Below are 65,443 nucleotides of genomic sequence, written 5' to 3'. Positions count from 1 at the left end.
AGTATTTATTTATTTATTTATTTGGGAGGGAGAGCAAATAGTTTTTAAACAGGCTACACAAAACGTGAACTGTAAGAGGAAAAAAGGTAACTAATTTCCATTAAGTTAAAAATCTTTGCACTTTGAAAGTCACAGTGAAGAGAATATGGAGGCAGGTCACAAAACAGGAGGGAATATTTGCTAAGCATGTGCCTGATACAGGGATGTGTATCCCAAATACATAAGTAACTCCAGGAACTGGAGAAGAAGAAGAAGAAACTCAATTAAAAAGAGGCAAAAGAAGGGCGCCTGGGTGGCTCAGTCAGTTAAGCGTACGGCTTCAGCTCAGGTCATGATCTCGCGGTTTGTGAGATTGAGTCCCACGTCAGGCTCTGTACTGACAGTGCAGAACTGCTTCAGATTCTCTGTCTCTCTTTCTCTCTCTGCCCCTTTTCCTCTCTCTCTCTCTGTCTCTCTTTTACTTTCTCAAAAATAAATGAAACAAAACGTTAAAGAGAGAGGGAGGGAGGGAGGGAGGGAGAGAGAGAAGAATGCTTACTCAGCAAACAGGACTGGAACAAGTGCATTCTGCAGGAAAGAAACTGAACATTTCCCCCACGCTCTACGCACACGAAAAATGAACTTTAAATAGTGCATAGGCCTGAATGTAGATGCGAAAACTATAAAATTTCTAGGAAAAAAGTAGAAGAGAATCTTTTGACCTCGGGGGTATACCTTCTCAGATAGGAAACACAAAGTAGACTCCTGACATTAAAAAGTTGATAAATGGGACTTTATCAAAACTACAAACTTTGGCTCTTCAAAAACTACTGTTAAGAAAATGAGGGGCGCCTGGGTGGCTCAGTCGGTTAAGCGTCCGACTTCAGCTCAGGTCATGATCTCGCGGTCCGTGAATTCGAGCCCTGCATCGGGCTCTGTGCTGACAGCTCAGAGCCTGGAGCCTGTTTCGGATTCTGTGTCTCCCTCTCTCTCTGACCCTCCCCCGTTCATGCTCTGTCTCTCTCTGTCTCAAAAATAAATAAACGTTAAAAAAAAAAAAAGAAAATGAATAGCAAGCTACAGACATAGAGAAGAAATTTGCAACATGCAAATCAGACCAGACTTGGAAAAACAACTCTTGCAATTCAATCATAAAAGGACAAGGAACCCAACAAAAAAGGGGTAGATGTGGACAGACCCTTCTCCGGAGAAGATGTGCAGAGGGCCAGTAAGGACTTGGGAAGACAACGGAACCACGGATCGCCAGGGAAACGGAAGCCACAAGGACATCACACCACACTACCGCACACCCTCCTTGCGATGGCTCAAGCGAGAGACTGCAAACGCCAAGAGTTGTCAAGGGAGCAGAACACCTACAACTATCAGCTCTCGCGGGGGCATGAAATGGCGTAGCTGTTTGGAAAAGAGTATTCAAACGTTAAACACGAATCTACCTACCATGTGACTCAGCAATTAGACTCCCAGGTGTATACAAACGAGCCACGGAAACACGTCCACACAAACACTCGTTCGTGAATTTTCATGGCAGGTTTATTTTTCATCATGAAGAACAAAACAGTCCAAGTGTCCATTTACAGACATGAATGGACAATGAATGAACAGACAATGAATGGAATATTCCACACAGTGGAATATTATTCAGCAGCAAAAAGGAATGTGTTGTGGCGATTTGAAACAATATGAATGAATCTCAGAATTCTTTTGCTTGGGGAATGAAGCCAGGCGCAAAAGAGTATATACTATACGATCCTATTTATGTAAAACTTTAGAAAAATACGCTCTAATCTACGGTGCTAGGAAGCATCTCGTGATGCCCTGGGTAGTGAGGGAGATGTTTGGGATCTTGATTGTGGTGGTGGTTTTGTGGATGTATACAACTGTCAAAACATCGAACTTTAGGTATGTGTGATTTATTGTGTATAAATTACTCTTCAAGACATTTGTAAATAAATAAAATCAATATAATGCAAAGAACGAAAATAATGTCTTAAATCTTGATGTCTCCCATGTTACCTTCTTGACTGCTTGGACGCATGATTTCCTCTTGGATGTTCTCCTAAACATTCCTCAGAGTCTCCCTGACTGCTCACAGGTACTGTTGGTCCTCAGTTTGAGGACCTGGACAAGGGGTTCTGCAAGGAAGGTCCGCATCCCCTCAGAACTGTTCTGTCCCCCTGTCGTCCTCGTGTCTCGCTGGCATCGCTGATCCTGTCTGCTCGAGTGGCTGTCATCATGGTGGGTACTCACACTGTGGACATGCCCTCCTGCAGAGCGACTCTTACTGGGCCCGGGATGCTGCCTTGATGCTCCCTTTTGTCACCACTCTTTTAGATGGGATTCCCACAGCTGGCACCTCATGGCATGTCCTGCCTTCCTTATATGGCTTTATTCTTCCCCTTCCTTATATGGCTTTATTCTTCCCGCAGCCCCAAGTTGGGGGGCATTCAGAGCAAGATCGAAGCGTAGACACAGATTTCACCTGGGTTTCTTGCTCTCTTTAAAGGCCAGGCATACGTTCTAGATAGCATTTTGTATCTGATGATATGGAAATAAGACATCAAGTTCCCCTTTCATAATAAAAATATGTATTTCCTAGCACCTGGGTGGCTCACTCGGTGGAGCCATGTGACTCGATCTCAGGGTCATGAGTTCAAGCCCCAGGTTGGGTGTAGAGCTTACTTAAGAAAAAACTTAAAAAAGAAAATTAAAAAAAAAAAGAGGGGCGTCTGGGTGGCTCAGTCGGTTAAGCGTCTGATTTTGGCTCAGGTCATGATCTCGCGGTTCATGAGTTCAAGCCCACGTCGGGCTCTGTGCTGACAGCTTGGAGCCTGGAGCCTGCTTTGTATTCTGTGACTCCCTCTCTCTCTGCCCCTCCCCTGCTTGCACGCTGTGTCTTTTTCTCAAAAATAAACATTAAAATTTTTTTTTTAATATGTATTTCCTCTTTACGAAGGACATCACTTTTGCCCCTCAGCAAATTAGCTCGCCAGCTGATTTCTTAAGGCTAAGATTGAAACCTCAGACTGGACTGCATTTTGCTGTCTGTTACACTTCCTGTTGTCCAAGCTTCTGACGCCCGCGGGGAAAAGAATAACATCTGAAATACACTTATTACTTTTTATTCTTGAGTTATTTCAAAGGTTTGCAAAACGTCACTGTGCTGTTTACTTAACGTCATAAACAAGGGAGGGGGGTGTAAAATCCACGCTGCCCATAAGTTGTATCAGTTCATACATATCCGTCGTCAGTGAGTGCGCTAGCTTGCTAAGGCCTCTTGTTTTCGTGGCTGCGAACAGTTCAGCGTCACCCCAGGTGATACAGGCTAACAACTCCAGCTATCCCTTACGAACACAAGTGACTCCAAGTGACTCTGCCCCTTCTCCAGAGACTTAAGCACCCATGGCATGCTTTCTTTGTTGCAGACTTTGAGTCTGGAGTTCTCTCTCGTCCAGCAAGAGAGCGGACGCAGAAATGATAACGAGAGAGGCTGATGTCCGGGCGGAGACAAGAACCCCGAGTAAGGGTCCTCGCTCCGTATTTATTAGGGTCAGAAGGCTTACATACGTGACGGATGTGCAGAAAGAAACGATAAAACAGTAATTGTTAATTCACGTGTGTGAGAGAGAAGGGGTTTCGAAGGTATGCGGTGTTAGGGCTTAGGGTCAAGACAGATGGACATCTGGGCGCCCAGCAGGCGGCCCTTTACTGCAGGCACCGTTTCTATTTATCTTAACTTTTCTAGGGACTAAGATAAGTGAGGCATGCCGCCTCAGGCTTAACGAGCCATCTTTCTTGCTGGCTAACGTGGGGCACTTCCGCCCTGCGCTGGCGGCCCTCCGCCTCTACCTGTTCGCGGACGCTTTCGTCCCGTGGAAGCGGCTTTCCGCCCCAAGCCTTGTTAACCCATTGGTGCAAGCTCAGAGAATTCTCCAACTTATCCCCCACACGTGTCCAATGTTTCTTCAGTGGTAGACACTCAGTGCTTGCTAGGCCCTGGAGGAATTGAGTGGGAGCCGGTGGGCAGACGGAGGGTGTCTCCCGTGGGCCCAGGACTGCCGTGCCCCCTCCCTCCTCTGCCGGCTCAGGCCATGCGGGCTCCGGGGCGGCACTAGGCTTCGCCTGCTGAGTCGTGAGAGTCGCCAGCTCCACTGGGCTTCCGGGGTTGGTGGTCAGGCCTCCGGAGCCTCCAAGTAGTGGATGTTGAACAATTAGACGGTGGAATTCAGCTGCTATGGGTACGGGGGAAGTTTGATGTTGTGAGAGAGGAAGGGTCTTAAAGACCACAGACTCTGTGTGGGTTGCGGTGTGTGTCCCATACCTGCATCTATCTTTTTTTTTTATTTTTTTAATGTTTATTTATTCTTGAGACAGAGACAGAGCGTGCACAGGGGAGGGGCAGGGAGAGAGAGGGAGACACAGAAGCCGAAGCAGGCTCCAGGGTCTGAGCTGTCAGCACAAAGCCCGACGTGGGGCTTGAACTTATGGACTGTGAGATCATGACCTGAGCTGAAGTCGGACGCTCAACCGACTGAGCCACCCAGGCGTCCCCGAATCTTATTCATTAAAAAAAATTTTTTTTAACATTTATTTTCAAGACAGAGAGAGACAGAGCATGAGCAGGGGAGGGGCAGAGAGAGAGGGAGACACAGAATCCGAAGTAGGCTCCAGGCTCTGAGCCGCCAGCACAGAGCCCGACGCGGGGCTCGAACTCACGGACTGCAAGATCATGACCTGAGCCGAAAGCGGACCCTCAACCGACTCAGTCACCCAGGTGCCCCCGAATCTTATTCATTAATATCAGCATCAGCATCATCACTTACCATCTGTCTACCTAAAAAAGGAAGCAAGGTGTTTGGAGCAAACTGTTTATTCAGAGATGGTGCACTGAAGGCTTTTGATCATGCTTGGAACACGTGGCCATTGATTGTGCCCTCGTGATCCCGGCTAGACGATCCCTCCTTCCTCCTCTGCTCCTCGGGCCCAGGAGGTGAAGGCCCAACTGCCCTGCCTTCACACGTGTCTCTACTGTGAAAACGTGCAGCATTTACTGAAATGCTGCCCCTTCTGTTCCCACAGAACACCCAGACTCAGGCACGGAGGAGTGGGACGGATCTTTCACCCAGCCTCCCAGACGGAAGGTGAGTGGTTGCAGAGAATGGGGAGAAGGCATCTGGGGGCCTCCCTGGGTATGGGGCTAGTGGTCCAAGGCCAGCGACGTGCACGGGTTGTTCTCATAGCCTTCTGCGGCCTCCTCACGGTCCTGCCGTGCAGGGTCGTAGGGGTCTGCCCTCTTCAACTCTGAATAGATGATTGCAGGTTCCTGGTGGAAAACCTACAAACAGTAAGTACCCAAGGACGGGTGAGGAAGAGCAGAAGGGAGAGAGAGCCAGAAAAGGGGACCTACCTCACCCTTCTGATGCGTCCTTGGTGAATGTGCTGTTGGGTGGGAAGAGGAAAGAAAAGTATTAGACTGCGGGTGACAACTTAAAAACCCCCTCATGATGCACTTAAGTCTTTCCTCTGCTGCCTGAGCTGTTGACTGTTGGCTCTGCTGGATTCCTCCCAGCCTCAGACAGAGCATCCCTTCCCCACACACTGATAAAGCCTTTCCCCTGCCCACCAAATGCCCAGAGTGGCTTCCCGGCGTTTCTCTCTTTCTCCACTGCTCATCGCTCCGGCAAAGTGGGTCCCTGCCCCCGTCCCACCCCCACTCAGGGCCTCTATGGCCACGCTGATTAGGGGAAGGTGGCACGTGTGGTTTAGTCTGTACGGGGAAAGTGGAGGAGGCTGGAGAGGGGGTTGGCATCCTAAGGCCACACGGCAAATTCCCAGTGGAGATTCGCGGTGAAGCCTTAAGAAAACTCAGTGTGTGCGTCTCTTCTATCCTTCCAAGGGGTCCTCAGGATCTCTTTCTTGTATTTATTCAGCCAATATGCTCAGTGGGCAAGGACCTTTTTAAAAAAAAATTCTTTTTAATGTTTATTTATTTTTGAGAAAGAGAGAGAGGCACAGAATTGGAAGCAGGCTCCAGACTCTGAGCCGTCAGCACGGAGCCCAATGTGGGGCTTGAACTCACGAGCTGTGAGATCATGGCCTGAGCTGAAGTCGGACGCTCAACCCACTGAGCCACCCGGGCGCCCCCACAATGACCTTCTATTAAGCACTGGTGAGCCACAAGGGCAGAGAAATGAACCCATATGCTCAAAGAGCCTATAATTTTTAGGGGGGAAAAACGGGCGTGGAAGAAACGCATCAAGTATTATGCACACCAAGACCGAAGTACAGACTCAACTCTGTTGCTGTTGCAGAGGCTGGACACAGGGAGGGCTGACAGAGGCACCATGAGTTTCTCAGTCAAACCTGAACTATGTCTTGACGTGGGAGCAGGGCTCACCGGGTGCACTAGGTGGGGGTAGGGACATTCCAGGACAAATAAGACACGTAAGCACTGAAGCATGTGACAGCCCAGTTTGATAAGGAAAACAGCAAGGGTCTGCGAGGCGAGAGTAAGAACAGAGCTTCGAGGAGGCAGGAGGCAAGGGTCTGGTTTTGGAACGAAAAGCCTCTGAGGCAGTTACTCTAGGAAGGGTGTGATCGGCTGTGGGATCTCAGAGGGATCGTGCTGGAAACAGAGTGCTGGGGGCCTGGGGAGGAGATCAGGAATAAAGAGACCAGTTAGGAGAATGATGATCGTCTACTAAGGTTATGAGCGGCTTATGCCAGCAATTGCTGGCCATGCGTCCTTTCAAAAAATATTTGAAGAGGCCCACACTTTTCTAAGCATTGAACTAGATGCTACTGATACATTAGTAAAAAATGACAGCGTCTGTCCTCAGAGACTTTATTGGGTTCTGGTGGTAGTGCACACAGGTAAGCAGGAAGGGACGCAGTCCTATAACAGCAGCACGAGAGGAACAGATGATGCCTGCCTTCCGAGTCACACTACTCGGGTGGCCTGACCAGAGGCCCCTTGCGGATCCGCTTGCTCGCTGCCGCCTCCCCTCTGCATGTCGCGAAGAGGTCTCACCTGGACTTCCTTCTCTGTGCTGTCTGATCCAGATCTGGGAATAAACCAGGTCATCATCGCCAGGACTGACTGTGAGAGAGGAGACCATAGCTAGTTGTAGTCAAGAGCCCACGTTCTAGATTCTTCCCAGCCACCAAGTTCATAACTGTCTACTGTCTCGGACACAGTGCCAGGAATGTCATTTTAAAACTGAATGTGACTCTGCGGTGTCTGTGTGACTCAGTCGGGTAAGTGCCCGACTCTTGATTTCAACTCAGGTCATGATCTCACGGTCCATGAGATTGAGTCCCCATGTAGGGCTCTGGGCTGACGGTGTGGAGCCTGCTTGTGATTCTCTCTCTCCCTCTCTCTCTCTCTCTCTCTCTCTGTGTCTCCCCTACTCGTGTGCTCTTTCTCTCCCAAAACAAACAAATAAACTTTAAAACTAAATGGCGTGTGGCTCGGCCACGGGCTGTCGCTCAGTCTGTCCTCCCAGCCTGGCTCGTCCCTGGAGCCCTGAGCTCCTTGGGGAACCCTCACCGTTGCTGTACAAGGGCTGTAGCTCCATTAGGGCTGGCCGGCTCAGACTGGGTGGGCTGTGGAGGGCCTGTGCTGGAGGGTCTGGGCCAGGAACGCTCCCGATGTTCCTTGGGATTGCCCCTGTGACAGACGGGGAGAGGCACAAGGGACAGAAGCATTGGCGGATCATATCGAGTCTCAGGGAAGCCAGCGTCCGGGAGGAGCCCAGCGCGGTTCACGTAATAAAATCACGGCTGCTTGCCAGAGTCTGCGTGGCTCCCTCAAGAAAACCCAGAAGGCACGTGATGCCAGATGCAACCCAAGGCAGCATTGCAGAAAAGGTGGACGGAGGCAAGGTCAGAGGGCAAAAGTGCACCGTCTCAACGCCTTTCCGACACACGAAACACTAGTATTTGCCTAACTTTCTATTGTTCTCAAATTTTAAATGCTTAGACGTTGACACACAAAGACTTTTGCGTTCCCATAGAACCTGACCTTGGTTTTTTGTAAAAGGTCCCTTTCAATGTTCCAGCTTGTGTTACAATAATCTCCCTTTCCTATAAGGTAGCCCGAAGGCTCTACGGGATAAAGGTTGTTTTTTTCCCCCCAATTTGATTTCCTTCCGTGATTAATATTTTGAATTTAACACTGATAGCACTCAAAAATGATGTGCTGAGTGCGTACTGGAGCAATGAGCCGGGGAAAGAGTGAGGCGCAGCCGAAAGAGGATGCCATTACGGTGCCAATGGTCAGCTCTCTGCCAGAACACATTTAAGGAAATAGATTAACATGGATAAGCAAATGACTCGTAGGTCTAAGTGAGTAGCATCCACAAATATGACTGAAAGCGGCTTTCGCGAATCCCATTTATGGATTTCATGAGAATTTGAAAAGGTTAATGAGAAGTCCAGTCAACTATCTTTGAATGCACATGATTCTGTGCCCCTATCTTGTGGGCGTAAATAAATCATGCAGATGTTGTCAACACAAGAAGCAGAGACCTCCCCTGGGTGCTTCAGTGGCCGAAACTCCTCCAGAGAAACAAAGGATCGCTGATGGCGGGTGAGCTGTGTCGGTAATGTGCCCTACTTTAGAGTGTCCTTTCCTGGGAATCAGATTCATTCTAGATCTCAGCTACAGTAGATCTTAAGGAATATCCGGCCCCACCCTCCACGTCATATTACAGGTGAGGAAGGCGGGATCTTGAAAGATAGTTGTCCAGAATCATACCGAGTAACAACAGCGTGCACTCTCAGGAGGTATGGCCAAGCAGCACAAGAGAGACAACTTAGTATTTAACTCTGGGCCTGGTGCTTCCTCACTTCCTCTTTTCTGTCCTGTCTGTGGCCCTGGGGGACAGAGACCGGGAGACAGAGTGCCCCACGGCGTGAATCAGGAGGGCCCCCATAACAAGCTCAGAAGTCTGTGTCCCTGGGGCCCTGGCAGACCCAACCCACTGTGGGTACATACTGTTTTCTCCACGCCCCTTTTTCTCTTTCACTTGGCTGATTCCAACTTATCTTTCTTCCTCCAGGACTTTGCCTGGTCCCAGCAAGCTGTATGAAATGACCTCTCTCTCCACACATGGAGAGCCCTGCCATATTAGAATGGCTGTATTGGATGGTAATTACCCATTTGTATGTTTCCCTCGATCTTTCCACCATGAAAGAGTGTGTTACTTGAGGCTGCAAGCTGTCTTAACTACTTTGGTATTCTCAGTGGCTAGAATGTGGAAGATATTCAGTAAAGATTTGTGAAACAACTGAACAAGTTGAAGTATGCACTTTGAGGACTAAAAAAAAAAAAAAGACAAGTTGACAATTTTGTAATAGGTGATTCCATGTAAACGTAATCTGGAAGGCTACTCCATTGGCTTTGAAAATACGGCAGTTTTCCATCATCACTGAAATACTGAAATCTGTTTGGCCTGCCCCCATGCCAGACTCCTCCCAATTTCCCATCTCTGACCTTTGCCTATTTATCTGTGGCTCTCTATCTGTCTCACCGGGCTTACAGACCACGAGTTATTGCCCCAAGTAAACACACTCATGAAGAATAACTGACTGATGTCTGCAAACCCTGAGTTGAACTGGAGGTTCATGATCCCGGCTCAAGTCTCCCTCCTTAGAGCAATTGCAGTTCACATCAGTCAACAGCCCACGTCCTCCCTTGCGGGTAGGTTAGCTAAGTCCCACGATGCATCTGTAAGTCAGTTTATCTCTTCATTTTTAAAACAGAAAACAGACCCAGAAGGTGGCTATTTACATAACACAAGCTAATAGCACTGAAGATTTAGGGGCCGGGCACAGTACTAAGCAGCACCACAATGGTAGATACTATTATATTGACCACAAAGAAAGGGTTTGGAGAGGTTAATTTACTTGCCATATAGCAAGTATTTGGCAAGTAACATTACTGGAATTTTCATCCAGGCAGCTCAATCGTAGAGTCATTACATTTGTCGTCGCCTTTGGTAAAGGGTTGGGTACACCCAGGCTTAAGGAGCAGAGCTCTTCTCTTTTAGAAAAGTTTGCAAGGGCTGAGCTCCTCCCTGAGAAGACTGATGGATAATGAGAAGGAAGACTTTGCTGTGAGGGAAACACAGCCAGTCAGCCAGATTTTGCAATGAGAAAGGCAGATACCCCCGATTGGTGGACTGTCAGAATGTCTCACTGAGCTCGCTATGTAAAACAACACCTCCTCTAGATCTGGAGGTCAGAAACTCTCGGGCTCCTGTCCCCATGGAGCACGTGAAGCGATGAGTGCTAATCTTGCCTCCCGTGTGTTGTTTGCTGTTGCTTCGACTGAACCAGCTGGTGTTTTGAACACTATCAACTTCGGCAGTAAGGTTTCAATGTCTGCACTTGTAGTATGTTACTAATTAATAAGTGCCACCCACATAGGTGATGAGATCGAACAAGTAGGGCAAGTAGAATGTGTAACCAGCCTTCCATAAGTCACCAGGGTGCAGTGGAGAGAACATGGAGTCAAGGGCTAGGGAGATCCCCAGGTGAACCCCAACTGATGCTTAATAGATACATGAACTTGGAAAGATGACTTCACTTATGAAGTAGCCTCATTTTTCATTCTAATATGGTGATAATAATATTGATTGGATTGAATGTAGTTATGGAACGATTGGGAGAAGTAGACAAGCTGTAAAGTTTCATTTAGTGGGCTCTAAATGAATGACACATTTTATGATGAGTACTGTTGGTGTCAGTGCTCTTATTCCCCTTATATATTAAGAAAAATGAGGGGCGCCTGGGGGGGGGGCTCGGTCGGTTGGGCGTCCGACTTCGGCTCAGGTCATGATCTCGCGGTTCGCGAGTTCGAGCCCCACGTCGGGCTCTGTGCTGACAGCTGGAGCCTGGAGCCTGCTTGGGATTCTGTGTCTCCCTCTCTCTCTGCCCCTCCCCTGCTCATGCTCTGTCTCTCAATAAATAAGCATTAAAAAAAATTAAAAAAATGATATACACGTGTAGTTTCATAGGTAATGTTACTTATGAAAATACTAGGTAGCTTTAAGATATCAGTCATAAGGGGCGCCTGGGTGGCTCAGTCGGTTAAGTGTCCGACTTTGGCTCAGGTCTTGGTCTCATGGGTTCGTGGGTTCGAGCCCCGTGTCGGGCTCTGTGCTGATAGCTCAGAGCCTGGAGCCTGCTTCAGATTCTGTGTCTCCCTCTCTCACACAGATTCTGTGTTTCCCTCTCCCTGCCCCTCTCCTGTTCGTGCTTTCTCTCTGTCTCTCAAAAGTAAATCAACGTTAAAAAAAATTTAAATATCAGTCATAAAGTGTTGGTGTTATTTTTCATACAAAGAACTGGACAGAGGCTCATTGATTGACATGAAAAGAAGGGTAAAAGGACAATGCTTGACCAGCATCATTAAGAAAAATATGTAAACGTTTTCATTAAAGTTAGATCCAGATATTTTATTTGTTTGTTTGCTTGATTTTCAGTTTGAGCCCTAAGAAAAGGAGAACAGAAACATTTGGCCTGATAGAAAAGGAAATGCCATTTTATGCCAAGCAGAGTGGCAGACAGAAAGTAAGGTTTTAGTAAATCCAAAGGACAAAGTATTGAAACTTTACAGGCACCCAAGGCATTGGATAAAAGAGTCCATTAATTCAAAAGTCCTTGATCCATGAAAAATCATGTAGAGAGGAAAAACGCAGTCACAGGAGAACAAAGAACAAAGGAGGATGGCAAATTTCTTGTAGAAACAAGAAGACAGGAGAGCAACATCGTCGAAATACGGAAAGAAGAAAAAAATCTCAACCTATAGTTCTGTGCCAGCAAAAATGTCTTTCACAAGGGATACAAAATAAAGGCTTTTACAGACATGTAAAAGCTGAAATAATTCATCACCAGCAGACCCATACTATTAGAAATGTCAAAAGAAGTCTCTTAGGCAGAAAGAAAATGATACCAGATGGAAATATGGAGATACAAAAAGGAATGAAGGACATTGGCAGTGGTAACTACTTGATTCAATATGTAGGATTCTTAAATTATACTGAAGTCTACTTAACAGGTAAGTGATTATTTACAAAAATAACGTTAATGTAGCTAGGAAGAAAGGAATGGAGGACACAATGGTAATATTCTTATACTATATGTGAAATGATCCCATGTCACTTGAAGATAGACTGTGGTAAGTTAAATATCTATACTATAAACCCAAAACAACCAATAAAGTAAACAAAACAAGGAATTATAAAGTTAATAAACCAATAAAGGAAGAAAATGGAATCATAAAAAATACTCAGTTGTTCGAAAAGAAGGTAGAAAAAAAGAGAAAAGAAAACAAAGAACAGATGGGACAAATGGAAAACAAATAGCAAAATAACAGACTTAGATCTAACCTTATCAACAATCACATTAATGTAAATGGTCTAAACACTTTAGTTAAAAGGTAGAGATTGACGTATTGGATTAGAAAGCAAGAACTAACTCTATGCTATCTATAAAAAAATGCTTTAAGTATAAGGGCACAAATAGATTAAAAGTAAAAAGATGGATAGAGAAATACCATGTTAATAGTACTTACCTTAATATCAAAGACTATTTCAGAGTAAATGATACTAACAGAGATAAAGTTATCATTTCACAAGGATAAGGTAGTCATTTCATCAAAAACACAAACAATATAAACACTTATGCACCTAATAAAAGACATTCCAAATACCTGAGGCAAAACCTAATAGAATGCAAGAAGAGGTGGCTAATCCACAATTATAGTTGGCGATTTCAATACCCCTCTTTTGGTAGTTGATAGATCAAGTAGAAAATCAGTAAGGATAGAGTAGACTTTAGCAACACTATCCGTCAGGTTCCCCAACAGACCCATACTGTAATAAATGTGAAAGAAAAGAAGTACTTCAGGCAGTGGGGCGCCTAGGTAGCTCAGTTGGTTGAGCGTCTGACTCTTGACCTTGGCTCAAATCATGATCTCATGGTTTGTGAGTTCTAGTCCTGCCTCAGGCTCTGTGCTGACAGCGCAGAACCTGCCTGGGATTCTGTCTGTCCTTCTATCAGTCTCTCTCTCTGTCTCAAAATAAATAAACAAGGAAAAAGAAAGAAGTACTTCAGGCAGGAAGAAAATGATACCATATGGAAATATGAAAAAGAATGAAAAACACTAGAAGTAGTAACTCAGTGGGCATTACCTTGACATCAACTCAGACAAAGGCATGACAAGAAAATAAAGCTATCAGGCAATATCTTTCATGACCATAGATGCACACATTCTTAACAAAATTTTACCAAATCAAATTCAACAATCATGACCAAGTGAAGCTGACTTGAGAAATGCAAGGCTGGTTTAACATTCAAAACTCAAAATCCATATCAATTGACTAGAAAAGAAAATCCTATGATCGTCTCAATCAATGTAGAAAAGTAGAATGTAGAAAATGTTTGACAAACATTTTTTCTATAAAAACTCTCAGCAAATTACAAATAGTGGGGATGTCCTTAGCCTAATGAAGAACATCTAGAAGGAATCCACAGCTAATATTATCATAACAATGAGACCAAATACTTTCCCCAAAGATCAGGGACAAGACAAGCATGTCTGCTCTCGTCCACCACTTCTATTCAACATTGTATGGGAGGTTGTAGCCAGTGCATTAAGGCAAAAAAAGAAATTAAAGGAACCTGGATTGGAAAGGAAGGAGGAGAACTATCTTTATTTGCAGATGACAGAATCACCTACGTAGAAAATCTGATGGAATCTACAAAACAGAGACTGGAACTAATAAATATGTATGTAGCAAGGTTGCAGGGTACAAGACCCATATACAAAAATTAGTTGTGTTTCTATACAAGTAGCAACAATAAGAAACTGAAATTTTAATTTCATTCTCAGCACCTGTATTAATTTTATCCGAATTTCACAATATGTGACTGGCATTCAGATATATCTCAGAGTTTATGGTTTGTGTCTATGGCTGTTGTCTATTTTTTGTTACAAATGAAGACTTTTTTCTTTTTTTATGCCTTTGGTTCTCAGTAAGCTTAGGACCAGGGGTGGAATGGTAAATACCGTTGTAATTTTTAATTGGAAGCAAACTCTGCTACCTGATTTAAATCTTAAATTAAACACATGGAGTAGCAACCTTATTGAGAAATTTATTTGTCACTTGCCTACAGAGTGCCAGTGAGTAGAACGGAGGGTCTAGTATTTGGAAGGGAATAATGACCTTAATGGGATGCATCGCATAAATCCAAATTATCATAGTGATGGCAAAAGTCACAATGCCAAAGGGCAAGACATAGACACCCACCTGACTTCCTTTGGGTTCTGAAGCGACCCACCAGAGCAGCCGTAGCAGCAAGACCAAGCATGCTTAGCAAGCACCCGATGACTCCCACAGTGATATGGGTTACTTTGTTCTTGCAAAGCCCTACACGGGAAGAGCTATATTTGAGTCCCAGTGGCAAATGTTTTTAATCTAGACAACATGTCGGTGGGGGCTAGAGATCTCTCAGGGAGGGTTTCTCCCGGATTCTGATTTCTCCATTTGGTTGATTATCTCCATGATAATTTGTAATTTTCAAAATAACAGCACATGAGGGTCAGCATCTAAGGTTGAATAGTTCCCTTATCCTTCCCCCATGAAATCAGCACCAATCTCTGGAAGTCCCAAGCCTTGTGTGCATGTTCAAAAACTCTTTGATGCTTATAGAATTTGTACAGTCTATAGGGAAAAATATTTTCTTGACCTTAACTGTAACCTGGAGGCCAGCTACCCCCAACCCACCTGTGATGTTAAGTGACACCGTCTCGCTGCTCTGAGCCCCCAGGCCATTGTCAGCCCCACAGGAGTAGTTTCCAGAATGTTCTGTGGTCAGAGAGAGGTTAAAAGATGCTCCCCCTCCAAAGGGGGCTGAGGTGTTCCCCAAGATGACATCCTCATGATAAAACCAGTATAAGATCGGGGGAGAACCCCTCTGGGCCTCACAGCGAAGTTCTAACACATCTCCCACCATAGCCTGGGCCACATCAGGGTTGAGGGTGAGGACAGGGTGAGACACTGGAACTGAAAGAGGAAACACAGTTCATTTGCAGTATTGAGTATGCATACTAGATAATAAAGGAAATATCCAGCCTGATTTAGTGGTAGGAACATGGACCTGGGATCAGGAGAACCCAACTAACTTTGAGTCCTGTCTCTGCCCTTTATCAGTTCTATGATCTCGATGTTTTGGAAGTTTTAATCTCTCTGAGTCTCATTTTTACAACATGCATTTAAAGTTAGTAAAGTTGTGCATGTATATAGTTAATAAACAAACATTTGGGGTGCATGTCCAACACTTTTGCCAGTGATGTGGAGTCATGGAAAAATCCAGAGAATGTAAGGGTTTGAGTCACTGGAAGTCATTGCCATATCTCTTTTATCCTGCCATTTTTCCTATGCCCCAGTGCTCCACTCCAGCCCCCAAATGCTGAGCACTTCAGAGTAATCCTGGCTTGGATGAGGGGTCTCCCCTAAGTGGACACGCACTTTGCTAACTGAAAATGGGAGATGTGAGATGCCTTGGATCCTCCGGCGAGGAAAAATTTTGTTTGGGGATACTGAGAACAAACAGATGAAATAGCCTGTCGTTCAAGGAGTCAGAAGGCCACAGAGGTTCTTAGAGTCTGGAAGCCATGAGGAAGCTCTGTAGGTCTGGTTCCTGTGAGTGTCTGTGAGGAGACACGCTGTCTCGTAATCCAGACAGACACGAAGTATTCGGGATGGGATGGGAGCAGTGGAGGAGCACGTGGGCAAGGACCAATCTCGTCATTCGTTCTTGGACAAAGGGATTTGGAGATAAAGCTTTCTATCTGCTGAGCCATCATACATTTGGTATTTTGGAGAGTCTGTGAGCCTCCAGTAGAAAGACTGAGTGGAATACATGGCTGTCAATGACAATGACAGAAGAAATGACTTTCAGAATGTGTGGTCACAAGGAAGAGTCCCAGGAGGTCTCAGGCAGAGGCAGAAGTGGGGAGTTTGCTGGGACGCCACCCCAGCCAAAAGCCTAGAGGGGCCTCTCTGTTTGTGAGAAGACATAATCTGTTCTTAGCTGTGACTGCTGAGAGCATATCCTGCTTACCTGTGATGCTGAGGGACACCATCTTACTGCGCTGAACTCTCAGGCTGTTGTTGGCCTCACAGGAGTAGTTTCCAGAATGTTCTGCAGTCAGAGAGAGGTTGAGGGATGCTTCTCCTCCAGAGGGGGCCGAGCTGCTCCCCAGGGGGACGTCCCCGTGATAAAACCGGTACAGGATGGGGGGAGAGCCCCTCTGGGCCTTGCAGTGAAGCTCCACCACGTCCCCCTCCACGGCCTGGGATCTGGGTCTCCTGATGGTGAGGACTGGAGGCGAGACTGGAACTGAGGGAGACAGGGGGCCGTCAGAGAAGGTCCCTGACACTGTGACACTGTGGTAGATTAATGGCTCCACTCAAGGCCCCTAAAAGTAGACGTACTCCTTGAACCACGGGGAGGAATCCTGGATAATTTTTATTTGTTTTCCTTGCTATTCAGTCTTCTCCACAAGAAGCAAGTTGTTTTGACTTTGCATCTTTGCTGTTCCTTGGTTGGCCATTAAATCTTCAAACCTCCATTCCTTGCTTCCGTCAGAAGATCCTCGTGGCTGACAGAGAGCCTAAACCCCAGTTTGGGAATGGGGCCAAGTGACAGGAATGAGGAACTTACCTCTTGGTGTGATTCTGATCCGTTTACTGAGGACAGGGCCATCCAGGTTGTCGGCCGCACAGTAGTACCTCCCGGCATCCTGCTCCCTCACGGAGGCTATCCGCAGCTCTGCAGACAGGGCGTTCTGGGTCTTCCTGCCCAAACTCCTCTCCGAGCCCTCCCGGTGCCAGGAGAACGTGACAGTCCCCGTGCCCGCAGCTACTGAGCAGATAAGGACGAGGTCTTCTCCTTCAATCAGCTGGCCCACAGGGGGCTGCGTCTCTAGATTCACATCAGACACAGGGACCCCTAGGAGGACAGAGGAGGACACGACAGGGTCTCCATGGCAGGTGCTGCAGGGCCAGGGAGAAGGCTGGTATTGCCGTTAATAAGCCAATAGCAGGAGGTGCAGTAGGCAGGGGTCTTTTATTTATTTGTTTTAATTAAAAACATTTATTTATCTTTGAGAGAGAGAGAAAGACAGAGTGAGAACAGGGCAGGGGCAGAGAGAGAGGGACACACAGAATCCGAAGCAGGCTCCAGGCTCTGAGCCGTCGGCACAGAGCCCGACATGGGGCTGGAACCCACGGACCGCGAGATCATGACCTGAGCCGAAATCGGACGCTCAACCGACTGAGCCCCCCCGGTGCCCGGCAGGGGTCTTTTAAAGGAGGAATTGAGGAATTGGTTGTGTACGTGATTATTAAAGGGAACAAAGCCTGTCCCCCGCACACCAATTCCCACCCTCGGGAACTGTGGGCACGTGCCTATGATCTTCTTTTAAACCTAATGTTGACCACAGTCAAGTTTTATGGACCTTTATGTCTAAGGCATCTCTGATGCATCACCGGACGGCAGAGCAAGTGAGAACACGGGAAGCTTGCGTGGGCCCTGACGTGACTTGATCAGAGCCCAAACCTGTCTCCACAGGTCCCTCCAGCCTCACCTCTCTCTCCCCACATCCTGCTCTGGCTATTCTGGTTTGTGTTTCTCTTCCCCTTTTCTTATTATTTTGGAATAATTTTCAACCAACACATGGACGCACCATAGGGGCTTCTATGGGCTGCGTGCGGTCATCAGAGCTTCTTGTTCTTGTTGACCCACAAGGAAACACATCCCGTATGTGTCTGTGGCCCCCACAGGGCTGGGCACCCCGCACACGATCAATAACTACTATCACCTAACTCAGAGGGAAGAGAATGCTGCGGGGAAGTTAGGCCAATGCCAAGCACAGGAGAAAAGGGTGGCAGGATGCCTGGCTGTTACTCTCAGGCACGTTCGTGATCCCAGGGGGCAAGACCGACCCCGCAGACACTCACTATGGACACGTATCTGGGATCGTGGGCTTGTTTTCAGGATCCTGGGAATCACCGTCCTCGCTTGGCACCAGTAGGAGGCGGCACCTTCACTCCACATGGTGGGGATCTGGAGCTCCGGGGAGTTGCTCCAGCCAGCCCCCAGAGCCCGGTGCTCTTTGAAGAAACAGAACTGAAGTCTAGTGTGCGATGTCAGTGGAGGGAGCCAGGTCTCACATGTCAGGGTCATGGGGCTCCCCTCGATGGGCCAGGAGGGGCTGGCTGTCAGCACAGGACTCGGAAACAGCTCTAGAGAGACGAACAAATGTAGTTCCTGGGGCAGTGAGGCTCCGAGCTCCTGGAGAGGTGGATCTGTGCCCTCAGGACCAGGGGTAGGGACCCACGCGGGTGGAGCCACCTCTTGTCTCCCTCCCACGGCTGCTTGGAAGAGGCCGCTCATGAAATCCCCACCGCTGAGCACCCTTCTTCCATCCCACACGCTGGTCCCTTGCCAAGCCCTATTACCCATGGGAGTGTAGCCATTACCTTGAACTTGGATCTTTAAAGGTCTTGAAGTTTCTGTCCATGACATCCCCAAAATATACATCCCAGAAGCAGTACAATGATATGTGCTATCATCGTTGAAGGCTGGATATACTGTGATGTTTGAGTTATAAGAACTTCCAATTTTTTCTTCATTTTTGTAGTAAGTCCTTTCCATAATATCTTCTTCTTCTTTCCCTCGGCATCTCAGAACTACTTTATCTCTTTCAAAGGCAGGGTGTGAGGCCTGGAGGACCAGCCAGTCTGCAAAGAGTGAACGAACATGACATATCCCATCTATTTCTTTCTGCAAAGCCTGCAAAGCTGCAAAGCTCCAGACGTGCCGCCCAGGGGCTTGATTTCAGAGACCCACCCCCTTCTTTCCTCACCAGATAAAAACTGCACATGCACGGGGTCACTGAGGGAAGATCTTTGGGTCTTGCATCTGTAATGTCCAGACTTGCTTATTTGGAGTTTTCCGGATTGTTTTCTCAAGGGAGTCTCATTGTGATACCAAGATACGTATTCCCAGGCTAGAGAATGGTGATCCTTACAGAAGAGAGTCACTGTCTCTCCTTCGAAGGCTGTGGACCATGGAGGTTTGAGGAGAAGTAAAGCTTTTGGAAGTGCTCCTGAACAGGAAAGAGAAAGGGTCAGGCAGGTGAAGGTGAATGGGACGTGGGTGGAGACCAGGGCTGGTTGCCAGTGGGAGGGGAGCCAACAGGACCCAGGGACCTGCTTGGGGCGGAGTCTGCTCTTCCTTACTCTTTGCCCAGCCTGGGGGTGGGCAGGGGGGTGTCACGGGGGAGAGGTCTCAGGTCCCTGGTGTGGGCTCAGAAAAGCTCAGGAGATGTGACGGGCAGCTGGGCAGACACCGTGCTGGCCTCTGGGGGCGGGCTGATTCTGAGATGCTCTTGTCCTCGACATTCCTGCCAAGGCACAGGTGGGCCTGGCTGAATGAGCCTCAGAAGCACTTTCTAGACTCTGACAAACCACTTCCTACTTGGTTGCTCATAATTAATACACATTTTTTCCACTTTCGTTACTTTTAAACCTTGCTTCCCTTGAGATTTCATGGGGAAGGCAACTTCTGTCCGCTCTCCAGCCAAGTCAGACACAATACAAAACGGAGGGATATAAAGAATTGGAATGGAGGGGCACAGGCTGCCTGCGCAATCATCTTTGTGGATAAAACTGTAGCTGACCAATGGGACCAGAAATTGAAGCGGGACAGCCACACAGGCTGCAGCACTTTATCTCTCTGTCCTTCGACGGTGGCTCTGGCTTGAACATACAGGGTGGGGGTAGGGGGTTCTTAGGGAAGAGAGGAGACACGTGGAAGGTTCTGGGCATTAGCCTCCTGCCTCTGCAAATGCTTCTTTCACTCACGCGAGCGGGGAGAGAACCGAAGGCTGAAGAGACCACAGGAGGCTCGGCGCGCCTGCCATGGTCACAGGTGTCACCGCTGACGTTGACCCACTCCCCGCAGCCCCCATGTACGGGGGAGGACCCGTGCCCTGAGAGCAGGGGGAAGAGAGAAGGGAAGACTGACCTGCCGGCTGTCGTCCGGGAGCTGTGTGAGAGCCAAGGTGAAAGGTTAGCACCGGGCGATGGGGCTCCTGCCTTTGCACGTAGACTCCGCCGTTCCCCGCAGCCCGGCCACGGCCACGGCTGCTTCTCTGACGCTTCCTCCCATTTCCTGGCCCGCATCCCACACCTCCCCAATGCCCCTCCCACCCCACCCCACCTCGCTGCTTGGGCCCCATCCCCCTACTTTCTTCAACCTCTGGTGAAACGTTGACTTAAATTCTCAGGAAGGGAGCTATGTTGCTCTGCAGACCTTCCCTCCCTCGCCCGCGTGGGCCCTAACTGTTTATCTGCGCGTTTCGAGGTGTGGTTTGGCAGGGAGAAAGCCCCAGCTTCCCGGGAGCTGGGAGAGGACACAAGGGGGAGGCCTGGGGTCCCACACTTGGCTTGCTCTGGGGGTCTCCGGACGCTGTGGGTCTTTCTGGGCACCAGCTCTACTCGTTTTGCACCTCTTGCTGTGCCTCTGAAGTCCGGTGAGAGCGGAGACAGAAGCCTCCCGGGGGTTTGGCCCCCCACCCCCCGGGGTTGTCCCGGCTGGCATTAGGAACGTCGGGCCCCCAGCCCAGTCTGGGCTCTACTCACCCAGGATCAGCAGCAGCCACAGAAGCATGGGGGCCGGGCCTGGCCGAGGGCAGGGGAAGACTGTCTCACCAAAAGCCAGGCTTCTGTCCCATCTGTGAAGGAAGTATGGGGAGCGGGACTCAGATAAGGTCTGCAAGAATTAAAGAAGAGGAAGCAAAGTGATCCTAGCTTGCCTGTGTTCGCAGAACATAAGTGTGGCCGCCTCCCTGTCTGTCGTTCGGGGCTGGCCGCTGTGAAGTTTTAGATGCTGGTGGCCTCCTTCCACCGGTTCACGTCTGCCAGGGAAACTGTCTGAGGCTGTGCCCGGCTTCTCTGAAAATGCCACGCTGTAGATTTCCTAGTATTTCAAACGACACTGTCCTCATTTTTCGGATGGAAACCCCCTACATTATCTTACGTTCACACAAACTTGAGTGTCACGTGAGGTACCGATATAGACACAGGTGGGGAGTGTGCTGTGTGTGTACGTTTCGGAGTGTGAGCCCCACAGAGTCAAGGCATCAAAGCAGATGTAAAACCCTTTTTGACCTTTGCATACACCGGGCTGAAGTTGCTGAAGAGGAAAATAATGGAAATTTGCGGGGGCACCTGGGCAGCTCGGTCGGTCAAATGTCCGACACTTGATTTCGGCTCAGGTCATGATCTCAAGGTCATGAGATCAAGCTCTGCATCCAGCTTGGTACCCACAGGGTGGAGCCTGCTTGGGATTCTCTCTGCCTCGACTCCACTCATGTATGTTCTCTCTCTCTCTCTCTCTCAAAATTAAAAAAAAAAAAACTTTAAAAAACCTAACGGAAATTTGCAGCTTAGCAGGGCGCCCTGCTGGCTCAGTCGGTAGAGTATGTGACTCTTGATCTCGGGGTTGTGAGTTCCAGCCCCACGTTGGGTGCAGAGATTACTCAAGAAACAAAAAACATAACCCTCTTCAGATGAGGAAAACGGGCTTCCCTAAGTCCCACCCAGACCTGCACGGCGAGGGGGTGAATGGACAAGCACACAAACAGGAAGCTGTTTCATGCAGGTGACAGTGGCTGGACCCCCTCCCCCGCCCCCATGATTCTTGCTGTGGCGAGATGCCTCCGGCAATAACCATCAGGAAACGTGGGGGAAAGAAAAGATTTGTTATTTACATGTCCTGGAAACTGTATGTGCCTGCAGCCACACAACGAGGTCACAGGCCTGGGGTTCCTCTGCTTTCACTGGGGTCCAGGGGGTGGGGAGAGCACTTAGGGTTTCATGGGCTTACTCTTTATCAGTGAATTTAAAATATAAGAGCAGGAGTGGAAATGCGTGAAGAACAAACACAAGTGGTCTAAATGGTCGGTTACCCAAATCCGCCAAGATCAACTGCAAGCTGCAGGCGGGACGCCCCCTGTGGGCTCACACGCAGGCCCTGTGTCTGGCCCGGACCCTCCTCCCCAACCTCAGGGTCCAAGGGTCCCTCCTGATTATTTCTTGTTTCAGCCCCACCTGCGTCTCTCTCTGTCCGTTTCCCTCCCCAGGCCCGCAGCATCTGCAGCCATTATTTGCTTATCTTTCTGGCCCTTTCTCCCTTCTGAAACTCTCATAGTGTATTGTTCAGCCTCTTGGGCCTCTCCCTTTCCTTTCTTCACTCTTTTTCACCTTTTTTCCTTTGCTCCCCTGACTGAAGTACTTCTGTCAACCTGTCTTCGGTTGTCTGGTCCTTTCTCTCACGGGGTCTCGTCTGCTGTCCAGTCGCTTCCCTGAATGTTTCAGGTCAGTTGTGTTCTTCTGTTCTGTGATTCCTGTGTGGTTCTTTTATATGGTTTCTATCTCTTTGTTGTAGCTCTAGCTTGTGCATGCATGGGTCTCTGGACCTCAGGGAGTGTCTTTCTGGGGTTATTTTTAATTCTCTGTCAGGTAAATCCTATAATTCTACTTTATTAGAATTTGTTTCTGGACATTAAAAAAAATTCTTTTAACGTTTATTTTTGAGAGACAGAGAGAGACAGAGCATGAGTGGGGGTGGGGCCGAGAGAGAGGGAGACACAGAATCCGAAGCAGGCGCCAGGCTCCGAGCCGTCAGCACAGAGCCCGACGCAGGGCTCGAACTTACAAGCCGCGAGATCATGCCCCGAGCCAAAGTCGGATGCCGAACCGACTGAGCCACCCAGGCGCCCCGTGGAAATTTACAGTGTTACTGTGTTTGTCATGTCTTTGGCTCTTCATTTTCCTTGACTCTCTGGGTAGGTGTCTGTTCATTAGACAAAGAAGACACCTTCCCAGGTCTTCGCAGACTGGCCCCATGCAGGAGGAAACCCCTACCAATCAGCCCATCAGTGATTCTGGGGGCACTCTATGACTCCCTGGGGGAAGCTGAAAACCGGGATTTTTGCCTCGTTCCTATGTGCTGAGCAGGGGGGAGGATCACTGACACCTTCCAGTGCTATCTGCAGACTCCCCACACTTCCCTGAGTGGCTGGACCCTTTGGTGCTCCAGACTGGCAAAAGGCAGGAAACAGCGGCTCCAACGCAGGAGCCAACCCCCACCTCCCCTGGGTGAAGCTGGGTTGTAGGGACTCTCTTCCTGCTCTCGTGCTGCTGTGTCAGAGGCAGAGTCCCTCTGGACTCAAATCTCCCTTCTGGCTCTGGTGGGTCTCAGTTCATGTTCTCATGGGACGTAGAAGCCTTTCGTTAGTCTCTGATTTCTCTCACAAAGGGAATTTGTCTGTGAGCCATTCCTGAGTTGGTGTGTTTGCGGGAAGAAGGAGCGTGCAGGGCTCCCCGCGCTACAGTCTTGCTCATATCCCAAATCCCACTGTGTTTTCAGTGCCCACGTCCAGAGCTCTGGCATATGGTGATTCGTCAACAAGTGGTTGCTGAATGAGTGGAAGACCAATGAACGGCAAAGCACAGGCTGACAATTGAAGGAGTTCAGACATGAAGATGTTTCCTGGGGTGCCTGGGGTGCCTGGGTGGCTCCGACTTCGTCTCAGGTCGTGATTTCGCGGTCCGTGAGTTCGAGCCCTGCGTCGGGCTCTGTGCTGACAGCTCGGAGCCTGGAGCCTCTTTCGGGTTCTGTGTCTCCCTCTCTCTCTGCCCCTCGCCGGCTCCTGTTCTGTCTCTGTCTGTCTCTCAAAAATGAAGAAACATTAAAAAAATTTTAAAGGATATTTCCTTAGTCACTCCCAGTTAAAGGTCCCTGCGATAGTCTGGAGATGAGGTATCAGTTACATCGCTCTAAACTACATTAAACTATTTATTAAACCTGCACTCCATTTGTCGTGTAGTGTGGGGTTATTGTAAACTATTGATCAGACAGAGTATGGATGCCACCTCTTCTGAGAGGTCTTCCCTACTGAATCTGAGCTGGGTGTTCACCGTGGGTGCTTCAATAACACCCCGATTTCCTCTGCAGAGCGTGCACTTGGACGGTGCAGCACAATGTCTTGTGTCTTTGACAATATCCCCGGTAGCGTGAGCACCTTTGGGGAGGGAAATGGCGCTGGCTCAGCTTTGAATTCTCTGTCCGGCACAACTGTCAACAGAAGAAAGAGTCGATTGAATGTAGCTCTGAGATGTAGTGTGTTCGAGTCAGACTTACTCTACACGTGACCGAATACAATTCATTCCACGGTCAGAGGCGGAGGTGATGCTGATTCTTGCCAACCATCGTTTCCTGTGCCTGGAAAGAGGTGCTCGGAAAGCAGCCTTTTGGATGCTGTTGCCACGTGGTGCCAAAAATATTGGATTTCCGATCTTCCCCTCCGTAAGGCGAGGACACATCGTGTGCATGTTATAGTCTCAGCTTCTAGCCCGACGCATGCCATTAAGTGTAGTGTTGCCAGATACAGGGTCCCCAGTAAATTTGAATTGCACACAAAAAACGCATGATTTTTATTGTCACTGTGTCCTATACAATATTTGGGATAAATTCACACCAAAAAAGCAGTCCTTGTGTGTCTGAAATTCAAATGTAACTAGAAGTTTTGTACTTTTAGTTGCTACCTATGGCAGACCTAACCGGACAGGATCACTTCCGACGTGCGTGAATAACTTCGTGAGCGTTGTGTCGGGGGCAGCCGTGTGTGTGCACGTGGCTGTCTCCTCGGCTCGCTCCATCCCGGGAGAAGTGAAATGATTCACCTGGTAAATTTGGGCGAGTAATAAATGAGGCATGCCAAGTCAGCTGCACACTTTCCGCCTTGGACGCAAGACTGGAGGTCTAGTCTCCGTGCAGGCACAGACTTTCCCCTGCCCTGGAGGGAATCTAAAATTTTGAGAGCAAATTCTCCGAGACACAAAATTTGGAGCATAGGCTTACATAGAACAGGAAGAAAAAGAAAAACAAAGGAGCGGCATAGTCACAAGGTGGGCTTTCAGCGTTGGGATTTAGTGAGAGCAGGGCATTTGCAGAAGAAAGAGGCTCCTACTGAACCTCCCTTCTAAGTTTACTGAGCCCACAGCCTTGAGGCATATGGCTTTGTGACCTTGCTACGTGACATCGGCTTGTGGTGCTTTTATGAAATAGACCAGTGGATGTTTCTACAGGGCAGGACTACCCCATGGACACCAGTAAGGAAAGGGTTCAATAGCCTCATCAGGGGCCTGAAGAGAGTTGGGGAAATCCCTTTGAGCAGGAGCGAATGAGGCAGGGCTTTACCTGTGGGCAGGAGGCACAGGGATGACCATGGGATCTGCCCGGCAGCGGAGCCTTGGGGGGCTCAGGGGTGACGACGCAGAGGCCAGGGTAGCCTGAATAACTTTCCAGGGCACTCACAGCTTCAGCGCTACGGCATGCTTCAGTCAAACTAGAAATCTGTGAAGCTTTTTAAGGCCCTGGTGACTGGAATATTTTTGAGCTGTAAGGTTCCTTGTGAGCTACAAAACACCAAGAACAATCTAGCTTCAAATTGCTCGTGTCAGGCCTAGCAAGTCTCCTGCATCAGTCTCCCCAAACTCCACCCTGCGTGAAGGCCCACGATGCAAATTGGAGGCTCACTCTTGAATTCTTGCGGTATTCCCTAGGCTCAGGGGTGAACGTATTTGAAGAACCAGTGGGTAAGGGTCAAGATCATATAGTTATTATAAATGGGCACGCAGGGCTTTGCCTGTGCCTCTGAGGACGTGACCAACAAATGTAGGAAGTTAAAAAAGGGGGAGGAAGTTCAGGTTCTTGGGGTGCACACGTAGGAAGGATCGAGTCTCACTGGACCGGTCGAGGCATGCGCTTCAGAAACACACGAGACAGTTTAGTTTCCAGAACCCGCTGAGACGCGTGTTCTGCCTGGACTGAGTGTGCGGCACAAGGCAAAAACCCCTCCCGGGCTCCTCAGGCTGGTGCAGACCCTCCCAGGCAGCAGCCCGTCTGCTTGGTGGAGGGTGTGGACGCTGTCACTCACACCTCCCCTCGGTCCACAACCACAGTGTCATATCTTACTCAGAGGGGAAGTGAAAGCCAGGGGGACGGCACAGAGTAAGTGGTTCCCACCAGCTCCCAAAATAGTAAGCGTTTGGTGTCCACATTAACCTTTTGGTGGAAGGTTTCTCGTCACTGAGTTTATGTCCAAAGATTCTGGGTTAACCGACTGGCATCCTACCGGTGCCAACGAGAATTTACCTGGCCTCCTTCCTCATATGTGAGTGGGTCTGCGTTAGGGGCTTTGGAGACATTAACCGTGGGTGCAGGGGCATAATGTGTTCTGGAAACATGCTTGTCATCCAAAGCACTTGTATATCAAAGCGAATTTCAAGGACCCATTGGCTCAGTTGGGATCGTGTGACCTTGGGTATCGTGTATAACTCGTATTGCAAGACGTCGCTCGTTTATCAAGTTAAAATGTATTCGAAACGCGTTACTCGCAATCCAAGGTTTTACTGTATTTCGATTTAATGTGTCTGGAATTTTTCTTACAGGGGGATCCGATCTTTGAACCTCACTTTCTTCCTAGGGATGCCGACAAGGGAAGGAGTGTACAGGAAAATCTGTGGCATCTCGATGTAATTATACTGTTGGAGGATCTTAGGTTACTGTTTAATCTCATTGCGGAAACCCTGAAACCCAGAACCCCCTCACTGCAGAAACCATTCAGTGTATTGGGCTGAATTGGGGGATGGAAAATAGAAGTAGAAGCGAATTTTCACCTGGGATGCCCAAATGACATTGGTATTACTGAATTAGTGGTTTTCTCCCTGAGTCTTTGGGAAAATTGCACAGCCTGCCCGGCGGTGTGGCCACGAGGATACCCACAGGAGCCGGGCTGGTCTTGGGGAAGCAGTCGTGAGTGCAGCTGGGAACTCCCAGAGCTCTGTCGGCCCCACAGGAGAAATGAGATCCCTAAAGACCTGCAAAAAAACTATACAAGCTCCTCTAGAAAAGGGCAACAGATGTGATAAAAACTACACCTGCTTCACACAGTCGCTCACGGAGCACATTCCCTGGTTCGAATATTGGCGGGGGTTTGTGTCAATTGCTATTATTTCTTTCAAAACACTTGGTAGGGTTGTCAGCAACACTACCTGGGCCTGGAGTTTTCTTTGTTGCGAGTTTTAAACCACTGGTTCAATTTCGTTCATAATTTACAGCAGTACTTAGGTGTTCTTTCTCAGATGGCGTCTTTTTCAGTTTTGTCTTCAATATTTCTTCCTGGAAAAAAAAATTTTCTGGGAACTGTCCATTTCATCTAAGTTTCATTTTTATTAAGATTGTGTATTATCTTCTCGTGTGAATTTTTTAAGTGTATTTATTTATTTTGAGAGAGAGAGAGAGAGTGAGTATGAGCAGGGGAGGGGCAGAGAGAGAATGGGGGAGAGAGAATCCCAAGCAGACTCCACATTGTCAGCACAGAACCCTACGTGGGGCTTGAACTCACAAACTGTGAGATCCTGACCTGAGCTGAAACCAAGAGTCAGATGCTTAACTGACTGAGCCACCCAGGTGGCCCTTGTTTCAATTTTTAATAACTCCAGAATATATAATCATGGCATGTTCTTCATTTCAAATATTGGCTATTGGGGCCCTCTGTCTACTTCGGTCCTGATCAGCCAACCACAGGCGTGACCTGTGTCTCCTTCCTTCTTCCAAGTGTGACTCATGGTGTCTTGTTTCCTTGTGGGCCTGTCTTTGTGTGCTTATTGCATTTGGAAAATAATTTCTAGAATTGATTTGAAGACTCAGTTGATTTTGTTTTTTCCCAAGCATATTTAGCTGCTAAAATCCATTTTGGGAAAAATCGGTCTTTTGGAGGCACTAGCAGTATGGGACCACCTTACTCCACGTCCAAGCGTGGATTTAACCAGATGACCTGAAACCAGGCACCCGTCGGTAGGAGGGCCCGCTTCCTTCTGATTCCCTCTTACTAAGACTGGCAGTCTTTGAGGTCCCCACTCAAAAGGGAGGGTGGTTTCCCAGGTTGCCGGAGCTTCACAGACCCTAGACTTTGGTTTTTGATGTCAGCCTTACAAGGCTACCTCGATCTCAGCTCAGTCCCTTAACATCATTCTCACATGGGCATCCCCCCCTCCCCATAATGCCACAGGGCATGACAGCCCCCCAAGTTTTTTGCGTCCTGATCTTTATAATTCTGATCTTTATCCCAGATCTCTAGAGCTAGCTGAAAGGACCTTTTTCTTCTTTGTGTGTGTGTGGGGGGGGGAGATTGGAATTTTCGGGAATCGTACCTCCGGAAAGGTAACACTGCTGAGATGAAGCATCTTTAACCTGGAGACCCAACGGCTTGTTCGGCTTCACCTTCTGGTAAATAGAGCCACCAAACTCCGCCTCGCTATTCACTTCTGTGTCTGGACTTCACGAGTCTTAAAGCCAAGCAAAGTTGCTCTGGGTCACTTGGGACTTTGCTGCTTCATGATTCGTTTGTTAGCCAGCCAACCAGCCCCCCGAACTCAGCACCGAGCACCCCGGAGCCCAGCGAGGTGAAGACTCTCATCGCAGCCCAGGCTCACATGCTCTGGCTGGTGTCCTGTCCTGTGTTCAGCTGTCCCCGCCGCCCCAGCGTGAGTGGAGAAGCATGAATCAGAAGCCACCTTCCCTGCACGTGTGAGCTCATCTTCCCCGATAGTCTTGGTGGGCAGTGTGTGGTTGTGTTCTGTTTGTTTGGTCCACCTGCACCTGCTACCACGCTGCCCTTGGCAGTGATGGTCTCACGGTCGGCTGAGCCTTGGCTGGTAAATTTCCGTCCTTTCTAAGACTTCATTTCCAAGTCAAATTGCATTAATAGCCTTTTTATTTATAGCCCTTGCTGAAGACAGCCTGGTGGATTTGCCAAGCCCAGCACACATGGGGGCACAGCCATCCTCTCCGTGGTGGCCGTGGCCTGGGGGGCAGGCTGTCCCGAAAGTCACATGCTCTCTTTCCGTTTTCTGCTGCCCGTTACTCACTTACAAGGATGACTGACAACACTCATTTCTATGTTTCGAAACAACTCCCTCCCACCCTTCAATCATGCTATCAGACTCTTGAGTTTACACAACAGAATTTTGAAAATTCTTTTTGGTTGTTTTCTTTCTATTATTCAGCAATTGTTTATTGGAGCAACCAAATTTCAGCAGAACTGCTGTCTTCCGGTAACTCGCCAAGGGAAAGAGGAGAGGGCGCCCCCGACATGTTCTCCAGGCCTTTTAGAAAACGTGGGGTGGTCCCTTCGGCCGCCCACGGGCGAGTCCATCAGGAAGGTGATACTGTGGCCATGACGGAAATGCCCCAACAGCAGCACCCCACAAAGGTTCCCATGGCCAATCTGGAAGAGTCTGCTGTGTCACCCAGCATGCTGTCCGAATGGTTGTAAACACACCAGTCAAGGGCAAGCTTCTCGCCGAGAGAATTAACGTGCGTATTGAGTGGATTAAGCCCTCAAAGAGCCGGGCCAGCTTCCTGAAGTGCATGAGGGAAAAAGGCCAGGGAGACCAGGAGGCCAAAGAGAAAGGTACTTGGGTTCCACGGAGCCGCCAGCCTGCTCTTTCCAGGGAAGCACGCTTCGTGAGAACCGGGGAAAGAAGCCTGAGCTGCGGGGAACCCGCTTCCTAGGAATCCAAGTGTAACATAAGTGTAAAAAAAAAAATGAAATAAAAAGAACATCTGAAGACTGTAAAACTGGTTCTCTTAATTGAACAGAAGGAGTGTGGTGTCCCCTCCCCCCAAGAAAAGATTTAAAGCAAACTTTAATTGTGTGCTGATTCACTGGGTGATGTCTTTATTCAAATTTGGTGGGTTTTTTTCCTTGCTGAAAGACGTGAGGGAGCTTATTATGTAACAGAACATACTCAATTGGTTAGGAAACTGCCAGATATTATTCATAAAGTATTTATAGTAGTTTGAAAATAGACCCTGTAAATCACTAAGAAAAAAGAATTTAAAAAATGCATGAAAGGCTACCCGTTGGGTATTAGAGTCAACGCTTCACCGCAGTGTTGGGGGGCAGAAGTCTCACCCAGAGAGCACTCCGCCCTCCAATCTGCCTCTTCCTGTCTCAGCAGCTCCGGGTTCCCCTCATTTCTGTCTCCCTGTGTATTTATGATCGTTACTGTAAGCTTTTGTTAGGTACCTACTTTCCGCCTGTTTATGTATTTCCAAGGTGCGGATTAGAGAGAAGAGCCTGAAGCCATCTTGTCCACAAATGGAAAGTTTTTAATGGAAAAGAAACAAAACCCAAACGCTAGTGAAACAGAAGAGGTCTGTGAGCCAGGGCCCTCTGGGTTTGATCCTGGCTTCCTCACCTAGAAGGCAAGGGCGACGAAGATTACTCTTTTCTGCGAGGTTGCTTCCCTTGTGCTCTGTGATGCAGTGCCCGGGACGCTGATGGGCCCTTTGCACGACCACTGGGATCTCTCAGGAAAAATTCTGCCAGGTTATGGTCTGACTCTGAATAGAGCCTTAGGTTTTGATCTCTCTCAACTGTAACACTATCCAAAGTGTTGACTTAGAAACAAGGATATTCACTGCAATAGTGTCTATCACAGTGAGTGACTGTCATTACCCCAAACGAGTAATTTACAGAACAAATTACCATGTATCCACACGTACAAAGCAATGCCACAAAGATCTTTGATCATTTATTAGTATGAAAACATCACAGAATTTTTTTGACTAAAAACCGATGACAGTAATGATTCCTTTAAAATCACATATTTATGGGGGCGTCTGGGCGGGTCAGTCAGTTAAGCATCTGGCTTTGGCTCAGGTCAAGATCTCACGGTTCAGGCTCTGTGCTAACAGTGCAAAGCCCGCTTAGGATCCTGTGTCTCCCCCCTCCCCATCTCTTCCCCCCCCCCCCCGCACTCACATGCTCTTACGTTCTCTCTCAAAAATAAATAAACATTTAAAACTAAATCAGTAAAATCACCTATTTAGGTATATGAGAGCACATCCATAGAAGACATTCTGGCTGATGGATCTTGAAACCCTAGTAAAATTGTCTGAGTGATGGAAGTAGGAGTGAGTTTAATGGTTATCTTTTTCATTGTCTGTATTCCCAGTTTTTCTACAATGAAGATCTATTACCTTATGTATTAAAATCCATAGGTTTTGGTGGCTCCCCTCAGCTCCAAGTGTCAGCCCCTCAGGTTGCAGAACAGGTCGTAGGCATGTGTGTGAAGTGTGTGGACCAGAGGAGCGTTAAGTGTCAGCTCTTACTCAGGCAGTCCCCGTCTATGGATCAGCATGGCCACTGGCTACTTAGCCATTGGAACAGACCCTGGTAACATGGAGGGATTCCTGACCTGACTGCCTAGAATTTCCCACTGGTTCTCGCAAGCCAGAAATAGCTAGATAAGTAACTTGTAATGAATAAATGTGACTTGGAGTGGCTTAGTGGGAGGCTGAGCAGAGATACATCAAATTACCTAGGTCCCTATATATAGTCTTGGTATGTTCCCTAGAAGTTTTCACACCAGAGTTACTATTAATCACGAGGCTGTGTATACCCTCCAGGGATAGTTGGGTGTAAAGAACAGCGAGGAGAGGTTCATCACTGCTAAAATGGTACCAGGGTTAACGGTCAGACTGAGATTACCCTCACCCTGTCACAATGAGATTGTTGGGATCATGCTAATTCTCAGTCCCTGATGCTCAGAGCTCAGTAGTTTGGTGGTCTTGCCAAGATTGCATCGTTGTCTCAGCATAAAATTGAAATAATCATTGTAACCATTCTTAGTTATTTATTTTTGTCTGATACGCTTCAAATTTGATGTGTGTGGCTTATGAAATATTCCAAATTATCTCTGTGTAGATTAATGATCAAACCCAAGCCTGCAGTCAATTATGTCCTTCCCGTTGGTGACCTACCTTTTGCAGGGAGTGGATTATAAGAGATGCTAACCGAGGAGGTATTTCAGTAAAGATTCTGACACTTGTATTTGATAGTTATTTTGTTAGAGATTCTCATCTCAACGTTTTGAACTTTCTTTGTACCGGGCTTGAGGCTAAGTGATCGTTATGCATATTTTATTTAAGGAATACTTCTTTAGTGCTAACAATGCCAGACACTGTTCCAGGTGATTTATGAACATTTAATCCTCATAATAACCTGTAGGTTTTGCCCATTTAAAGGTGAAGAAATGGAGGCACAGGGAGGTTAAGTGGTTGGTTCAAGACCATGTGATTAGTGGGGGATGGGGTTGGGACACTGCCCCAGGCAAAGGGTCCCAAGGGCTGTGGTCTTCTTACCCCTTATATGAGGGTGCCAATGAATGTAATGGCCATTGTCCATTTCAAACAGATGTAAATACCCTTGTTGTTTTTACATCAATGTGAATTGATTACGTTACAATGAATGTAATGGCCACTGACCATTTCAAACAGAGGTAAATACCCTTGTTGCTTCTACATCAATGTGAATCAGAGTACAAACCAAACATTCAAGAATGGACAAATAAAGCAAGCTCATTCAAGATGCTGTTCCCTCCCACAAACTCAACCCTACATTCTCACAAAAGCAAGAGAGGATTCATTTAAAACTTGAGAGGTCTGTGGAGACAAAGGACAATGAGGTCCCAGTTTGGAAGAGAAAGCAAAGCCCAGAAATGGATTCTGTTCACATCATCTCAGAGTAAGTGTAGGCAAAAGCTCGTCTCTCTTGTTCATTTCTCTTTCTCAACTCTTCGAACATTGAACCTTAAGAGCAGGTAACAGAGATAATCTCACTGCACGGTATCTGGGGTACAATAACACTTCAACCAATGTTGAATGAACAGAAGGAGACATTGGGAAAGAACATGATAACAAAAATGGCAGCCTGCTCATCCCCTGGAGCACATTCTGTCTGTGAGAGGTCATGAGGGTTGGGCGTCTTTATAAGGTTTTATGTAGCCTTTAGTGCTGTTCCATCTTTGTTGGTGATCTGCCCCGCATTCCTCCAAGTGTTACATCTCCTTCACGCCAGAGTAGATGACGTGGGGGTCCTAGGAGAGATGCACAGGTGAAGGAAGAGAAGGAACACATGTTTGAAGACTGCAGCTTCAAGGGCACTGTGGCTGCAGCCTGAAGGACATGGCTCTGAACAGCTAAAGAACCACTGTCTCGATCTTTGCAAGGCTGCCCGTGGCAACGCACATTCTCTAGATTAGGATGATTTGTTCAGTAACACCTTCCATGTCACCTCCACATGGCAGGTCCTTTAAAAGAGGCTCTTTAAAAGAGGCTCTGCAATGACCCTCTTCACCTGGGACAATTCCCCCTGGGCTTTAGCTACCATACTTCAGGGATCCTCACTCTTCAACCACGTGGATGGAGCTAGAGGGTATTATGCTAAGCGAAATTAGCAGTCAGAGAAAGACAACTATGTCCTTCCCGTTGGTGACCTACCTTTTGCAGGGAGTGGATTATAAGAGATGCTAACCGAGGAGGTATTTCAGTAAAGATTCTGACACTTGTATTTGATAGTTATTTTGTTAGAGATTCTCATCTCAACGTTTTGAACTTTCTTTGTACCGGGCTTGAGGCTAAGTGATCGTTATGCATATTTTATTTAAGGAATACTTCTTTAGTGCTAACAATGCCAGACACTGTTCCAGGTGATTTATGAACATTTAATCCTCATAATAACCTGTAGGTTTTGCCCATTTAAAGGTGAAGAAATGGAGGCACAGGGAGGTTAAGGGAGACAAGATGGGGAACCTTCCAGGAGTCGAGCTTACCTTGTTCTCCAAAATTGTCCTTCTGGTGTTTTCTGTGGAGGAAAAAATATTACTGAGCTCTTGGGTTTCCACTTAGACCTCATTCCCAGACTTGATGCACCAGAGCACAGGATGGCTGTTCTTAACGTGTAGGTTTCCAGCTTCTTCCGCTCTGATGTAAACTCCATGCCTTAATGTTGTCCCCTCTGAAGTCCTTCTAAGACCACCCATGCTCTAAGCCCTCCACCAACCCTTGCTGAACAAAATCCTTCTTCTCTTTGATGCAACTTCTGTGGATTATTGACAATATTCTGTGAGGGCTCACTTTCCCGTCATCTCTCTATGCTCTTCAGATAACAACCACAGTGGTTCACGCTCCATAGAGAAGGAACCAGAAGACCCAGATAAGGGGGGTGGGGAGATCCTGAGTCACACCAGCTTGAGGGCATGGTGGCTGCTTCTTTCTCCCTTCACTGCAGGTGGGCAGTGTGGGACTGGATCTCCTCCCTGCCCTTGGTCACCCACCAACACCTGCAGGGAAACCGGCTGTGCTGCTGGTGGCCACTGGCTCCTACAGAAGTAGCTGGGAGCACAAAGCCCATGTTTGAAGACTGCAGCTTCAAGGGCACTGTGGCTGCAGCCTGAAGGACATGGCTCTGAACAGCTAAAGAACCACTGTCTCGATCTTTGCAAGGCTGCCCGTGGCAACGCACATTCTCTAGATTAGGATGATTTGTTCAGTAACACCTTCCATGTCACCTCCACATGGCAGGTCCTTTAAAAGAGGCTCTGCAATGACCCTCTTCACCTGGGACAATTCCCCCTGGGCTTTAGCTACCATACTTCAGGGATCCTCACTCTTCAACCACGTGGATGGAGCTAGAGGGTATTATGCTAAGCGAAATTAGCAGTCAGAGAAAGACAACTATCATAGGACTTCACTCATGTGTGGAATTTAAGATACAGAACAGATGAACATAAGGAAAGAGAAGTAAAATAATATAAAAGCAGGAAGGGGAACAAAACATGAGACTCTTAAATACAGAGAACAAACTGAGGGTTGCTGGAAGGGTTGTGGCTGGGGGGATGGGCTAAACAGGCAAGGGGCGTTAAGGAGGACACTTGTTGGGATGAGAACTGGGTGTTATGTATAAGGGAGGAATCTGGAATCTACTCCTGAAATCAGTATCACACTATATGCTGACTAATTTGGATATAAATTAAAAAATAAAGATATAAATAAGTATGTAAAGTCCCCAAAGAAAGATTGAAATTTGAGTAGTTGAGTACTTTCGTTAGTATTAATAATGAAATTTGACTTGTTGAAATGGATAATGGTCATATTATGCTCAACTTTAAAAAAAGAAAATAAAAAAATAAAAGATATTCTCACTCTTACCTGACTTGATTTTTGTATCCCAGATTCTCCCTAATTGTCTATTCTCAACTGACCATCTGTTTGTATGTGTGTGTGTGTGTGTGTGTGTGTGTGTGTGTGTGTGTGTTTTAATTCAGCTTCTCCACAAGAACCTTCCTGCAAATATCTCTTGCTCCCTCTTGGGTCTGCAGATTTCACATCAAGGGCAAGGATTGTATTAAAGCCTCCACTGCACATCCGGTCCCACTTTCTTGGGAAGATGCATCTGACAAGAACCACTCTGGAGTTTCTCACCTGAGTCTTCTGGTAGCTGGATGCTACAGACAAAGGAATAAACCACATCCCCATCTCCAGGGTCCACTGCAGGGAGAAGACAATGGTTCACAGGTGTCCGTGGACAAGGGTTCAAACTTCATATGTGCCTTCCCAGTCCCCTGCTCCGTGACTGTCCTCCCAACCCCAGCATGATTCTGAGGGTCGCTTCTTTATTGAGACTGGGCCTCTTGGAGGCAGGGCGTCCAGACCACCCCATGGTTTTCTCCACCTGCTTTCTTCCCTCCCAGCCGCAGCTCTGGAGCCCCTTCTAGTGGGGAGACTCACCATTGACATAATCTGGCTGCAGGTCCTCGATGGCTGGGGATGGGCTGGAGGGGGTGGACGCCTGAGAATTTGCACTGGGAACATCTCTGAGAGAAAGGAAACTCACTACATGACAGTTTCCAGGGAAAGAGCAAGAACAGAGAGGAGGCAGGCTGGGGAGAGACTGGGGAGAAGCCAGGAAGATACAGCACTTGGCTCTGGTGATTTGGTGGCCCTTTGTCTAGACTCTCAGGGGTGGTCTTTCAGGCATCACTTCAGGGGGGCAGGCGGAGACAGGCCACATAATCACAATGTCCTTTCCTAACGACTGAGCCAACCAGGCACCCCCACAATGTACTTCTTTAATAAGATGGCCACTCTGATCTGGCAAAAATATTCTATTCCTCGTCTTTAGCTTTTTCAAAAGTTATAAGTAAGATAATGATATTGCCCCTGCTTTAATTTTTTTTTCCTATAAACTCTCTTTAGAACTCCATCTGTGTCTTTCTTATCAGTTTCTCTCTCTCTCTTTTGTTTATTGTACACATCTTATATTCTCCATGACACAATATGTCCCCTGTGGAAATAAATCTCATTTTATGCATACTTTCACACCTTTAAATATCTAACAAAAACTTGCTCATACATTATAAGTACTCCATAAATAATCTTGGTTATGTGAATTACGAAATTCACTTAGAAATATCGAATCCTTGTGTGCCTGGGTGGCTCAGTTGGTTGAGTGTCTAACTCTTAGTTTTGGTTCAGGTCATGATCCCAGGGTTGTGTTGGGCTCCACGTTGAGCTTGGAGTATGCTTGAGATTCTGTTTCTCTCTCTCTCTCTCTCTCTCTCTCTCTCTCCCCCCCTGCCCCTCCCCTATTCATGCTCACTCTCTCAAAATAAAAAAATTAAACAAGAAATACCGAATCTTATGAAGATAACACCTAGAATTGTGGCCTGAGACAGCACCCTGATAGCAGAAATGTAGTGAATAGACACGGGTGAGTGTCACAGAGAGATACTGTGTAATTTGCGCAAGCAGAAGGAGCAGAAAGTATTTAAAATTGTGAATGAGGAAGGTCTCTGGAGTTCCCAGTTTCAATAGGAAAAGTTCTCACCTGAGTGCATTAGTGACAGAGTGTCTTCCTGAAAATCAGATGAAGGAACATTCATTTTAGAGGAGGAGGCTTTAGCTCTTAAAACTCTCACCCAACTTAATCACATGTTGTTACCGGCAGGATGGAGGACACAGAGTAGGGATCCAGTTATATTGTGTCCTGATAACTACTTGTTCCCTCCGACGTGGTCGGTTGGACAATCCATTCTTTTTTCCCCACTGATTTGACACACCACTTCAGATGACAAACCCCATGGGGATGGGTCACTGTTTCTGGATTTTTTTATTGCTGTTTTGATTGTTGCAAAAATATATGTTAACTGCTGGTGACTTTACTGCTTTCCTTATTTGGACTTTGAGGGTTCTCACTTTTTAGATGTTCTGATATTAGCAACTCCAAGTCTAAAGCAGTGGTCTTGGGGTAAGGCTTGATGTTGACATTCATAGGACCCAATGGGCCCTCCTTTGCACCGTTTAGCTTTTCAGGGAGATGTAGAACAAGAAACATGGCGTCTCAGCATGGAAGTATGGGCTGTGTCACCAGAGGGAGTCTTTACAGTGTCAAGAAACTCTTTCCTGGTCCTTCACCTAAGAGCTGAGGGGACAAGTCCACATGGATGGGAGCAGGGACCACTACAAGGGACACAGTTAGTCTCAAGGGTTGCACTGCACTTGGGGGTATGCCCACTGTGCCTCCCATCAAACATTTGTAATCCCACCCAGAGCCCTTCTGGTTTAAGTGCAGCTCAGCAAACATGAAAAACCTCGCCTGGTAATACAGCCAGCACTCCAACTTTATCAGGATTTCAGGAGACAGTGTTGGAAGGCTAACCTAAGTGTATTCTCCAAAGAGAATGAGGAACTAATTTATTTTCTTCAAGGAAAGGAAGAATGACCTCAGGATTTTCTACCAAGCCAAACAGTCACTCAACCATAAGGCAAGGCACACATATCTTCAAACAGTATGAAATCAGGGTGTGTGATCCTAGCAACTCCTTATTGAATACATTATTTTAAAAATGGATTTAAAATGGACTTCTTAAGCACTTTTGAATATTAACAAAAGTCGATGAAATCTTGGCTTCCAAAGAAAACTTCAAAAATAGTCTATAAAGTGAGTATGATATCAACAATCTTAGATCTTAGTGGAGCAGATAATTCACAACAAAACCATGAAGAAACCTAGATGTGTCTATAACTTGTACATTTAAGGGAATTAAGTCTTAAGGTGCTGAGTGCATGGATAAATATATAAGATGGAGGAAAGCAAATACATTAAATATCTGATTTGTTCTAGAGAATAGCACCAACGGGAAAAATGCTGCAACTAAGAAAAGCAGGAATTTCAGATTTCGAAAGCAAACTGGTAGATGAAATAAATGATTCTAGGGGCTTCACTTTGCAATCCAGAGGATGGATACGCTGTGCCATTCAAGAACGTGAATGAGAAAGAACGGAGGACGGAAGCGAGAAGAATCACAGGGAAGCGCAGGACTTCACTCAGTTCCAAGGAAGGAAATTTGGAAGCCTGGATAAAACAGGTACTTTTCTAGGAAAAGTCCCCAGAAGATAAAGGAAACGTGAAGAGAATGTGGCGTCAGGATGGGGTGTGTTCTGCTGCATTAACAAGCGAGGCTCAACTTGTGGGGGATTTGCGTTTGCAAATTTCCCATTTGTGCTGCAGACCTGTCAGAAGTCTGCTGGTGGGGGAGTGTCTGTCACCACAGTCACTCAGGGACTGAGGCTGCCAGAGGCCACACCAGCCGGAGACACTGTCCACTCAGCATGTGTGTGCCTGGTCACCGGCACACGGGAAGGAGAAGGGGCATCAGCATCTCACTCGTAAATACTTCTGACAGGAAACAACATGTACTGCTTCTGCGGACCTGTCTCTGGCCACATGGAACTTCAAGGAGACAGGGAAACACAGACTGTCCACATGCCCGGAAGTAAAGGAGGGCTGGGTGAACATTAGCAGCGTCTCTCACAAGATTGGTTACAAGAGCAGAAACAGAGAAAGTTCCAGAAGACCTGCTCCCCCAAAGCCCCACCAGGTGAAGTTTCCATAGGGGAGCACGTAGACTCTTTAAAAAAACAGATAATTAGACTGCTATGTAAACTATTCCAGAACATACAAAACATATAAAAAGTAGGACAACGTTGAGCTTCTTTTTGCAAAAATAGAATAACATGGAGTACAAAACCTGGAAAAGATCATGATAACAACAAAGCTGGCAAATGTCACACATTACCATCAAGGAAGAAAACTTCAAAAGAATGCTAGTTTTTCTTAAAAATGCACCATCAAAATTGGGGTTTTTATCAGGAATGCAAAGATGAGTCAACATTAAGTATTCTGGTATAATTTAATTAATTGATTTAATAGATGAAAGAGAAAGATTATATTATTATCTTCACAGGCACTAACAAGGTATTAGCAAAAATTAAAAGTTGTTTCTGAGAAGTAGTCTTGATAAAGAAAACTGGAACTTCTCTAGAAGGAGTATTTGAATATAGTATATAGCAGAGAAATACTAGAAAAATTTCCCTCAAAAACAAGGGCTAGACAAGCGCATCCACGTAACATAACATTTCAGAGGCCCTTGGGCATATAATTAGACATGAAAAATAAATTGCTTAAAAATTGAAAAAGAGAAAGTAAATGTTTTATTGCTTTGTAGATTGTTTCTATATTAAAAGAAAACAATAGTATATTGGTGTATAACTTGAAAGAGTGGGAGAATTCAACACAGTGGATGAATTAGAAATTATTTTAGATAAACTACCTCTCTCTTCATAGACATATTTTTATCAGTTAAAAACCATAGTGAAAGAAAAAACAATATCGCAATTCCTTAGTCTTAGATGGTCTGTTTAAAAATATAACTTCCGCTGAACTTGAAAAAACTGAGCTACATTTTCACCATCTGGAAAAGGAATGACTGATGACTTTCCAAAATTTCTCTCACTCGGTGGTAGTTGATAGGTCTAAGGGAACATTTTGTAGGAGCTTAAAAAGTTTATCTTGCGACTCTGTTGTCGTCTATGCTTGTCCTGTATCTTACAGATTAATAAATGACACCTCAGGATGCCTGGGTGGCTCACTCGATGAAGCGTCTGACTTCAGCTCAGGTCATGATATCACAGCTCGTGGGTTCAAGCCCCACCTTGAGCTCTGTGTTGACAGCTCAGAGCCTGGAGCCTGCTTCAGATTCTGTGTCTCCCTCTCTCTCTCTCTCAAAAATAAAATAAATATTTTTTAAATTTTAAAGAAAAAAATGACACCGCTGGAGCTGGGGAAACTTGCAAGAGGAGAATTGTTCAGGTCAAGAGTCTCTATGTGCAGGCTTGAGGCTTTCTGACCAGGCCAGTGTGGACACTGGGTCTTAGCTCTGCCCTCTACTGGATATGAGCACCTCGGCCCACTCAACTTCCCCAAGACTGTTAAACCCGGACCATGATGCACACTTCCAAATGATTTTTTTATAATTACACATAATATGTGTAAGCTCGTCATACGTAACAGATGCAATAGTTGGTCATTGGCAACGTGTTTTGGCTAGCAGTATGCTAGTTTTGGCTAGCAATGACCAATAGTTGGTCATTGGCAACGTGTTTTGGCTAGCAGTATGCTAGTTTTGGCTAGCAATGACCAATAGTTGGTCATTGGCAACGTGTTTTGGCTAGCAGTATGCTAGTTTTGGCTAGCAATGACCAATAGTTGGTCATTGGCAACGTGTTTTGGCTAGGGATCAGTAGGAGCTACCCCTTCGAGGAGTTTCCTCAATTCTTGGTCTTAAAAATAACGTTACAAAGATAATGCACGGTCGTGCTAACACGGCAGCAGCTCTATGGGAGTGTCGGTTATGGAAGGTGGGGTCTCGTGCTTCTAGGGATGGTGGAGGAAACGGAACTGGCCTTTTTTCTGAGAACTGGAGATATTGGACAAAATCCTGGCGGAAGTCTATGTACTGGTGCTGAAGAGGGGACAGGACAGGGAAGAGCCTCCCAGGCCAGGTTGGAGAGGGGAGAGGCTCCAGGAGAGAGGCCTAGGTGGAACTGCTGGCCCCCCCATGGCACTTGCTTCCAGAAGTCTGGTGGGAGGAAGGCAGGGACTGGCATCGTGGTGATTCGTGTGGAAATCTAAAAAACATGGCTGCGAGTTCTTTAACATTTAGAGCTGTCTTTGGAGTGGAGACTGTGCCCTCTCCCCTTGCATCTGGGCAAGTGTTAGGTACTTGACCTGATGAGATTGTGGTGGACGTGCGTGACACTGTGGTCTGAAATTAGTTGGAAAAAGACATTGAGACTCACTACCACACTTGCTTTTGAAGCAGAAGCCACCATGTAAAACTGTGACGCGTAAAAAGAATTGATGAGATTTGGGGAGCTTCCTTCCCTCCTTCCTTCCTTCCTTCCTTCCTTCCTTCCTTCCTTCCTTCCTCCTTCTTCCTTTCCTCCCTCCCTCCCTTCCTCTCTCCCTCCCTTCCTCCCTTCCTTCCTTCTTCCTCCCTCCCTCCCTTCCTCCTTTCTTTTCTTCTTTTCCTTTCTCTCTCTCTCTCTTTCCTTCCTAATTTCTTAATTTCTCAATTCTCCTTTCCTGTCCAATCTCTATCAGTAATGGAAAAGTTCACAGCAATAAAGGACAATGAAAACAAACAGTAGATGACCAACCGGGTGTCTTGTGGAACCTGCAGTAAAACAGCAGAGCAGCACCAACACAAGCAGGGACACCCAGCAGCCCGAGAGCTCTGTCTGTGACATGTTCTTCTCTGTAGCTGCTGGTCCCTGAGGGAAGAGACCAGCGCGTCAGCCTCAGAGGGTAAAGCCTGGAATCCCCATCAATACTATGCAGGAATGGTGGTCACGCAACGTTATCTAAGTGTAACGTGCACTTTCCAGGTTAGTGTGGAGAAAAAGAGGTGGCCAGGCACCGAGACCACCTTCTCCAACCTCCCACCACCTAGACCTCCACCTACCTTCCGAAACCCCAATATGGTACCAAGGAAGATGGATGGGGCAGAGGCACTGGTCATAATGGTCCTGTATCCAGGGACCATCAACCCACCTGAGAGGCTGAGTGGCACCACCTCGCTGCGCCGGGCCCCGAGACCATTGTCGGCCTCGCAGGAGTAGTTTCCAGAATGTTCTGCGGTCAGAGACAGGTTGAAGGACGCTCCTCCTCCAGAGGGGGCCGAGCTGTTCCCCAGGGGGACGTCCTCGTGATAAAACCGGTACAGGATGGGGGGAGAGCCCCTCTGGGCCTCGCAGTGAAGCTCGACCACGTCCCCCTCCACGGCCTGGGCCCTGGGTGCTGTGATGGATAGGATTGGGCAGGACGCTGGGACTGAGGGAGACAGGGAGCCGTGGACAGGGTTTGTGAGGACATGGCAGACACAGACCCCCCAGACTAGGACCTCAGCAACGGGCCTGGCCTCTCCGACCCTCAACAACATCTTTAAGAATTTGGGAGAAAATCAATTCTGGGGAAGTATCTGGAGACACGGTCATGTGTAATTCTCAGCGTGTGTTTTTCTAATGCCAGTCCAGCCCCCTTTGTAATTCCCTTCTAGGAAAAGAAAGACATCCACAGTTTAACTTGCAAGGGTAACCCATCCTTCCATTGCTGTTGGTGTTGCATAGCACCGACCCCTGGACCCTCCAGCCCCTTCCTCGGGACCCCCAGGACTGTGGCCTTGGCTCTGGGGTTTCTGTCTGGGCTGAATCAGAGCGCAACTCACTTCTCACAAGGATACTCAGCACCTTGCTCTGGATGGGCCCGTGGCCGTTGTCCGCTCTGCAGTAATAACGGCCAGCATCGCGCTCCTGCACAGCTGGGACCTCCAGCTCCCCCGACAGGGAACGCTGGGTCTTCTTCCCCACGCTGGTTCCTGTGGCCTCTCTGTGCCAGGAAAATGTGATGTTTCCTGTGCCTTCGGTCACCGAGCAGAGCAGGACCAGGTTCCTTCCTTCGATCACCTGGCCCCTGGGGGCCCGCATCTCTAAGCTTACGTTAGAGACAGGCACTCCTAGATGGACAGAAGATGGCAGGTGAGAACCTGACCGCGGAGGACTCTGGGACCAGGTGGTGCAAGAAGTGGGTGCACGGGCGTTGCCCCCGTAATCCACTGTAAGTACAGAAAGGTGGGGGATCCGCAGCGAGTGCCCTTGAAGAATGTGGATAAGACACTGCATGCCCCAACCCCAATCCCACCTAATTTCAGGGCGTCACTAAAGAACGTGTCATCTGCTCCACGAGACAGGAAGTATTTCTGGGGCGGGGGGGAGGAGTCGCTGTCCAGACCAATGCCTTGAGCACAGAGTGAGGGGGTCCCCGTAGCATCACTCCTACCTTGGAAGAGACGCTGCTCCCACTAACAATATCTGTGACCATTCCTTCGTTATTCCCAATTTCAAGGCTCAACACGAATCACCACCCCTCCTCCGACTGCTTAGTTCATTCTGATTTCTGCTTTCTCTGATGCTTCCCTTAGCCGCCTGCACTGGAGCACCGTGGTGCCTTCTAATAAACCAGCTTGGGTTGAATGCCAGCATGTGGGACTGTAGACAGAGCCACTGTGGAGCATGTGCCCAGCCCACTGCTAAATGCAAAGGCACCCAGGGATCATTGAAGGCATGACTGATGGACATTACTTTAATAAAGAAGAGAAAGATTATAAGGAGTGTTTAAAAGAGAAGAAGAAAAGCCCCAAATGGAGTATTTGTCCTTCACTGACGGCCAACTGAGACTTAATTATGGTTTCAGCCAATCCTAGGGATGTGACCTCCTAATGTTTTTTTTTTTTTTAAGTTTCTGTATTTTGAGAGAGACAGAGAGAGTGCAAGCGAGGGGAGGGGCAGAGAAAGAGGGAGAATCCCAAGCAGGCTCCACACCATCAGTGCAGAGCCCATGGGGGGCTCGAACTCACAAGACCGTGAGATCATGACCTGAGCCGAAATCAAGAGTCAGACGCTTAACCCGCCGAGGCCCCCAGGTGCCCTGGCAATGTGACCTTCTAAAAGTCAGTCTGAAATTCCTGGATCCACACGAGGTCATCTGCATGATAAAACGAAAACCGAAAAAACCCCTGCAGTTTCCTCCCCACAAAGATGTTCCGGACCTGAAACGATGCTTTTTAAATTTTCTCATCACTCCCTGGCCCCACCTCCTGCCTATAAAAACCTTCCGCTTTGCGCATCTCTGAGCATCTCTCCACAGGCTGGCTGGGGTCCAGCTGACTCATGAATGGCTTGATAAAGCCAATTCAGTCTTTGCATTTGCTCCATTGGATTCGGTTTTTCAACGGGGGCTTTGTCCGATTGTCATTTTTACGAAATGCCCGTTTTCTAGCTCAGTTCCCACTTTCCAGAGGGACAGGAGCTGCACAAGCTCCCGAAAGACTAGGCGTCTGGAGAGGGGCTGAAGGACCCCTGTCCCCCGGTGCTCAGACCCACTGCCGCTTACTCCGCACGTGAATCTGCGACTGGAGGCTCTGTTTTCTGACGCTGGGAGTCACTGTCTCTGCCTCGCACCAGTAGGACCCTGAGTCTCCACTCCACATGGCAGGGACCCTGAGCTCCGGGGAGCTGCTCCAGCCGGACCCCAGGGCTCTGCCATCTCTAAAGAAGCAAAATCGGAGCTGGGCATCTGACCTCCGTGGAGAAAGCTTGGTCTCACAGGTCAGCGTCACTGGGTTCCCCTCGATGGCCCGGAAGGGGCTGACTGTGAGCACAGGACGTGGAAATAGCTCTGGAAAGAAGGGTCACAGTGAGGTGCAAGGTTCCTGCTGAAAAGCCACCCCAGCAAACAAGACATTCAGACCAGCCGTGTCACCCAACACATGGTCTCCCTTCCTGCTGTCGGACTACGAGACTCGGGTTCCCCTCTGGTCGGCGTGCGGGGGTGGGGGTGGGGGGTCAGGTGCCCCTCCCAGGACCTGCCCTGCTCTGTCTGCTACCCTCCCGTCCAGCCCCTGTCCCGCAGGAGGGAAGACTGTACCTTGAACTTCAATCCTTACACTTCTTGAGGTTTTTTCCTTTTGGAAAGGAAAGATAGGCCAAACAGGAGAAACAGCACAGTGATAAGTGCCACTGTCACTCAAAACTGCTCTTTGGATAGAAAAGTTGGAGAGTTCGCTTGAAAACTGTAACTCTTCTCCGTCCTTGTAATATGACACCCTCTTGACTTTCCACCAGTCGTTTTTCTTCTGGCATGTCAGATCTATTCTGTCTCCTTCAAAGACGGCAGAGGGAGCCACGAGGGTCAGCCAGTCTGCAAGAGAAGGGGTGAGGGGGACGCAGATGTTGACCTGTCTCTTTGCTGTTGGGCAGCGAGAGGGTGTCCGTGTGGCCCCTTCCCCTTTTGGCAGGATGGAGGTTCCAACCCGCGCCTTAATTACTCGGGGCCGCCTCCTATTTTTGTCCTGAGGGGGTCTCTGAGTCAGCTTGGGCTGCTGTAGCAAAATACTATGCGTTGGGTGTCTTCTCGATGACAGACATTTCTTTCTCCCGGTTCGGGAGCCTAAAAGTCCAGGACCAAGGTGCCGGCGCAGCTGGGTTCTGGTGGGGTCCCTCTTCCAGGCTGTAGACTGCTGACTTCTTGTGTGTTTGCACGCGCAGCTCTCCGGCCTCTTTTTCTGAAGGCACTAATCCCATCACGAGGACCCTGCCTCCATGACCTCGTGACCTCCCAAGGGCCCCACCCCCACATACCGTCTGCTGGGGATTAGGGTTTCAACATGCGATTTGGGGGGTGGGGACTCAAACATTCAGCTCATTGCAGAGGTCTCAGCGTAAACTTCTTTTTCTACATGGATGCGGGAGCGTCCTGCTGGTGCTTCTCCTGCCCGGCTCTGTCTATTGGTGATGTCACCCGGGGGACCATTGTCCTCAGGGGACACTTTGCTTTCCTGCCCCCTCTGCTTTTATCCAGGCTTTAAGGGCCCCGCACTGTGCTCTGAATTCACATTCTGCCCTGTCTTCTCGCCTTGCCGGTGGAAACCGCCAGGGGGCTCAGATCACTGGGGAGTCAACTGGCTATTGGAATGGGATCCAGTGTCTCAATCCTCAGAAATTGCCCCCTTGAGCATTTTCTAGAAAATTTCCCCATCCCTTCAATGAGTAATAAGGTGGAGCTGACCTTTAATCCAAGGGTCAGCTCTTAGGTGACTGACTTTCACGAGAAAAAAAGTCATTGCCAAAAATAAGCGTCCCCTGGGGCCGTTTCTCCGTACCAGACCGCGTTCAGCGTCTGGGGCATTTGCATTATATTTTAGGGTTGTAGTTGAGGATTCCGACCTCCAGGTGAGAAACTAAGCTATATCTCAACACAAATCTTCTAACACTGTTCAACTGTAGCAGGACTGGCAGAATCTGGAGGTGCAGTGGAAGGAGGCAGAATTCGGTCACGTAAGAGACAAAGCGTCTCCTAAAACGCGGAACCAGAACCCGAGCCCTTTCACAGGAGTTTGATGAAATTTGGACGACGTGTGACTGGCTGTCCATGCGGAGAACCAGATTTACCTGTTGGGCACTGGGGGACAATCTGGGTTGTAAAACGTGGAGTTAGAAGGGCAGACGAGGTGGGTTGCGGAAACTATTAGATTAATTGGAGATGTTTGCCTTCCTGCAGTGACAGGGACCGGATCCCCTGGGGACTCGGCTGTGGGACTTATAATCAAGCTGATTTTTAAACCACGGGTACAGACTTCATCCAGAAACTGGAAGAATTCCCCGGGGAGAATGCTGTCGGGGGAAGACAGATGAGAGTCTGTCATCCCAGGACGGTTCCTTGGGGCCCCGAGAGCCCCTTCCACCGGTGGTGGCCCTGGCCGGAGAAGCATGATGGCACAGGACCGTCCGACCACGCAGACGCTCTTAGCCAGAGCTGTGAGGACCTTCAGCCGGACCTTGTGGAGGAGCCGGGGTCCCAGGGCCTGGAGAACCATCCTCCCACATGGGCCCATGTCCAGCCTGCACATTTCCACACGCCTCCCTCCCTGCGGGCTGTGGCCACATGGCGGACGCGGGCCTGGGCAGGCCGGGCACACCCTCCTCACCCAGCCAAGCAGAGCAGCCACGGGGCAGGCTGTCCCAGGGGAACAGTGACACCGGAACGTCTCTGAGGCCTCTCCTTGTCCTACTCTGCAGGACCTCGTGGGACCCGGACCCCGAGAACAACAGGCCAGAGGTGACTCACCTGATTTTCCATCGACTGGAGCTGTGGGGACATCAGAAACCTGAGGTTAGCCCCGAGCGTTTGCCCCTACAATTTAGAAATCTATTATCATTCGGCTAGAGTGCCCCCAAAGTTCCCATCACTCCCTTTTCTGTACTCTACTCCATTATCACCAACAATCCCACCCCCCCAACCTCAACTGGCCCCCCCCGCTCATGTCACATCCACAAGGCTGGTGCAAACCCATCCCTGGACCGAAGGGACCACCTGAGGCACGTCCCAGGGATGGACACTGGGTATCCAGCGACTCTCTCCTTTTCCTTGTCCTTCCCCCGTCCCCGTCGACCACCTCCACACCCGGTGTGTCGACTACACCATGACACGGCATCCCGAGTCACCAAGAGTCCATAGGGAAACACGCCCAGTCAGAGTGAGTAGTGTGAGCCCTGAAAGGCGGGGGTTTTCTGTTGTGTAAAGCCCGACCTTGTGCCTGACTTAAGCTTTGATGCTAAGGCACCCATTTCAAAGACAGTGACGGCCACAAGCTGCAGGCCAAGAGCCTGTCTCCTCCCCCCACTCTGAGGCTCTTCTGTTCTTGGGGGCTCGGTTGATTTCCGTAACTGACCATGTGGGCCACTTGATTTATTGTCTTCTCGTGCTTCAAATTCCCACTCATTTGTTTTAATTCTCCAACAAAGAGTGAGCCTCCACCCCAGGACGAGCAGAACCCCGGACCCAGGCTCTGTCTCTCCCCTCCAACTCGCTGTGCGGTCCCGGGGTGCTGTGGAACTGCCCGGCCCTGGAAGTAACAAACCTGTCATTTTTCAAAGCTTCCTGACCATTTATGCCGAAGGGCATCTTGCCTTCTTAATAAGACCCACGAGGGCTGGACCGGCCATAACCTTGCTTACCGACAGGCGGAGAGCAGCACAGTTTTGAAAGCCGAACCCACCTTGAGCAGATTCCCTTTCCCTGGCCACGTTTTATGTGAGAGTCCTTTTACTCATTAACAAATGTTAGCGCCTCCTGAATGTGGAGAAAGGATTCTTGTTTCCCTGGTAGCAGACGGCTAACGGAGGGGCCTCAGCAAAGAGTGTCCACGCGTCTCTGAACCCAGTCTTGGAGAGATGTGTGTGAGTAGTTCTCAGGGAGGAGTAGTAAATGTTGAAATTATGAAAACTGGATTCATGAGAACATATCACTAATTACTAATTATCTAAGATCATAAGCCTTGAACACTAAGGGTGAGGATGCGTTACCGTCTGACTTTCCCCTCGGACTCTGCTATCTAAGCTGCAAGCAGAGACCTGAGCATTTCCACTGATCCCCGGGCTCTGATAAACCCTTAGGGCGTCCAGGGGCTGGAGACCCCGTCAGCTGCCACCTCAGTCCTGATGCACATTATGGGACTCACCAAAGATGACCAGCAGTGACCACAGCAGCATGAGGACCTGGGTCAGCTATCCGAGAAGAGACGTCCCTTTGGCCACCCGCTGGAGTCTGTGTGCAGGGAATGGAAACGGCTTTTCAAAGTAAGTTGTATACAATTAGCAAAAAAAGGAAGTAGAAGGGCTTGTCAGTGTCTGGCCACTGTCTTCTTTCCTATAGGCGCTGAGACAATGCAGATGGTCCCTCTAGATGCAAAGAAACTCCTCCTCCTGATGCTGATGACAGTTACACTTAACTTCTGTCTGCTGGTGCCTTGGGCATGGCTGTAAGTGCTTTACGCTCACAGAGTTATTTGGTGCCCTGAGCAAGCTTCTGAAGTGCACACTATCCCAGTTACATGACTGGGGAAACTGAGGCACCAGAGAAGGCAAGCAATTGACCAAGATCAGCATGGCCACTTTCCAGTAGCGACAGCTGGGAGTCAAACTCAGGAGGGCCCATTCCACAGTCTGGCTCTCAAACGCTGTCACATCTTACTGTGACACCATGCTTCTCAATGATCCTTAGGATAGTAGGGCCATTTCTGCAGCCACGCGGGGTTCTCGGGCGAAGATTTTTTCAGCCTTCCGGAACGGGATGTTGCTAAGATTCAAACCGCTTGTCCTGGTATCATTGAAAACGTTGTCTTCTTCCGTATTTCTAATCCATACTGCTCCCGATGCAGCCACACCCTCCAGGGCACGCATCCCCAAAGCCGTTTGTCACTCCCATTCTCATCAGAGGTGGTCCCCACAGGTGTTGTGTGTAACAGTCCCCTCGGGCAGGCTGGACAGGCAGGTGTACGTTGCCTTTTTGGACTATATGTAGCCTGAAACTTTAAATCACAAAATCATAGCTGTTTGTAACCTGTGGGCTGACTGACAGTGAAGCGATCATAGGCTCAACGTCCTCTGTTCAGGTGAATATTCACCATTGTCACTCACCATAAACGTCATCTGTTCAGGTGAATACTCAACATTATCACTCACCACAAACATAGTTTCCCTTTGGGACACGTTGGTGTCGTATGTGATGTCATACATCGTTATCATCAAAGCTTTGCTTATAGCAGTGGAAAAAAAGTGCTGAAAACGCCCAAAAAGGCAGGTAAAAAAAATAAATTATATGTCCGTGTACTACCGAGCAGCCACTAAAATCATTTTGTACAATATCGAATAGCAATAAAAGTCGTTCATGATATACTGTTAAGGAAAAAGGGCTGCTGAATGCGATTTACTTGTACATTATCATCCCCTCATTTGTCCAATAAAAATGTGTGGGACAATAAACACCAAAAGTTGGTATAATCATATTTGAATAATGTAATTAAGGTGGCTTTTATCCTCCACATTTTGCTTATCAGTGTGTTCTAGTATTCTTATATAATATATAGATTATAATTTATATTCTAATATATAGAATATAATTAGAATATAATATGGAATATGAGATAGATTATGTTATTATATATTATTATTTAGTATATAGAACATATAGAATATTATATATGGAATATTATGATATATAATATATTACTATATATTCTATATATTTACAGAACATAATTCATAGAATAATATATATTCTATGTTTTATATAATAAATATTCTAGTATATATATATATAAAACATTATATGTTCTAGTCTTCTATATATCTAGTGTTCTAGTATTCTTATATAATATATATAAGCATATGTTTATTTTACATTATGCATTAATGATATATTAATACATATTATAATTATGTAATGTGTAATTCCAATATATAACATTTATTTTAGATAATATACATTAAAATAAATGTTATATGTTATAATATATAATAAAGCAAGTAAACATTATATAGTTAATATAGATCATCTAAAATATATATTACATATTAATATATAATATATATTATATAAAGTAAACATATGCTGTTTATGTATTTCTAAAAAATTCGTAAAAAATAAGGCCCAGTGTTTTTGGCCTCTCTCGCCTCAAAGTGTATCAAGCAATGCTACTTTAACTTTCTGCAGGGCCAATGGTCCATTTGTATTTGGAAGAAGGTGTTTCTCTCCCTGGGACAGAGCCGCTCACCGAGCTGCTCGTCCAGCCCTTGCCTGTGGAAGGGCTTCTAGACGGTCTGTGGCTCCTCCTTGTCCTGCCCAGTCAGGACGGCACAGGATGCTGAAGGACGACAGTGAATTAAGGAAGAAAATACAGAAAAAGGTGTCTGCAAAAGGTGGAGGAAGAGCTGGTGATAGGTATTGGTTTTTCAGACTTCTGAGCAGATTTTTCAAAATATTTGCGATTCCATTCTGTCCTGTATGGGAATGGGGCCTCTGGAGTTGAGAATTAGCTCTTTTCCATGGCATTTTCAAACGGGAGGGGGTGTGGTTTGTGTGCCAGGGAGTGATGCAAGGGAGAGAAATATGCCTTGTCACAGTGAAGTAGGGGGGCCCTTGGGGCGGCAGCAAGTCCTTAAGATGATAGGCCTCTGGGTGCTCTCACAGCTGACAGATGGCAGACATTTGCATATGGGCGGCCCTGACCTAGAGGCACATCTAAACTCAGATGCAAACTAGGAGCCGCAGCCAGAGGTGAGAAGCTCAGTGGTTCATTGGAGAACAAAGTAAATTCATGTTCAAGGTTACAGTGGAGGAAGTGAAACTGGGTGGGAGGCGTGGGGGGAGGGGGACATTGGCCAAAAGGAGAGATAGAAAGATCCTTGTGCGAGGATATTTGGCCACTGGCAAGATGGAGTCACAGGTGCCACAGGGAGGCAGAGTTCTATAAAGACTCGAAATCCTCTCGGATAGACCAGGTAGACTCTTGGCTTGGAGATTCTGAGGGTTGCAGCATACACAAGGGTTCTCTGTCAGACGCAGAGCAACAGTGTCCCTGTCAACTCTGTCCAGTGTCTTGGAAGGGACGTCAGGTACAATGCCAAGGCGGGTGTGTAGGGATTGAGACAGAGACAGAGTCTTCATGAAATACAACTCAGAACAAAATAAATACCATCTCCCATTTGAGGAAGTTACTAGGATAGTCACAATAAGAAAATGAAGCTGGATAACTTCAGAGGTCTCTGTTGTATTTGGTTGACCTTGGGGCCACAAGGCCGCGATGACCGAATGAAATGTCACCACGTATGCGATCTCTTATCACAGGAATTGGTGTACACATGGTGGGAGACATGGTCATAACTCACAGCCATCATCATCATGTGGTAGGAGTTATGGTAGTCGTTTCAACCATCACTATAATCATCTTGAACAACATGGCGTCTTCATTGGATGGGGTTTGACTTAGAAATATTATATCCAGGGTAAGAGATATATTCTTTTGGGGGTGCTAATGTTTGTTGCAGCAGAGCTGGCTGGTGGGGATCTAGACGGTGTCTGTATAGACATTCTCCAGACATTAGGCAGACCCTTCTGCCCAGAAGAGTCTCTACAATGCAATTCATTAGTTCCTAGAATTCTGTTGGGCCCTCCATAGTCCAGAGAGCATGGCAGGGAATTCAGACCCACAATGCCTGGAAACTGCCGTCCATTACCTTCCTGGCAGATTAGAAGGTGAAGATGTCCCAGAGACCCAGTTTCTCCCAGAATTACCCACGTGTCTTCTCCAGGCAATCTCAGTCACCCACGTGTCTTCTCCAGGCAATCTCAGTCACCCACGCGTCTCCTCCAGGCAATCTGAGAAGGACAGGGTAAGTCTCCGTTCAGGTAGTGATTGTTTTGGGAGACTGGACTTTTCAGAGCTCAAACTTTTCTTCTTCATGAGGAAGATCATCTTCTTCAGGGTCAATAGAAGCTATTATAAACCCCTTTTGAATGAGGCTATGCCATTCCCATGATGGGGAGGAGAGGCAAGCCCAATCTTGGTGTCTGAGGGGAGACAGAGGCACAGGGAGACTCAGCGAGGCTGTTGGTAGATGTCTGAGCAGCAGGGAGCAGACCTTCCTCGGTGTGTGAAAATCCCTCCTGCTTGGTGGCCTGGGTTTGCTTGGGGTGGGGGGGGGGCAGGTGTGGAGGGGCCCCTGGGGATCAAAGACAATTCAATTTGAAGCTTTTATTTTCTGTTTTAATTGCCTACGTGTGGGCTTTCCAGAAGGTGGATGGTTGTCACTTGTCACTTTCCAGGCAGAAAGACCAACAACCAAGGGGAACTCTGGACCACAGGAGACCCCCTTGGGACATTGAATACACTGACCCTTTGATTGTACTTCCGGCTTTTGGTCCTGATTTCCTGCCAAGGGATTTGCTCATCTCACGTGCCCTGCTAACAGCTCCTTCTCACCAGGAGATGATGATTGACCAGTCCAAGGAAGTGTGCATTCACTCACTCATTCATTCCGTGATGGATAAATATTATATAATTTTTTAAATGCATCATTAAACAGGTAAAAGAAAAGGGAAATTCCTCCATTACAGATAAGAAGATAAAGAGGAAGTGAAAACAGAGTATTACACATGTAAATTGACATTTCTGGTGCCGTGAGAGAAAATATTACATGAGATGATTTTTATGAACTTAGCATTTCATCCAGGAGGAACCAGGAGACAAAATCATGGGCCTGTGAAAGGCAGAAGCTTGAAACTAAAACACATAAAATCTGGGCCATCAGAAGGCTTTCCTCTTAATAAAAGAGTGGTTTGGTGGGGAAAAATTTCACCCACCAGCACAGAGATGACAGTAACCTGGTCTTTCTATGAGCTCTGGGGGAAAATAGACTTTCCCCTGAAATATCAAAACCCCAAGACGAGGCCACTCCCGTGGGTGCTCTGGGAAGCTTCACATGAAGAATTATCATGAAAAGTGGTCCCGGGCCACTGACACCCCAGGGCTTGGAGGAAGCACATACAAAATGGCTTTTGAGGGGCAGAGTGAGAAGCCCGGCCACACGAGACTCCTATAATGCACAGGAAGTGTCTCAATCTGCAGTCACAAAACCCACCAAGTTACAATGACCAAGATTCAGGAAATGTGACAAATGCAGGCTTAATTACATAAAACTTCAGGCAGAAGAATAACCTAAGAATTACAATAAAGTAAATGTATTTATACTATTTCAAGTTTGTTAAAATAATAAAGTAGGGCACTCATAGAGTAAAATGCCATAAATAATAAAAGCAAAATTTGAGATGGAATAATAATAATAATTTATTTTTTTGAGTGTTTAATGTGTGCCGTGTACAGCTTGAAGCATTTTAACCAAATGGTTTTACATAATTAGCAAGGCAGCATGATGTATCAGATATGATTGCTATTCCAGTTTTAAGCATGAAGAGAGTTTATTTTTATTTATATTTTTTAATGTTTATTTTTAAGAGAGAGAGAGAGAGAGAGAGTGTGTGTGAACAGGGGAGGGGCAGAGAGAGGGGGAGATATAGAATCCCAAGCAAGCTCTAGGCTCTGAGCTGACAGCACAGAACCCGACGTGGGGCTCGAACCCACAGACCGTGAGATCATGACCTGAGCCGAAGTTGGACGCCTAACCCGACTGAGCCACCCAAGCACCCCAAGAAATACAGAGTTTAAATAATTTGACCCAAACTGCAGATCCAGTAAATGGTGGGGCTCCCATGTAAATCCAGGAAAAAAAAGTCCACGCTTCTGGATCCTTGGGGCTCACGTTTCATTTCTTGAGCCCTCCCTGAGGTCCAAATACTTCGCGGTGGCAGAAAAAATGTAACATATAAAAATCTACATTTGTCCTAAAAAAGAAAAAGTTAAACATTTCCATGGGCCAGAAACAGAGACTCAAGAGAGAAACCCAGCCAAGGGACGTGATGGGGAGGGCGCCCCACGGAGCCTGGGTTGGCGGGGGCAGGGGTGAGTGTGGAGCTGGGACAGCGGGGTGCGTGTGCCAAGAACACAGGGCACGTGATAGGAGCCCGTCGTGCGACGGGCAGACTCCTCCTCAGCAGAAGTTCAAACGGTGTCAGTATTTGGTTTTCAAAACTGTATTTAAATTCTAGTTAGTTAACGTGAAGTGCAATATTGGCATCAGGAGTAGAATGTGAGGCATCGCTGACATTCAACACCCAGCGCTCATCCCAACAAGTGCCCTACTCAGTGCCCATCCCCCATCTAGCCCATCCCCCGCCCTCTTCCCTCCAGAACCCTCACTTCATTCTGGGTTCTGGATCGTTGAGATTAGCACTAGGCAGAAGCAGTAGAAAGGAACTTCATGTCAGGCGTGTTAAGGTAGCACGGAAATAAAAGGAAAGAGAATAGACCTAACCAATCATAGTAGATAATTTATACCTGTTTGGAAAAACAGATCTCTGGCTCATATGATTTTTTTAATTCCAAAAAGTAAAGTCATAATATAAATATAATATGAAACACCAGAATAGGAAAAGGCAGATTCTTACCTCACCCCAAACATGCATATGATACACTGTGTGAATATATATCAAAATTATGAAAGCATTTTAAGAAAATGTACAAATGTTTTTATAACATAATCGCAGGGGAGGGAATGTGAGGGAAGTTTCTGGAATGATGGAGAAATTTTCTATCTTGACAAGACTTTGGGTTAGTTGGGTGCGTGCTTTTGTCCAACTGACCGAACTAAGCACATAAAATGTGTGCACCTCACTGTATACAAATTATAAATCGTTCCTACAAAAGCTATAAGAAAAAGGTAAATGAACACTGAGAAAATAGGCGAAGGGTCAGCACTGGAAACTTTTGGAAGAACTACAAATTAACAGTCCCTTTATGGGGAAAATGCCCAATTGCATTAGTAGTTTTAAAATTTTTAATTGAAATGACAATGGTGCTTTTCTCTCACAGGTCGATTATCTCACGCATTGTTGGTCGACGTGTGCACTGATCCAGCCTTACTAAAGAGCAGTTTAAGAGTATTTAACAAAAACATCAAATGTGCACAACCTAAAATGTCCTAATCCCTGATTTACAAACTTATCCTTCAGATGAATTAACAGGAACAGAGAAGTATATTTGTACAAGGACTTTTATTTTATTATTTTATTTTTAATGTTTATTTTTGAGAGAGAGAGTGAGGGAGGGAGGTACAGAGAGAGGGGGGACAGAGGATCCAAAGTGGAGTCTGTGCTGACAACCCAGAGAGCCCAACGTGGGGCTCAAACTCACGAATGAGGAGATTGTGACCTGACCTGAAGTCAGACGCTCAACCGACCGAGCCACCCAGGCGCCCCAGGACATTTATTTTAGTATTTTTTTTATAATATAAAAATTTTGGAAACCACCCCATGTCCATCAGTGGTTGAAAAGACTACAATATACTATGATAGTATTTCACAGCACTGAATGGTACACTTAAAATGGTCATTGTGACAAATTTTATGTTACTTCTAGTTTGCAAAACTAAAAAGTATATATTATGATTTATCTGTATGTAGCCTTTTAAAATAGTAGATGGCTATGTAAAGACTTGAAAATATTCTGCAATTTTTAAAGGTAGGCATATTTCTAAATATTTGTATATTTACTTGCATGTACAAGAGTTTGTATGAAGAATTAAAAACATCTGTGCAGCTAAGTTTTTAAGCAACGAGCACCGTTTGTGGTGTTAGATATAGGGAAGACCCTTAGTTTTTACATTGTATACTTTTAAATTGTTTTAATTTGTAAGAGGTGGTGAATAATTGTTTTCAAATGAAAATACAGACTCCAAATTGTATTGTCACATTTTTAAAAGGCTTGTGAATAAAAGAAGAAAAACTGTATTCATAAAGCTTCTAGAAGCCGCAGCAAGCACAGAACTTTGGATGTGGTGAAACTCACCAAGATTCTATCTCATGACAAATATGGTGGCATCTAGACTGGCCTATGCACACAAAATATGTCGCCAAAGTTGAGTGCACCCACAGTATGTATTTACAAAACTTTGTTTGAATTCTAATTTGGTGTCAGTGACCCCAAATGCACCGAGTGACATATTTTATGCAGAAGCAGGCTGCACGTAAGTGGCAGGACTGGACGTCTGTTCTGGAGATCAGTATAGAGCCCGTCTACACTTACGAGGTGACGACACCCATCTCCGTGTGTGGCAGCCCCGTGGAGTCACTGACCTTGCATCCCAGCCCGCTGAGTGAGCTGCACTGTCCCTCCACCCCAAGATCCCAAGTTCTTTCACCGACCTTGTGTCCTCTTATAAGAAGGTAGAGCACAATTCGACCTGTGCCTAGAAGAACCAGTAGGTATGGGGTCTTGGTAACAAGGTCCTTCCCGCCCCCACATTCATGTTGGATCTCTTGGCTGGTTTTAGGAATAGTCTTGGGAGGAAAGCACCTGGGTGAGAAGTACTGGAGGGCTCACTACCCCAGGATCTGTGAAGAACGTATTGGTTCTGAGGCTTAGGGTCATGGATGGTTTCCAAAGGGCAGAATCTTCCGGAACGTTACATAGCGTCATCATAGTCCTCATCTGTAACGTTTGCCTTCTTCAGCCTAAAATAGATGGCTGAGGCATCCTAAAAGCAAAGGCACATAGACAGGACCAGAGCAGGGAACACACATGGGGCCTGTCTCTTCCCCAGGCAGCCGGGGCACGTCCTATCATGACGTGCCACGCACATGCAGCACAGCCTCTTGGAAGACTGTGGCCCTGGGCAAGCATTTTCAAAGGGCCTGCGTCCCATCCCCCCGGTGGGCCATGCACGCGGATCCAAACGTGTAAGCCCCTCTTCCGTTCGGAGGGGCCACTGCTAGGCAGTTCCGCGGGCTGGCGTTTTTTGCAGGATTTCAGGATTTTACACTCATACACTAAATTCAGTGTGTCACTGGAGTTTCCCAAGGACATGGGTTCTGTCGTGACACATCTGGCTTCCCCACCTCACTCGACAAAACTACAAAGCGTCTACTGTCTTTGTACACACGCCGAGTTGGGATTCCCGCAATTTTCTGAGAGTATTTCCGTATTATCAGTGATGTTGTCAATTATTCAAGGTTGACAGATCACTGAGTTTCAATGACACAAATCCCTCTCAGTTTAGCTTTGTTCAATATTAATTTAGTTTTCCATGGTTTGTTTGGTTAACCTCACAACACAGTCGTGTGTGTGCGTGCGTGCGTGTGTGTGTGTGTGTGTGTGTGTGGCTGAACAGTATTTCACAACAAGGATTTTCAAGGAATGGCATGTTTAGACTTGGCGCGTGCCAGAGTGTAACTACAAATCATCCATGTGTCTGTGGCCAAAGGAAACGTCTACGCAAGCCTCCAAAATTCCCTTGCACAGTGACGCTTTACTGTTACAACCAAATGTTTTTATCCCACTGTGTGGGGAGATAAGGGAAGAGACAGACCCTGGAGGCATTTGGGTTTTGCTAAGTGGCCATAAGTTTTAAAGTTTGAGGAGCCGTCGGCAGAAGAAAGAGAGACGAGCAGGAGGGAAAGTACGATGGGGATTCTGACTCACCTGGTCCTCGACGCGTGTCCTCGGGGGCGGTACTGTGGGAGAGAAGATGTGCGCTGTAAGATGTCATTTATATTTAAATGTAAATTTTTATATGCTTCTTTACGCTACTTGTGATTTATTGGTTGCCCTCGGTTTTTGGTCTTGCTTTTCTGCCTTTCACAAACACGGTTGCCTTGCCGTTCACAGGACAATCGCAGCCTCGTGGGGGCGGACGGGTGAGTAGGTCCCTCTGGGCATTTACACTCTTGGCATTTCTGGAGCCACCAAGTATGGACGGGACAACGGCAGGTGAGCAGACGCCCGGGCCTCAGAGAGAGCACGGGGCCCCTCGAGGAGCGCAGGCCGACATCGCCACCCCCGTGTGCCGTCCGATTGGGGGCACTAAGCAGGCACCGGCACTGGGCTCTCCTCGGGGCGGCTCCCAGACCCAAGGCCGGAGCTCAGGGAGGCAGAGCAGCAGCACCGAAGGCGCTTGCGGCCCCTGATTATCCCCTTGGTTCCAGGAGAGACAAAGTCAGAGACAAATTCACTCCCTCGCGTCTCACCTGCTGGTGGCCGTTCCTGCTGCGTGTGGTACACCAAAGAGTAAACCTCGTCCCCGAGTACAACATTCGCTGGAAGGGGAGAAAGGAGGCGTTGTGACACGGCCCTTTCTTCCCACTCCACGCCGACTCCCCGTGGCCACGTGGACAGACCCACCACCTGTTCACGGAGGCGGTGGCTGGGGCACGGCAGACACAGGTGGGGCTGGCAGACGGCACCCCGTCGCCCCTTCCCCAGCTCACTCGAGCTCCTCGGGCCAGGTCATTCGGGACCCTCACCGTTTTCGTACATAGACTGTCCCTGCAGCGGGGCCGGTGAGTTGACGTAGCCGGATGCTGGTGGCACAGGGCTCGGAGGGCTCCTGCAGACACAGAAACACACGTCATCTGCGTGGGGTGGCGTCCCAGATGCCCCGCGCATCTCCCTCGACGATTGCGAGCAAGACATTGAAGGAGCGAAGCCTGCTAGGGAGGGTCCTGGGCGGAATACTGACTCCTGGGGAGGGTCCCGGGCAGGGCTGCATCGCCCACGCCCTGACCTGACCCAGCAGGGTGCAGCGGGTAGTGCTGGGGCACACAGCCCGTGAGCGCAGGCCCCCATCTGAAGGGCTCACGGTGGTGTCGCCCACACCCGCATCGGTGCCCCTCACATCGCACGCGCTCAGTGAATATTGAATGAAGCAATATTGATTCCCCCCCGACAGAAAACAGGTGGTTAGGCAGAACGAGCAGCTTGAGGAAGGGAGAGAAGAAAGTGGGCTTGTGCGTGCATGTACCCCTGGAAGAGTGCTACCCTGATCTGGGGGAAAATATCTGTATTTTGTCGGCATAAAAACCACCCGGTATAAAAATATGTCAACTAAACATTGATGTCCCCAGATGCAAGGATTTAAAAAAAACTCCCCCCACCCCGCTAAACTTCTAAAGAACTTCACCAGCAATGGTTATCACTCTCTGGCTTCAATTACCGAAATGTGCACGTATCTTAATGCCTCTGAGGTACTTTAAGACCCTAGGATCCCGTTTTCCTTCCTCATCGGAACGACTCACAGACCCTCAGATACTAGTGAATTGATTGAATGCATCAATTCATTGGTGAATGTGTGAAACGGTTCAAAGTAGTTTGTCGAGGGAGCTAAATTAGGAAGAGTGATGCAAGGGTTTAAATTCAAGTACAACGAAGAGGGGTGGCAAGCAGGTTCTCAGCTACCAGGGGGAGAGCTCTGGGGCGGGGGGAGGGTGCGCAGGGTGGGCTATAATAACATGAAACAAGCACAGGAGAGAAGATAACTCAAAACCGGGAAGACGGATTTTTCTGCCGCATCCGTACACACGGGGAAAGTAAAGCCTCACCTGTGTGGGTTCCCGGAGGGACGTCTTCCTACAAGTCAAGCAGATGAGCAGACGTGTCAAAGGGGGAATCTGTTCACCACTTGTTTTCAGGTGGCCCTCGTGTGGGGACTGCACCCCGGGCCACGGTGCCCCTCACAATGCCACCGCGTGCCAGAGGACAAGCTGGCGCTCGCTTGCACAGATCCTACGTCCTGCAGGTGAGGAGGCTCCGTGCAGAATGGTCACGCGAGCTTCCCAAAGACGGTCCACACCAGAGCGAGGACTTGAACCCCACCTCTGAACCCTTACACCTCCACCTCTTGTTTGCTTCGGGTTTTAACAACCCCACCCCCTAATGTTGTCATGACAAGTCCTGAGAAGCAGGCACTGCCACAGCCACGTTATAGACGGGGTGACGTGCCCCAAGAGGCAAGAAAAGCTGGGCATTCAAGTGAAAACCTCACGTTGTCCCCATCTTGCTCGGCGGAGAACAGGAGTCCCAGATCAAATGCACAAAATCATATGTAATTACCCGTTGTGAGCACAGCGGGGCTAACCAGCTTAGCGCCCTGATGGAGAATAATGAGAGAACACGGGCTGTGGCCAGGGGAAGCCTCTCGGAGAAAGCGACACTTAAGCTGGAAAGCAGGAGGGATCCTGCAGTGAGTGGAACACGAGGATGTGTGGACAAGCATTCCAGAAAGCGGGAAAGGCACGTGACCATGCTCGGGGGAGGGGGGATAAGAACCGAGGCACTGACTTTACCTGGGAGATGGTCAGCAGGGCTGGGATTGCTAACCGTGTGTCTCCTCCAGGCTCTGACTAGTTTACATAGAGTTATATTTTGGTGCAAACATTAGATCAGATGAACACAAGATATCGGGGGGACCTGAACTGATAACACGTGGCAGACGGAAGACTTGACCTAAGACACTGCGTCAGTTTAATGGGTGCTGCTCCCGTGTGGGGGGCTGGGAGCAGGTCTGTGGGCAGGGTGGCCAGCAGGGCATATCCATCCCTCCGTGTACGCGTCACCGGCCCAGCCTGTGTCCGTGAAAACAAAGGTCACGGTCACAAAATACCAGTCTCTGAAATACTAACCTAGTCTTTTCCGGAGCCCACAGCAGAATAAGGCCAGAATGACGGGACCAAGGACGCCAAGCATCCCCTCGAGGATTCCCGAGGCGAGAAGTTCTTTCCTGTCCTCCGTGGGCACTGGAGGGAGAGGTCAGCGCATGAACTGCTGTGCTGGATGACTGGCCTTTGGAGAGCAGACATCCTGGCTGTGGGTGGAGGCCAAGGTCTGCCCTTCCCAGGGATGGGGCGGGGGGACAGTGAACTGACTTCTGTATCGAGGGGCCTACAGCTCTTCACACTGATGACAGGAGAAGAGGCAGCAGCCTTCAAACCTTCGTCGCCTCCATGCCCTTCAGATATACCTCCCAGGACAGCACCGCCCACAGACGCCCATCGTTGGTTGCACGATGCCAGAAACGTGGCGGGGTCAGGAGAACTCCCCCAGGAGGGAGGCAAAGCATAAGAGACTCTTCACTACAGAGAACAAACTGAGGGTTGATGGAGGGAGGTGGCTGGGGGAATGGGCTAGATGGATGATGGGCATTAAGGAGGACACTTGTTGGGACGAGCATTGGGTGTCGTATGTAAGAGACGAATCACTGGGGGTGCCTGGGTGGCTCAGTCAGTCAAGGGTCCAACTTCGGCTCAGGTCATGATCTCAAGTTTCGCGAGTTGGAGCCCCGCGTCGGGCTCTGTGCTGACAGCTCGGAGCCTGGAGCCTGTTTCGGATTCTGTTCTCCCTCTCTCTCTCCCCTCCCCCGCTCATTCTCTCTCTCTCTCTCTCTCTCTCAATCTCTCTCTCAAAAATAAATAAACATTAAAAAAATAATTCTACCAATTAAAAACAAGAGAGATGAATCACTGGGTTCTACTCCTGAAGCCAAGACTACACTGTATGTTACCTAACTTGAATTTAAGTAAAATTAACACAACCTCTCCCAGGATGCTGGAAAGAGGCAGTGACCAGGACAGCTCTATGCCCTGGGCTGTACCTGTGACATTGAGCGGCACCGCCTCGCTGCGCCGGGCCCCCAGCCCGTTGTCGGCCTCGCAGGAGTAGTTTCCAGAATGTTCTGCGGTCAGAGAGAGGTTGAAGGACGCTCCTTTTCCAGCGTGAGCTGAGCTCCTCCCCAGGGGGACGTCCTCGTGATAAAACCGGTACAGGATGGGGGGAGAGCCCCTCTGGGCCTCGCAGCGAAGCTCGACCACGTCCCCCACTTCGGCCGGGGCCCCGGGTCCCCTGATGGTGAGGACGGGGCGGGACACTGGAACTGAGGGAGACAGGGGGGCCGTCAGAGAGGGTCCCCACACGGGGACGGACTGGTAATCCCAGCCCATGGAGGCCCAGCCCCACTGAGCTCCCTTGGGGTGCCCCAGGGGAACGGGGAGCCCAGCTGGCGGGCCGCTGGTGGGTCGCAGAACTTACTTCTGACAGTGACGCTCACCAACTCGCTGAGGCTGGGGCCGTAGCCGTTGTCGGCCGCACAGTAGTATTTGTCCGTGTCACTGTCCCTCACCGCCGGGATCTCAAACTTCGCTGCCAGAGAGCGCTGGGTCTTTGTTTCCAGGTTCAAACCCAGGGCCCCTTTGTACCAGAGGAAGGTGATGTCTCCTGTGCCCCTGGCCACCATGCAGACGAGAGCCAGCCTCTCTCCCTTCCGCACTTGCCCGCCGGGAGGCTGCGTCTCCAAGCTCACATTACAGACGGGGACTCCTACACACACACAATGTGACCCGGGAGGGGTGACTGTCCTGAACCCAAAGGCCTTGGGTAAAGTCAACAGTTCATGTGGTTGAATGGCTAACGTTGGGGGCCGTTTTGAGGTGGGGGGGGTTCTGCCGATTTGGGTCTGCCTTGGTCCAGTGGATGCTGGCAGTGTGACAAAGGCCATACAGTTACCATGCACCCCCTCCCGCCCCAGGACAGTGGGGCTCCCAGGACCCTCACTCTGCAAGGCACAACGGTAAGGAGGCCATGGTGCAGATCGAAAGTCAAGCTGCCCGGGCTTGGGGGCTGGTTCTGGTCTTACTGTGGGTGCTTGATCCAAGGGCTTAACTTCCCTGGGACTCGATTTCCCGTCTGCACAGGGGAGCGGGCAACAATCGCTCTCTCCCGTCGGGAGGGCTCCCTTACGTGGCGCGACGGGACGGGAGCACGGCCCGCTGCCCGGCGTGTCTCCAGCCTCACCAGGGCTGGGCTGTGAGCGAAGGCGGGAAAGCCGGCCTTCTGGAGGTAATCGACACCCGCTTCCCAGCTCCGAGGATGCATCTCGGACCGAGAATGGGGGGAGGATGTCGGTGTGTCCACCCTGACGTGGGGCAGCACGGTTCAGAGTCACAACTTTTTCTCTCTCAAAACCAAACCCCAACCTCTCCTCCAACAGCCTCCTGTACAAAGCTTCCCCTTTCCGTGCGGCTCTGTGGCTCCCGTCAGCCCCCCACCACGGCCATGTATCTCGCCCTGGCTGTTGAGGGCGCCGCGGGAGCTGTGGCTCCTGGAAATCGGGGGGCCCCACTCTCCAGCACAGTGAGGGCTTCCTAAATACCCTTCTGCGCGTTCAAGCGGGATAAGGGAAGATCCGTCCGGGACTCTGACCAGGAGAGAAGCTCGGTATACCTCCATTCCTGCAGGAGCGGAGCCCCCAGTGTCGGGGGAGATCAGCCTCGTGCCCCCGCCTGTGTCTGCCCCCCCCGGCGCAGGCCCCCGCACTCACTCTGCACCTGTATCTGGACCCTCGGGCTCCGAGCGACTCTGGCTGCCATGGTCTTTTCTTCGCACCAGTAGGATCCTGAGTCTTCCCTCCACACCTTGGGGAGCTGGAGCTCCGGGGAGCTGCTCCAGCCCGGCCACAGGACCCGGCTGTCTCTGAAGAAGCAGAACTGGAGGGGGCCGTCCAGCCTCCGTGAAGGGACCAGAACGTTGCAGGTCAGGGTCACTGAGCCTCCCTCCACGGGCCGAGAGGGCGTGGCGGTCAGGAGCAGGGCTGGAGAGAGGGACGAAACACATATGTTCCAGGGCCCAGGGGTTCAGAGTCCCCGGGTGGAGGCACTTGGTGCTCTCAGCATCCGAAACAGGCTCGGATAACCACCCAGTGGGGTGCAGAGCCCATCCCGCACCCCGGCGCCCCCCGCGCAGCACCTCTTCCGTCCATAAGACAACCCTTGCCTGCCACTTGGTTCTCATGCTTCGACATTTCTAGCCACGAACTAAACACACCCCTTCCGGAGACAGGGCAGGGCACTGACGACTGTGATTGGAGGCGGTGAAGCCTGACGCTTCAGGAAAAGTGAGTGGGTTTCATTCATTCTTGTTGTAAATCAGGGCGGTCGTTTTTCTTCTGCTTCGTTCCCCTGGCGTCCCAGAGCCACACTATTTCTTCCAAGGACAGCACGTGACACCGGGGAATCTGCCAGTCAGGGAAAGGTTGAGAGGCGCTCGATGCTTTCTTTACGGATTCTCTCCTTCCCACTGGAAGCAACAGGGGCGCACCTGCCGGAAAATGCCTCACGCACGCACCGGGCTCCCTTGCTCTGGGACCGTGCGCACACCTCCGTAGAAGGCAAGGTTGTGCAGAGCAATTTCCGTACCTTGAGCTCAGGGATGCCTCCCTCTTCGGCCGTAAGGCTTTTCTCCACAGGGATCGCGGGTGGGCAAAGCTGGGTCCTGCTTCCCCTCACCTCCTTCTGCCCAGCGTCAGCGCCCGGGAAACCCCAGAATCCCTGAGCACACTGGCTCTTGCGACATTTGTTTGTGGAAATCTCAGAGCCTCTGCTTTTCAGGAAAGTTTAGGAATTTTCCTAAGAGAAGCCTGTCTCCCCTCACCAGCGAAAAATGCCACGTGATCTAGGTCACAGAGAGGCGGTGGCTGTTCCAACACCTGTCACCTCAAGCCTGGCTGGTGGAATGCCTCGCCTGGGAACTCAAAAAAACTCGCTCCCGACGTCGGTACCAGAATGTTTGCTCCGTGCTGGGGCCTGGACGGAACACCTATGCGCCGGGAGGCATTTTCCGTCCTTGGAAAACTGCAGTCCCAGTGGGCCGAGGACAGGGCAGCTTTTGAGCTGAGCAGAGGAAGGAATAAAAAAGGCGTCTAGGCAGCTGGGCCCCATGCTTCTGAATGGGGCAGGGCAGGCGTGGAGTAGGACCCGGGCAGGGCCGTTTGCGAGGGCTGGAGCTCAGCCTCGAGCTCAGAGCTTGCCCCAGATCCTTCTCGGGTGTTCCCAGAAACACCTGGCAGATTCCTGGTAGCGGGAGTTTCGTCTCTTCTGGGTGTGGTCTTGGATTTCTGCTTACGCCCGGATTGAGCCCATGAGCCCATGGCCTGCGTTCCACCCGGACAAACGTCAGAAGAGCCGTCCAGAAGGTTGGGCTGGTCCCGAACACCCCTGACCGTTGGCATCAGAGGCCTGTGCCCCCCGGTTGTACGTGCAGCCCGTGTTCTTGAGGACGCAGAGGGCCCCTTCCAGCCCCGTGGACAGTACTTTGCATAGAGGAGAGCAGTTCTGACGCCCCCTGGATGTAAACACACGTTAGTGGAAGGTTCCTTCTGGGGGGAAACTTCCTCTTCTCTTCTGGTAAAGGTAAGACTTTGGATCAGGATC

The 65,443-nt window shown here is 48.5% G+C and overlaps 2 protein-coding genes across 20 annotated transcripts in view; both read right to left on the bottom strand.

Annotated features, from left to right (window-relative positions):
- Window positions 1-4,851: 4,851 nt before the first annotated feature.
- LOC131496198 (Fc receptor-like protein 2) lies at window positions 4,852-49,279 on the bottom strand. 15 transcript variants are annotated; one of them, XM_058701542.1, is made up of 14 exons: window positions 20,894-21,120; window positions 20,721-20,812; window positions 20,104-20,124; window positions 18,941-19,183; window positions 18,555-18,815; window positions 18,033-18,317; window positions 16,735-17,022; window positions 16,132-16,410; window positions 14,793-15,071; window positions 14,316-14,435; window positions 7,547-7,666; window positions 7,028-7,096; window positions 5,405-5,436; window positions 4,852-5,332 (listed from the first exon to the last, which is right to left on the bottom strand). In XM_058701542.1, the coding sequence occupies exons 1-14, from the start codon at window positions 20,908-20,910 to the stop codon at window positions 5,195-5,197; spliced, it is 2,244 nt and encodes a 747-aa protein (XP_058557525.1). In that variant the 5' UTR covers window positions 20,911-21,120; the 3' UTR covers window positions 4,852-5,194. The 15 variants fall into 15 exon arrangements, with proteins under 15 accessions (XP_058557525.1, XP_058557526.1, XP_058557540.1 ...); XM_058701543.1 differs by having other exon boundaries at window positions 4,852-5,320; XM_058701557.1 differs by lacking the exons at window positions 16,735-17,022; window positions 18,033-18,317; window positions 18,555-18,815; ... (2 more) ...; window positions 20,721-20,812; window positions 20,894-21,120 and adding exons at window positions 41,954-42,232; window positions 42,627-42,914; window positions 44,351-44,635; ... (1 more) ...; window positions 47,084-47,104; window positions 48,477-48,813.
- A 6,167-nt stretch (window positions 49,280-55,446) lies between these two features.
- Window positions 55,447-65,443, bottom strand: part of FCRL1 (Fc receptor like 1) — a 14,841-nt gene continuing 4,844 nt past the window's right edge. For 2 of the 5 annotated variants that reach the window (XM_058701561.1, XM_058701559.1), the window contains 8 exons: window positions 63,556-63,825; window positions 62,268-62,555; window positions 61,834-62,112; window positions 60,866-60,979; window positions 59,786-59,813; window positions 58,712-58,794; window positions 58,436-58,504; window positions 55,447-57,922 (listed from right to left, as the gene is read on the bottom strand). In XM_058701561.1, coding sequence (XP_058557544.1) covers window positions 57,816-57,922; window positions 58,436-58,504; window positions 58,712-58,794; window positions 59,786-59,813; window positions 60,866-60,979; window positions 61,834-62,112; window positions 62,268-62,555; window positions 63,556-63,825 — 1,238 coding nt within the window. In that variant the 3' untranslated portion in view covers window positions 55,447-57,815. The remainder of the gene's footprint in view (window positions 57,923-58,435; window positions 58,505-58,711; window positions 58,795-59,785; window positions 59,814-60,865; window positions 60,980-61,833; window positions 62,113-62,267; window positions 62,556-63,555; window positions 63,826-65,443) is intronic. The other 3 variants (XM_058701560.1, XM_058701563.1, XM_058701562.1) reach the window with 3 other exon arrangements.

The sequence above is a fragment of the Neofelis nebulosa genome, chromosome 15, assembly GCF_028018385.1.
Source record: "Neofelis nebulosa isolate mNeoNeb1 chromosome 15, mNeoNeb1.pri, whole genome shotgun sequence".
Classification (NCBI taxonomy): domain Eukaryota; kingdom Metazoa; phylum Chordata; class Mammalia; order Carnivora; family Felidae; genus Neofelis; species Neofelis nebulosa.
The sequence above is the reverse complement of the archived record's forward strand: the minus strand, read 5'-3'. Positions and strand labels throughout refer to the sequence as shown.

What these genes read in the sequence shown, in the direction of transcription:
- LOC131496198 (XM_058701542.1), bottom strand. An exon ending in ACAGCCCTTGTACAGCAACG is followed by an intron (nt 7,097 to 7,546) that starts GTGAGGGTTCCC and finishes CCTCTCTCACAG; the next exon opens with TCAGTCCTGGCGATGATGAC. An exon ending in GCACAGAGAAGGAAGTCCAG is followed by an intron (nt 5,437 to 7,027) that starts GTGAGACCTCTT and finishes CCCACCCAACAG; the next exon opens with CACATTCACCAAGGACGCAT.